At 39.5% G+C, this 72,089-nt stretch overlaps 1 protein-coding gene across 1 annotated transcript; it reads left to right on the top strand.

Annotated features, from left to right (window-relative positions):
• Nucleotides 1–38,169: 38,169 nt before the first annotated feature.
• LAPTM4A (lysosomal protein transmembrane 4 alpha) lies at nucleotides 38,170–55,213 on the top strand. The gene is made up of 7 exons (XM_049903651.1): nucleotides 38,170–38,435; nucleotides 47,459–47,579; nucleotides 50,429–50,505; nucleotides 50,608–50,730; nucleotides 52,809–52,904; nucleotides 53,458–53,556; nucleotides 54,585–55,213. The coding sequence occupies exons 1-7, from the start codon at nucleotides 38,325–38,327 to the stop codon at nucleotides 54,657–54,659; spliced, it is 702 nt and encodes a 233-aa protein (XP_049759608.1). The 5' UTR covers nucleotides 38,170–38,324; the 3' UTR covers nucleotides 54,660–55,213.
• Nucleotides 55,214–72,089: the final 16,876 nt, after the last annotated feature.

Raw genomic sequence — 72,089 nt, 5'->3', positions numbered from 1 at the left:
TGGCCAGCATTCTCCAGAAAAACAGAACTGATGGGAGACATCAGGGTTTTCAATGGCTGATTTTTTCAGAAGTAGATGACCAGGGGTTTCTTCCAAGGAGCCTCTGGGTGAACTCAAACTGCTAACCTTCTGGTTAGCAGCTGAGCACATTAACTGTTTGTACCACCCAGGGACTCCACATATATAAACTCACACACACGTATGTAAGTACATAACATACATACAGAGAGAGGGAGGTTTATTTTAAGGAGTTGGCGCTCATGTGATTGTGGAGGCTGGCTGGAAATTCCAGCAGCCTTGTGTCTGAAATTAGTAGGCCAGGCACTGGTCTGAAAATTCAGCGGGATATCTATGTTACAGTCTTGAGGGAGAATTTCTTCTCCTTTTAGTTTTTACTTTAAAGCCTTCAATGGGTTTAATGAGGCTCACTCACATTTTCCAGGGACATCTGCTTTACTTAAATACTGTAAATGTTAACCATGTATAAATACTTTCATAGCAGCATCTAGACTGGCACTTGCCCAAAACAACTGGACACCCTGGTCTAGCCAAGTCGAAACATAGAACTAGCCCTCACAGGCAACCCTGGACATCATTGTCAAGGGAGCAAAGCTCAGAGGAAGGGGTGATGGCAGTGGGCTGGGCGGTCAGGGAAGGTGACCTGGTCTGGGCCCACATCCCTCCTCTTTCTTTCTCAAACTGGCAGTCACTTCACCACTGGTGGGACTTGTAGCTGATTCCAGAGGGTAGGAAAAACCAAACCAAACTCATTGCCCTATTATCTGCAGAGTGGCTGGTGGGTTTGAACCACTGACCTATATGGTTAGCAGCCGAGTGCTTAACCACTGCACTACCAGGACTCCTTCTGAGAGTAGGAGGCCTGGGTAAAGGCCTGGTGAAGCACTGGATACATGAGGGACAGCATGGTGGGGACCCCAATGACAAGCTAATGCTGTGTGGAGAGGCGGTTCCCTGTGGTTTCCACACATCACTGTACTACACCCAGCCATTATTCACTTCCGCTTGCCCAGCTGCCTCTTGGGAAGCTTCCATCTGCACGTTTACTAAGGCTAGCTCTCCCACCACACTTATCGATGCCACTTATAATTTCACTTTTTTTATTTTAAACAATCGTGTGATTTAAGGGACAAAAAGAAGGCCCTAGCCTCCCCCTCAAATACCCCTCCAATCCTTTCCAGAGGTCCCTGGATGGCACAAATGCTTTGCACTCAACTACTAACCTAAAGGTTGGCAGTTCGAACCTACTCAGTAGCACCATGGCAATCTACCTCTGTAAAGATTACAGCCAAGAAAACCCTACAGAGCAGTTCTATTCTGTAACACACTGGGTCACCGTGAGTCAGAATCAGCTCCACGGCAATGTGTTTATTTGTTTGTTTTTTTAATCTCTTTTCAGAGAGTCTGAACTTTTCCATTAAAGCTTAGTTCTGATGAAGTTAAGTGTCACCCTTTCGAGCTGCCTTTTTTGAAATACCGATGAAGAGGTGGGGGTACTTGAGTCACTGTTGCCTTAGTGTGGTTTGTTCAGATCGGCTGCGTTAGTAGAAACAGGGTATCCAGCACAGGCAGGCGAAACCTCCAGTCTGGTCTGCTACTTAGCATTGCAGATGGGAAGTACACCTTCGGAGAGACACTGACTCACTGCCCTATGTCCCAAAGAAAGAAACAAGGACAGCGAGGAGACTCCAAATCTTATCCTAGGACGACAGGCTGCAGAAAGTTTGTTTTTATTTCTGAACCATGTGAATATATTCCCTCAGAAAGCAATTACATTTGAAATTGCTTTCAGAAAAAAGGTGGTGTTATCATCCCAATACTATCAGAATGACAGTAACTATGAGACAAATTAGTCAGTCAGGGGGGAATGGCAGACAAGAGAGGCTGTATATTTTGAACTGCGGGGGCTGCACAGTGAGGCTTCCTGGCAGAACTGGAACGTGTCCAGTCACCAGGCACACGGTGAGATTGACAAGGGGACTAGATGTGCCTAAGGGAAAGCCACAACTCTATCAGAAATCAGTTCCAAAAATTAATTCCTCTTTCTCTGGCCCTCCAGAGGCATGCTTGGCAAATATACATAAACAGGAATATATATTTCTATTACATCATCCCTTTATTTATTTTAGAAATTGGTATGTATACATTGTTCTGTACTTTTTCTTCTATTAATATCTTAGAGGCCTTTCTGTTTTTGTTGATATAGAAAGCGTGTTCATTCTTTCCATTGAAAGGATGCAGCATAATTTATTAAACCAGTCTCTACGGATGGGCATTTAGGTTGTTCTCCAAATTTTTGCTATTACTTTTGTTTCACTGCAATGAATAACATTGTTTATACATCATTGGACACATGTGCAAGTGTATTTGTAGGATAAATTCCTGGAAGTTGAACTGCTGGGTCAAAAGGTGTATATACATTTGAAATATATTGTGCCAAATTCCCACTAGCGATGTATGAGTGGGCCTGTTTTCCCACAGCCTTGTCAAGAACGTATAGTATCACACTTTTGGATTTTTGCCAAGTTGTTGAGTGAAAAATGGTATCTGCTTATTTTATTCATTTATTTATTTTGGGGGTAACTTTTAATTTTGATATAGGTTAAAACTGATAGAAAATTGTAAGGATATACAAAGGTTTCCTGCATATTCTCAGTTGAGCTTTAATGTGCATTGTTCTAATTAAGAGCAATGTTGTGAGTAAAACCAAAGAATTGACCAAGCCATTTTCAACAAAACTAAACAACAACAACAAATAAAGCCAGTTATTGCGGAGCTGACTCTGACTCATGAAGACCCGGTGTGTGTCAGAGCAGAACTGCGCTCCAGGGATTTTCAATGGCTGACTTTCCGGAAGTAGATCTCCAGACTACATGCAAGGTATTCCTGTGCACCCCAAAATACAAGCAGGTGGAATGAATTGCTGCGAGCAATAAGATCTTTGGAGTATTAGTCACTGTGGAGGGAAGGCAAGGGACTGCTGATGGTCCTGCAAGCTGAAGAACCCAAACCCGCACACACACGCACAGAAAGCTCAGCAGTCACCTTAAGAACTGCAGCCCAAACTGAGAGGGCACTTTGCAGGTTCCTATTTTTTATTTGTGGGTAGGGGCTCTGGTCGTGCAGTGGTTAAGTGACTGCTAACCAAGAGGACGGCAATTCAAATCGACCAGCTGCTCCTTGGAAACCCTATGGGGCAGCTCTGCCCTGTCCTATAGGGTTGCTATGAGTCGGAACTGCTTTATTGGCAACAGGTTTATTTGTGGGTAAGGTTGGTTAGGTGCTGGGGCAACCTGGGCCCTATGAATTCTCAAACCTAATAAGCCCAAGTTCTCTTCCAAGACAGAGCCCCACGCTAAAGAGAACAGCTGGGAATAGGATCCAAATTGAACAGAACAGAGACTCTAGGGATGAAGGAAGCAGAGGGCCCAATAGAGAAGGGGAACAGAGCCAGCAAAAGTATGAGGCCATATTTTTCAACAAATAGTAAAGCAGAGAGAGCTCAAAAACATATTGGCAAAAATTAAAAAAAAAGAAAGCAAGACTGTTAATTGTAGCACTACATGTAACTGTAAAAAATCCAAAATCAATGAATAAGATATTGGTTAAATCAATGATGGTGCAGCTATAAAAAGGAAGGAGCAATATCTCTATTTACTGCTATGAAGTGATCTCTAGGATATATTGTCAACTGAAAAGACGAGGTGGAGAAAGGATGAGTCTGCCAATCACGAAATGGGTGTTGTCTGAACCACATAGTAATAAAGTCAGATGTGCACAGCAGCACCCCATCATTAAATGGAAGTGGTATACACAAGATCGGGCCTGAGCAGGACCTGAATGAACAAGTAAGTTGCATGAAGAAGTGGCTCAAATGCCCCATGGTCTCCACTTCTGTCACATATCCCCCCTCTCCCAGTCTGCACCTATGGCTTCATGGGGAGTTCCTTATGATCAGTTGATTGAGGAAGAAAAAACCTGTGCCTGGTTTACAGATGGTTCTGTACAACATGCAGCCACCACTCCAAAGTATACAGTGGCAGCACTGACACCCCTTTCTGGGACCTCCCTGAAAGACAGTGGTGAAGGGAAATCCTCCCAATTGGGAGAACTTTGAGCAGTGCACTTGATTGTTCACTTTGCTTGGAAGGCTAAATGGCCAGATGTGGGATTGTATGCTAATTCATTGGCTATTGTCAATGGTTTGCCTGGATGGTCAGCGATATGGAAGGAAATGATTGGAAAATTGGTGACAAGGAGGTATGGGGAAGAGGTATGTGGATAGACTTCTCCGAATGTGCCAAAGAAGTGAAGATATTTGTGTCTCATGTGAATGCTCACCAAGGGGTCACCTTGACAAAAAAAAAAAAAAATTAAAATGGATAGGATGACGTGCTCTGTGGAAATCAGTCATCCTTTTTCCTCAACCACTCCTATCATTGCCCAATGGACTCATGAACAAAGTGGCCATGGTGGCATGGATGGAGGTTATGCATGGGGTTAGCAACATGGACTTCCACTCACCAAGGCTGACTTGGCTACAGCCACTGCTGAATGCTCAATCTGCCAGCAGTAGAGACTAACGCTGAGTCTCTAATATGGCTCCATTCCTCGAGGTGATCAGCCAACAGCCTGGAGGCAAGTTAATTGCACTGGACCACTTCTATCATGGAAAAGGCAGCATTTTGTTCTTCCTGGAATAGACACTCTGGATACGGATTTGCCTTCTCTGCATGTAATGCTTCTGGCAAAACTACGATCCATGGACTTACAGAATGCCTTATCCACCATCATGGTATCCCATATAGGATTGCCTTGGATCAAGAGACTCACTTCACAGCAAATGAGGTGTGGCAATGGGCCCATGCTCATGGAATGCACTGGTCTTACCATGTTCTCCACCATCCTGAAACAGCTGGCTCGACAGAATAATGGAATGGCCTTCTAAAGACACAATTATGACACCAGCTAGGTAGCAATACCTTGCAGGGTTGGGGCAATGTTCTCTAGGAGGCTGTATATGCTCTAAACTAGTGTCCAATATACAGAGTGGTTTCGCCCATTGCCAGGACTCATGGATCCAGGAATCAAGGGGTGGAAATGGGAATGACACCACTCTCTATTACCCGTAGTGACTCATTCGCAAGATTTTTGCATCCTGTTCCCACAACCCTATACTCTGTGGGTCTAGAGGTCTTAGTTCCAAACGGGGGAATGCTCCCAGCAGGAGACACAATACTAATTCCACTGAACTGGAAGTTAAGAATGCCACCTGGCCACTTTGGACTCTCATGCCTCTGGATCAACAGGCAAAGAAGGTAGTTACCATACTGGCTGGTGTGATTGCTCCTGATTACTAAGAGGAAATTGGATTGATACTACATAATGGAGGTAAAGAAAAATATGTCTGGAATAGAACAGATCCCTTAGGACATCTCTTAGTACTACTATGCCCTGTGATTAAAGTCAATGGAAAACTAGAGCATCTCAATTCTGACATGACTACTAAAGGCCCAGACCCTTCAGGATAAAGATTTGCCTGGTCACCCCACCAGGCAAAGAACCATGACCAGCTGAGGTGCTTGTAGAGGGTAAAGGGAATACAGAATGGGGGGTGGAAGAAGGTAGTTCTAAATACCAGCTACGACCATTGACCAGTTGCAGAAATGAGGACTGTAATTGTTATGAGTATTTCTTCTTTGTATGTGTGCATCAAATATTTTTGTTTTCTTCACTTATAAAATAAAAGGTGCAAACAGCGCTGGTGCATTTTCCATTGTACTCATGTTAGTTATATCATGTTAGGTGCAAGCATAACTTTATCATCATCTTTATTTAGAGATTATGTACAGTTTAAGGAGTTGTGTACAGGTGCCAAGCTGACAAGAGGTGGACTGTGATGGTTAAGATTGTGTCAACTTGGCTGGGCCATAATTCTCAGTTGTTTAGCAGTTACGATGCAGTCTGGCAGTTATATAATGATGTAATCACGTCCATGATGAGCTCTGATATAATGTAATCACCTCCATGATGAGATCTGATGAGCAGCCAATCAGTTGAAAGGGAGTTTCCTTGGGGCGTGGCCTCCATCCAATACATATAGACATTCTGGTAAAGCTTGCTGGATTTTGCTCACTCTGGATCCTGCATCTAGCTTGTCATCATCTGACCTCTGATTCTTGGGACATGAGCTAGTAGCTTACCTACCAATCTTGGGGTTCATCATCCTCTGCAGCCTGTGATCCAGTGGCCTGTCATCTTACTTGCCAATCTTGGGGTTCCTCGGCCTCCACAGCCTGTGAGCCAGCGGCCTGCTGTTTGACATGCTGATCTTGGGTTTGTCCACCCCTTTAGCTATAGTAGCTATGTGAGTCAGTAGAAGCCTCTAGCCTGATGGACTCGGGACTTGTCAGCCTCTATAATCGTTGTGAGACATTTCCTTGAGATCATTCTCTTTCTCTTTCTCTCTCTCTCTATACATATATATATATAAAAACCCACTGCCGTCGATTCTGACTCATAGCGGCCCTATAGGACAGAGTAGAACTGCCCCATAGAGTTTCCAAGGAGCGCCTGATGGATTTGAACTGCTGACCGTTAGGTTAGCAGCTGTAGCACTTAACCACTATGCCACCAGGGTTTCCAATTATATATATATATATATAACCCAGAAAACGCAGTGCCATCGATATAATTACATGCATGCATGCATACCTGCATATATATATATATATATATATATATATATATATATATATATATATATATATATATATATATATATATATATATATATATATTTGTCTCACTGGTTTTGCCTTTCTAGAAAACCCAGCCTAAGACACCAGGGTGTTGAGTTGATGACATAACCACACAGAGAGGAATTATTTCAAGTTACTTTAAAACAGTAATTTGACTGTGTGGGGAGAGGCTAAAGGTAGCCCTTCAGGTTTTATTGCCCAAGGCTCTCACTTCTGTTGTTACAGAGACAGTGCTTCCCGGAAAAATGGCTTCTGTGGTTAATACTCTGCTATGCTGACATAAATCAGGTTCCAGGAGAGCTACTGCCACCTGTCCTGCTCACTCAAATCCTCTACTGGCCCTTAACAAGAAGAGATACACACCTACACTTCATGGTGAGTCCCTCACCTTATGAAGTGTATGCTTGCTGATGCTTCCTGCATTCAGCTGCTGTTAAGCCTCATCTCTCTTTGCCATCTCTTCCTATATGGCTTTTGTGTAATCTCAACTGCTCTTAGCAGCCGTGATTCATATTTCGAAGGCTATTAATTATATCTGCTCCCAATTTTGCTGAACACTGAGTTTACTATTTTGTTCAACCTTCTTGTTGCTTGTGTATAATTTAAAAGAGAAGAAAAAGAAAGACGCTAGACCTATGCCAACATGTTCATACCAGAAGCCCTTAAGGTTAAAATTTAATTCTGTAAGCTCAAGCATGATTTTCGCCAAGTGCGTGGAAAGTAATTTTCTCATGGTGATAATTACATAGTATTTTTCATCTTCAAAGTCGTTGGCCAACACTTATCAATTATGCCTTCCAATACCCTGAAGCAATTAAAAATAGAAACCACATGTTTAATTTGGATAACCAGAAAACTACACCCACTGCTGTCGAGTCAATTCTGACTCATAGTGACCCTGTAGGACAGATTAGAATTGCCTCATAGGGTTTCCAAGGCTGTAAATCTTTATGGAAGCAGACTGCCACATCTTTCTCTGAACCGTTGACTTTTTGGTTAGCAGCTGATCACTTTAACCTCTGCAACACCATGGTTCCTTTTAATTTGGATGGCAGATATAATGACCAATGCCAGTAGACAAGAAATACCTTGAGGGGCTAGAGATGAATAATTACATTCTGGTAGAGATATTCCAAAGCATGATTGCCTTCTGCTTTCATCAGAGTAAATGAAATTAAGGTTTCATTAGGAAGCAAATCTTATGTCCGTTTTATATGTGATACAACTGAGGCTCAGAGAAGAAAATTCTTGTACAGGTAAACACTGATTAGCCAATATCTAAATTGAAGTTAATACAATAACTGTTTAAATCCACAGTACTAAGATTTTGGAAATCCTGAATACATTTTCCTTCTCTGTTAAAAAAAAATTGTGAATGGCAGCTCTTTTAGTCCCCGAGTCACTGTTCTAATATCTGTAACTATTGCCCTGTTGGCACAAATGGTTAAGTGCTTGGCTGCTAACCAAAAGCTTGGCAGTTTGAACCCACTAAGTGGCTCCTCGGGAGAAAGACCTGGTGATCTGCTTCCATAAAGATTACAGCCAAGAAAACCCTCTGGGGCAGCTCTACCCTGTTACGTGGGGTCTCCATGAGTTGAAATCGACTCAACTGCACCTAACAATGACATCGCTCACAGTGGCACGTAGAGGCTTGCATTAGTGATTCTCAAGCTTTTTGGTCTCAGGACTCCTTTTCACTCTTAACAATTATAGGGGACATGAAAGAACTTCTGTTTATCTGGATAATACCAATTAACTCATTGCTGTCAAGTTGACTCCGATTCAGCAACCCTATACGACAGAGTAGAAGTACCCCGTAAGGTTTCCAAGGAGCAGATAGTGGATTTGAACTGCCAACCTTTTGGTTCGCAGCCTGAGCTCTTAACCACTTTGCCACCAGGGATCCACCTGGATAATAGCTGTTGACATTTCCATTATTAGAAATTACAATTGAGAAAATGAAAAAAACTTATAAATTGATTTTAAAATAATAAGAAATCCATTATATGTTAACATGGATAATATATTCTTATGAAAAATAGCTATATTTTTAAAAACTAGTGAGAAGAAAGGCATTGTTTTATATTTTGCAAATCTCTTTAATGTGGCTTCATTGAAGGTGGCTGCCTTCTCACACCTGCTTCTGCAATCTGTTGTGGTCAGTTGGTTTGGTTGAAATATGTGAAAATTCAGCCTTACACAGTTAGGTAGTTGGAAAAGTGAGGGGGGTATTTTAATAACTTGCTTGGATAACTGTGGCTAGTCTTTGATCCTATATACAAACTTAAAAATTTAAAATAGAGGCAGAGCCAAGATGGCAGAATAGATGCTTTTGGCGAGCCCTCTTTACAACAAAGACCTGAAAAAACAAGTGAAATGAGTATATTTGTGACAAGCGGGGACCCCTGAGCATCAAAGGCAAGCTTAGACAACGAAGAGACCCTTCAGAAGTGGAGAGGAGTTACTGGACCTGAATTGCAGGGAGCCCTCAGTCACCACTCCCGGAGTGGCGCTGGTGGTGGGCTGGTACCAGCATTGGGCTGCAGTTTCCTCAGGGAGAAGCAGCCAGTCACAGAGACCACTCACACCTCTGGAACCTGAGAAGAACGGTGTTCTCGGCAAAAGCTAAGTACTTGCATATATTTTACTGTGCCCCCCCCCCCCCACCCCTAAGCCGGCTTCAGTGGCTGAATCCCTGGGCCTGAGATAGGCCCTGTAGAACACGTAGAGCCACCCTCCCGGCCATGGGGAAGGGAAAAATTTGCAACTGGGAGGAAAAGATAATTTGCTACCTCCATTAAATGGGGGAGCTCAGGACAAAAGCGGCTCCTGTTTAGGTATAAACCGTCCGTGGACCTTGAGCACCTTTCCCTTCTGCGTGGACCTGTGTGGGCCTATTTCGGGAGAATAGGCCCTTGCTGGCAGACTCCAAATGTTTTAGCTGTGCGGTTGAAAGGTGGGTGTTTGATGTTTGATATTGCTTTGCCTATTAAACAAGGTCCTCACCTACTCACATCAGGGACCTAAGGACTGGTAGCTCCACTCAGGTCACCCAGTCACCCGTGACAGGGGTCCACAGATAACTGGTACCTCCCAGCCCTTACAACCAAAAACTTTGGGTGCCCATGGTCCCTCTGCAGAACCCATCCACCTGCATGCTCTAGGGAACAGGGACGCGTTTTCCTCAGAGACACTCAGGGATCGGTTCTCAGCCCCCTGCCTTGTTCTGAGCATGACCACCTGCTGCAATCAGATACTGGTATATACGCCAATCATCCCTGCCCCTCTAAGACTGTAGGACAGAGCCTGTACCACACATGTGATGATCAGCTACCTGGATACCTGAGCTGAATTCATACAAGAAAACTGAATGGACTCCTAGCCTGATATACCTAATAACAGCTCTAGCCAGCTGGGGAAAGGACATCAGAGTTCCCAAGGCGAAAATAACCAAGCTAGCTAACTCAAGCAACCCATTGGGATATACCAAATCTAAACAAAGCAAGCAGCTACGACACAGTAAGCAAGCATAAACTAATGCAATAACTTATAGATGGCTCAGAGACAACAGTCAATATCAACTCACATAAAGAAACAGATCATGATCACCTCAACAGGCTCTCAAAACAAAGAATCCAGGGATCTTCTAGATGAAAGTGCATTCCTGGAATTACCAGATGCAGAACACAAAAGTTTAATATACAGAACCCCTCAAGACATCGGGAAGGAAAACAGGCAATATACAGAACAAGCCAAGGAACACAAAGATAAAGCAATTAAAGAAATTAGAAAGATTATTCAGGAACATAATGAAAAGTTTAACAAGCTGGAAAAATCCATAGACAGAGAGCAATCAGAAATTCTGAAGTTTAAAAATAAAATTACAGAAGTAGAAAACTCAATAGAAAGTTAGAGGAGCAGAACTGAGCAAATAGAAGCTAGAATTTCTGAACTCGAAGATAAATCACTTGGCACTAATATATTTGAAGAAAAATCAGATAAAAGAATTAAAAAAAATGAAACCTTAAGAATCATGTGGGACTCTATCAAAAGAAATAACCTATGAATGATTGGAGTACCAGAACAGGGAGGGATAACAGAAAATACAGAGAGAATTGTTGAAGATTTGTTGGCAGAAAACTTCCCTGATATTGTGAAAGATATCTATCCAAAATGCTCATCGAACTCCACATAAGGTAGATGTTAAAAGAAAGTCACCAAGACATATTATAATCAAACTTGCCAAAACCAAAGATAAAGAGAGGTATAAGAGCAGCGAGGGATAAATGAAAAGTCACCTACAAAGGAGAGCCAGTAAGAGTAAGCTCGGACTACTCGGCAGAAACCATGTAGGCAAGGAGGCAATGGGATGACACATTTAAAAAATTGAACGAAAAAAATTGCCTGCCAAGAATCATATATCCAGCAAAACTGTCTCTTAAATATGAAGGTGAAATTAACACATTTCCAGATAAACACAAGTTGAGGGAATTCATAAAAACCAAACCAAAACTACAAGAAATACTAAAGGGCATTCTTTGGTTAGAAAATCAATAATATCAGGTATCAACCCAAGACTAGAACACTGGGCAGAGCAACCAGAAGTCAACCCAGACAGGGAGATCCAAAAAAACAAAGCAAGATTTAAAAAAAAAAAAAAAACTCAAAACAGGATAACAGTGATGTTATTATATAAAAGAAGGCAACATTAAAATAATATACAGGGGCTAAGGAATGTAATCATATACCTTCCATGTGGAGACGAAGATACGATGATACAAAGGAATAAAAGTTAAGTTTTACATTTAGAAAAATAGGGGTAAATAATAAGATAACCACAAAGGAGACAAACTATCCTACTTAACAAAATAAAATACAAGGGGAAAATAGAGACTCAGCAGAAACAAAATCAACAACAACAAATATGAGGAAAGGACAATATATAAAGAAAATCAACTCAGCACATAAAATTAAGTGGGAAAAAGAAACTGTCAACAACACACAAAAAAAGACATCAAACAAATAGCACTAAATTCATACCTATCCATAATTACCCTGAATGTAAATGGACTAAACGCACCAATAAAGAGACAGAGAGTGGCAGAATGGATTGAAAAACAAGATTCGTCTATATGCTGTCTACAAGAGACACACCTTATACTTAGAGACACAAACAAACTAAAACTCAAAGGATAGAAAAAAATATATCAAGCAAACAACAATCAAAAAAGAGCAGGAGTGGCAATATTAATTTCTGACAAAATGGACTTTAAAGTTAAATCCATCAGAAAGGATAAGGAAGGACACTATATAATGATTAAAGGGACAATACACCAAGAGGATATAACCATCTTAAATATTTTTGCACCCAATGACAGGGCTGCAAGATACATAAAACAAACTCTATCAGCATTGAGAAGTGAGATAGACAGCTCCACAATAATAGTAGGAGACTTCAACACACCACTTTCGGTGAAGGACAGGACATCCAGAAAGAAGCTCAATAAAGACATGGAAGATCTAAATGCCACAATCAACCAACTTGACCTCTTAGACATATACAGAACACTCTACCCAACAGCAACCAACTATACTTTCTTTTCTAGTGCACATGGAACGTTCTCTAGAATAGACCACATATTAGGTCATAAAACAAACCTTAGCAGAATCCAAAACATTGAAATATTACAAAGCATCTTCTCTGACCATAAGGCCATAAAGTGGAAATCAATAAGAGGAAAAGCAGGGAAAAGAAATCAAACACTTGGAAACTGAACAATACTCTGCTCAAAAAAGACTGGATTATAGAAGACATTAAGGATGGAATAAAGAAATTCAGAGAATCCAATGAGGGTGAAAACACTTCCTATTAGAACCTTTGGGACACAGCAAAAGAGTGCTCAGAGGCCAATTTATATCAATAAATGCACACATACAAAAAGAAGAAAGGGCCAAAATCAAAGAATTATCCCTACAGCTTGAACAAATAGAAAGAGAACAACAAAAGAAACCCTCAGGCACCAGAAGAAAACAAATAATAAAAATTAGAGCTGAACTAAATGAAATAGAAAACAGAAAAACAGTTGAAAGAACAAGACCCAAAGCTGGTTTTTTGAAAAAAATCAACAAAATTGATAAACCACTGGCCAAACTGACAAAAGAAAAACAGAAGAGGAAGCAAATAACCCAAATAAGAAATGAGATGGGTGATATTACAACAGACCCAACTGAAATTAAAAGAATCATATCAGATTACTATGAAAAACTGTACTCAAACAAATTTGAAAACCTAGAAGAAATGGATCAATTCCTAGAAACACACTACCTACCTAAACTAACACAAACAGAGGTAGAACAACTAAATAGACCCATAACAAAAGAAGAGATTGAAAAGGCAACCAAAAAAACTCCCAACAAAAAGAGCCCTGGTCCGGACAGCTTCACTGCAAAATTCTACCAAACTTTCAGAGAAGAGTTAACACCACTACCACTAAAGGTATTTCAGAGCGTAGAAAAGGACGGAATACTACCAAACTCATTCTATGAAGCCACCATATCCCAGATACCAAAACCGGGTAAAGACACCACAAGAAAAGAAAATTAGAGACCTATATCTCTCATGAACATAGATGCAAAAATCCTCAAAAAAATTCTAGCCAATAGAATTCAACAACATATCAAAAAAATAATTTGCCATGACCAAGTGGGATTCATACCAGGTATGCAGGGATGGTTCAACATTAGAAAAACAATTAATGTAATCTATAAAACAAAAGACAAGAATCACGATTTTATGAATTGATGCAGAACAGTCATTTGACAAAGTTCAATACCAATTCATGATAAAACCTCTCAGCAAAATAGGAATAGAAGGAAAATTCCTCAACTTAATAAAGGGCATTTATACAAAGCCAACAGCCAACATCATCCTAAATCATCCTAAATGCCTGAAAGCATTTGCCTTGAGAAAGGGAACCAGAAAAGGATGCCCTTTATCACCACTCTTATTCCACATTGTGTTGGAGGCCCTAGCCAGAGCAGTTAGGCTAGACAAAGAAATAAAGGGCATTTAGATTGGCAAGGAAGAAGTAAAATCTCTATTTGCAGATAACATGATCTTATACACAGAAAACTCTAAGGCATCCTCAAGAAAACTACTGAAACTTATAGAAGAGTTCAGCAGAGTATCAGGATACAAGATAAACATACAAAAACCATTTGGATTCCTCTACACCAACAAAAGAACATCGAAGAGGAAATCGCCAAACCAATACCACTTACAGTAGCCCCCAAGAAGATAAAATACCTAGGAATAAATCTTACCAGAGATGTAAAAGACTTATACAAAGAAAACTACAATACACTTCTGCAAGAAACCAAAAGAGACCTACACGAGTGGGAAAACATACCTGGCTCATGGACAGGAAGACTTAACATTATAAAAATGTCTATTCTCCCAAAAGCGATCTATACATTTAATGCAATTCCGATCCAAATTCCAAAGACATTCTTTATTGAGATGGAGAAACAAATCACCAACTTCATTTGGAAGGGAAAGAGGCCCCAGATAAGTAAAGCATTACTGAAAAAGAAGAAGAAAGTGGGAGGCCTTACTTTATCTGATTTTAGAACCTATTATACTGCCACAGTAGTCAAAATAGCCTGGTACTGGTACAACAGATACATAAAGCAGTGGAACAGAATTGAGAATCCAGACATAAATCCACCCACCTATAAGCACTTGACATTTGAGAAAGTCCCCAAAACAGTTAAATGGGGAAAAGACAGTCTTTTTAACAAATGGTGCTGGCATAACTGGATATCCATCTGCAAAAAAATGAAACAAGACCCATACCTCACTCCATGCACAAAAACAATCTCAAAATGGATCAAAGACCTAAATATAAAATCTGAAAAAATAAAGATCATGAAAGAAAAAATAGGGACAATGTTAGGAGCCCTAGTACATGGCATGAACAGTATAGAAAACATTATAAAGAACGTAGAAGAAAAACTAGATAACTGGGAGCTCCTAAAAATCAAACACTTATGTTCATCCAAAGACTTCACCAAAAGAGTAAAAAGACTACCTACAGACTGGGAAAAAGTTTTTAGCTATGACATGTCCGATCAGCACCTGATCTCTAAAATCTACATGATACTGCAAAAAAACAAAAAGACAACCCAATTAAAAATGGGCAAAAGATATGAACAGACACTTCACTAAAGAAGACATTCAGGTAGCTAACAGATATATGAGGATATGCTCACGATCATTAGCCATTAGAGAAATGCAAATCAAAACTACTATGAGATTTCATCTCACTCCAACAAAAAAGGCCAAAAGGCCGGCATTAATCCAAAAAATACAAAATAATAAATGTTGAGAGGCTGTGGAGAGATTGGAACACTTATACACTGCTGATGGGAATGTTACATGGTATGATCACTTTGGAAATAGATTTGGCACTTCCTTAAAAAGGTAGAAATAGAACTACCATACGATCCAGCAATCCCACTCCTCTGAATATATCCTAGAGAAATAAGACCCTTTACACCAACAGATATATGCACACCCATGTTTACTGCCGCACTGTTTACAATAGCAAAAAGATGGAAGCAACCACGGTGCCAAAGAACAGATGAATGGATAAATAAATTATGGTATATTCACACAATGGAATACTACACATCGATAAAGAGCAGTGATGAATCTGTGAAACGTTTCATTACATGGAGGAACCTGGAAGGCATTATGCTGAGTGAAATTAGTCAGTTACAAAAGGACAAATATTGTATAAGACCACTATTATAAGAACTTGAGAAATAGTTTAAACTGAGAAGAAAACATTCTTTTGTGGTTACAAGAGTGGGGAGGGGGGGAGGGAGGGAGGGAGGGAGGGGGGAGGGTGTATTCACTAATTAGATAGTAGATGTTGGTGAAGGGAAAGACAACACACAATACAGGGGAGGTCAGCACAATTGGACTAAAACAAAAGCAGTTTCCTGAATAAACTGAATGCTTTGAAGTCCAGAGTAGCAGGAGCAGGGGTCTGGGGACCATGGTTTGAGGGGACATCTAAATCAACTGGCATAATAAAATCTTTTAAGAAAACATTCCGCGTCCCACTTTGAAGAGTGGCGTCTGGGGTCTTAAACGCTAGCAAGCAGCCATCTAAGATGCATCAGTTGGTCTCAACCCACCTGGATCAAAGGAGAATGAAGAACACCAAGGACACAAGGCGATTACGAGCCCAAGAGACAGAAAGGGCCACATGAACCAGAGACTACATCATTCTGAGGCCAGAAGAACTATATGGTGCCCGGCTACAACCAATGACTGCCCTGACAGCCAACAGAACAGAGAACCCCTGAGGGAGCAGGAGAGTAGTGGGATGCAGACCCCAAATTCTCATAAAAAGACCAGACTTAATGGTCTGACTAAAACTAGAAGGACCCCGGTGGTCATGGCCCCCAGACATCCTGTTGGCCCAGGACAGGAACCATTCCCAAAGCCAACTCTTCAGACATGGATTGGACTGGACAATGGGTTGGAGAGGGATGCTGGTGAGGAGTGAGCTTCTCAGATCAGGTGGACACTTGAGACTATGTTGGCATCTCCTGCCTGGAGGGGAGATGAGAGGGTAGAGGGGGTTAGAAGTTGGCGAAATGGACACAAATAGAGAGAGTGGAGGGAAGGAGTGGGCTGTCTCATTACGGGGAGAGTAATTGGGAGTATGTAGCAAGGTGTACCTAAGTTTTTGTGTGAGAGACTGTCTTGATTTGTAAACTTTCACTTAAAGCACAATAAAAATTATAAACAAACAAACAAAACTACAAAAAAAAAAAAAACCATTAGTCTCTCTTGGATTTTGAGTGGATATTTTACCTATGTATAATTTTATAACATCATGCATTGGTCATTTGGAAAATATTGGTTCACTGAGTTATGCAGATACTCCAAATGTTGATACAATTTATTATATAACAAAAAAATCACATTTGTTTATTTTACTTCCAATCTCATCAGAAAAAATCTTTAATTATTGGGAAGTTGTCAAGCTCACAGTGGTAGATAAAAATCTTTCAAAATTCTAATTTTCTGCTGAAAGCTCTAATTTTATTTTTGGCAACAATACTTCAGTTGTTTCCATTGAAGAGACAAGCTTACTTCATTCATTTTTGAGAAGTGACTGCCAAATATCCATGTCAGAATATTAGTATTTGCCGGTCGGTTGTTCTTTCAAGGTAAAACAAACAAACAAAAAAAAAACTGAAAAAAGCAGTGAGTTCAGTTCACAACAACTGCAGAAGTTCATTTCCTAGAGAGAACCACTGCACTTAGTAAGCAGCAGAAGCACGTTATGTGGACTTCCTGTTTGGTTACACAGACTGTTCAAAAGATGTGTTCTCAAGAGTCAAGGTAACAGTATTAATAATTTTTGTTCATTGAGAACATTCTTAAACTAATCTAGAGTTTTGTTTTAACTGCCTGTGCGTGGCAGTGAATAACACAATGGTTGCTAGGATAATTTGGTGCTACTGTCTTGATTTGTGCTCAGGTGCCGGCAGTTTGACCCGTCATCGTTTTTGCACCATCAGCACAAATGCCAACACAGTGGAAAAGACAAATAATATATTTTATGAAAATAGTTTTGACTTTACAGACCCTGAATGGGTCTTGGGGACTCCTAGGGATCTGTGGACCATATTTTAAGAACCACTGCCTGGTAGCATAGTGGTGATGTGCTACAGCTACTAACCAAAAAGTCAGCTGTTCGAATCCACCAGGCAGTCCTTGGAAACTCCATGGGGCAGTTCTCTCTGTTCTATACGGTCGCTATGAGTCGGAATCTACTTGATGGCAACGGGTTTGGTTTGGTTTTGGCCTTAGATAATTTAGCAGAGTGAACACTGAACCCGGTCTGCTCCTAAGAAACTGCCATTTTGAACCAATCTTTGAAATGATCATTAGAAAGACAATTTGAGAAAGACTAAAAGCAAAGAGATAAAATTCAGTCTGGGTTTGGTAGTTTGCTATCATCAAACCAGCACCTCCCTCTAGATAGTACCCTTTCTCTCTCCCTCATTTTACAATCTTGCTTCTTGTAAAAATGGAGCCCTGGTGGTGTAGTGGTTAACAGCTCAACTGGTAACCAAAAGGTCACCAGTTTGAATTCACCAGCCACTCCTTTGAAACCATCTGGGGCAATTCTACTCTGTCCTATAGGGTCACTATGAGTTGGAATTGACTTGATGGCAACAGGTTTAGTAAAAATAGTTTACCCTCAGTGCATCCCCTTTTCTTCTCGTCTGTCACTTCGATGGATCTCCTATTTCCATTGCTTCGTTGAAGCTAGTCTCATATACCTCACTAAATTCCCTCAATTGTCGAATCCAACCTTTTTCTTATTTGATATTCCCCAGGCAATCTGCACTATTGGTTACTTGCTCCCTTCTTTCTAAATTAATTTTATTTTTATCAAATTAGTAAATACACATATTTTAAAGGTAAATATACTAAAAGGCTTATAATAGAATCCAGTGTTTATTTGATTGTGCCTCTGCAGTTATTAACCACAGCTGAACATTGTGGTGTACTCTGATTACATTTCTTTTTCAACTTGTTTTTCTTGAATTACAATAATTTTCTTGTTTACTAATTTACTTGGTTTTCTTTGTGCATATTGTTTGCTAAGTTTTACCACATTGTCCCAGTGCCTTTCACTGCAACTTTTCTGCGAGGTCTGTTCCATTAGGTAGTTAGCTAGTTCTATTTTTTTTTCTTATTGACTTACCTGCTGGAGACTTTCTTTTCTATCTGTATTGTTTGCTTTTAGGCCTACTATATAGCTGTCATCCTGAGAATTTCTTTTGCTCTCATCATATGAAATTCCCTTTGCTTTTCTCCTACATTAGATTTCCTGTTTCTTGGTTCTCATATCTTCCTTTCTTGTTTTCTCCTTTGTTTTGCTGGAATACATCCTCAAGTAGTTTCATCAGGCCGAAAACAGAGTAGAATTGCAGAAGGCAAAAATAATGGTAGCTCTCAAGATGTTTTTCTCCTCAGTCACAGCCCTCCAATATGGGCTTGTCCTCTACACCAAATGCACACTTCTCATCCTGGGATCTCCCTTTACTACCCTCTAGAGACTTCATCCACATTTCACCTATGCTGGATCTCTTGTTCTCTGTATCTATCCCACATCTTCTCTTTCATGGCTTATTCAATTTCGGCGGAGTACATCCTCTGGTGGCTTTCAGAGAAAAAGGTAGTAGCAAGTAAATTTTTTGAGACTTGTCTAAAAATATATTCATTCTATGCCATACTTGAGTGATAGCTTGGTTGCGAATAGAATCCTAAATTGGAAATCATTTTTTCCTTACAGTTTTGAAGAAAAACTTCCATTGTTTCTAATTTCCAGGGTTGTTGTTGAGAAGTCCAAGGCTATTTGATTCCTTATCTCTTCTTTATGGTTTGCTTTCCCTTCCTTTCTCTAGAAGTTTTAGAATAATTTTGGTCCTCGGTCCCTTAAATTTTTACTCTCATGTGTCTTTACATGGATCTATTTTACTACAATGATACTCCAAAGAATATGATCCCTTTCAATCTTGGGAACTCATTCCTTTAGTTTCAGAAATGTTACATTGATAAATTTTTCTATTTCCTCTTTCTCTCTTTCAGGAATTTTTTTTTTTTTTTTAATAATTTTTATTGTGCTTTAAGTGAAAGTTTACAAATCAAGTCAGTCTGTCACATATAAGCTTATATACACCTTACTACGTACTCCCATTTACTCTCCCCCTAATGAGTCAGCCCGCTCCCTTCCCCCACTCTCTCCCTTCGTGACCATTTTGCCAGTTTCTAACCCTCTCTACCCTCCCATCTCCCCTCCAGACAGGAGATGCCGATACAGTCTCAAGTGTCCACCTGATACAAGTAGCTCACTCTTCATCAGCATCTCTCTCCAGTCCATTGTACAGTCCCTTCCATGTCTGATGAGTAGTCTTCGGGAATGGTTCCCATCCTGGGCCAACAGGTTTGGGGACCATGACTGCCGGGATTCTTCTAGTCTGTCAGACCATTAAGTCTGATCTTTTTATGAGAATTTGGGGTCTGCATCCCACTGTTCTACTGCTCCCTCAGGAGTTCTCTGTTGTGTTCCCTGTCAAGGCAGTCATCGGTTGTGGCCGAGCACTGTCTAGTTCTTCTGGTCTCAGGATGATGTAAGTCTCTAGTTCATGTGGCCCTTTCTGTCTCGGGCTCATAGTTATCGTGTGACCTTGGTGTTCTTCATTCTCCTTTGATCCAGATGGGTTGAGACCAATCTTTCAGGAATTCTTATTATTCACTTATTGAATAGGCTGCAACAATCCTCAAATGTTCTTATTTCTTTCCTTATTTTACATGTTATAGTTTCTGGGAGTTTTTCTCAATTTTATTTTTTAAACTTCCACTGAGTTTTTCATTTCTGCTCTACTGTTTTTAATTTCCAAGTGCTATTTTGGCTTTCCTTAGGGGTCTTGTATTTCTTTGTTATCTGTTCCAGATTAAGAGTATGGAATTATGAGGCTGATTGTAAACACTGAGTGGGGTTTGTCAAGTTTGAGCTTCACTGCTGGTTGACCTGGCTGGGCCATTTATTGGGAAACCACCAATGCCGTTATCTTTAGGTTATTCTTCTTGGACTAGTCATGGGTGGGCCTGGGCTTTGTGGGGTTTGAAGCTTATACATCTGGGGGCAGGATTTTTTAATAATTCAAAATTACAATTAAAAATTAAGTATGAAAATATTTACTTAGAATTAGACAGAAATCACAATGATTTGCAAATTTTAAAAAAGCTGACAACTACCATAAATATCACAAAACATGGGGGAGGGGAAGACCCAATAATATTTTCATGAATTAACTGCTTGACACATCTATAATGTTCTTCCTTCATTAATAGGCTATAAAATCTTTTATTTTCTCCTTGTTTGACAATTTTTTTGTAAAGTAGTATCCACATATATTTTTTTATCCATACAGAACGGAGAAATAATTTTGTCTTTCCTCTAGCATGGTTGACCAATTTTTATTTTGTTGTTGTTATTAAGTTTAAGAAAAAAAAATTTTTTCCAACTTTACAACTCATTCTTTGTAATGTCATGTAAAATTTTAGGATTGTTGCCAAATTTGGGAAAGCTCTGTCAAGAAAAAAGACTAGTGGTTGTCTAAGGATAGGAGGAATAAGGGGTTTGGGGAATGATGGCTAAAAGCCACAGGGTTTCTTTTTAGGGTGATGAAAATATTCTAAAATTGATTGTGGTGCACAACACCGTGAATATGCTAAAAACCATTGAATTGTACATTTTAAGTGGGTGAACTGTGTCATATGTGAGTTATAGCTCCATAAGCTGTTAACAACAGCAACAAACTCCTCCAAGACAGTTTCTTTCAAAGCTCTAAATCTGGAAGTATTTTGCACAGACTAGCTTCTGGCTCGAATATTTCAAATCTTGTTTCTCCTCCACAACCTACACACTTCCAGTGCCAGCTGTGAAGGACACATTTATATGTAACAGGATCTCTGGCTCTGCCACTTCAAGGCACAGCACCAGATGAGTCAGCAGAGTATGAAGTAAGAGTATTCCTGGAAGCCATTCCCACAAAAGAGAAATGCAACTGAGCACATGAAATATCCCACTAAGCCCAAAATAATGAAACCTCAATTCAATTTCTCCTTAACTGAATGCCAAAAATCCCTGCAGCCACTCCAACATTACCTGACAGGAGAGGAAGTATTATGGGAGGGGGGAAGTGGAAGTGGAAAGAGCCAATGGTCTGGCATTCAAAGTATTACTTTTTGTAAATTATATAAAAACATATGATTTTTTTTCCTAAAATTTATTTTGTTGTTGTTGAGCATACAGGAAAACATATTCCAATAGTTTCTACACTTACAATTTAGTGACACTGATTACATTCTTCGAGTTGTGCAACTATTCTCACCTTTTCTGTGTTGTTCTTCCCTCATTAAGATAAACTCATTGCTCCCTAAGATTCCTATCTAATCTTTTGAGTTGCTGTTAGTTTGTTCCCATATAGATAGTTCTTAAAAGAGCATAATGGTCAAGGAAGACCCTTTTTACTAGTTAAGCTAAACTATTTTTCAGTCTTAGGATGACTTAAGGGGATATTTTTGATTTAAGATTTAAAGATTGTCTCAGGGCCATAGTTTCAGGGGTTCGTTCGCCCTCCATGGCTCCAGAAAGTATGGAGTCCATGAGAATTTGAAATTTTGCTCTACATTTTCCCCCTTTTCATCAGCATTCTTCTGTGGAATCTTTGGTTAAAATGTTCAGTAGTGGTAGCCAGGCACCACCCAGTTCTTCTGGTCTCATGGCAAAGGAGGCATTTAGCTACACATTCCATATCCTCCTCCTATTCCTGACTGCCCTTCTTCTTCTGCTGCTCCAAGTGAATAAAGACCAATTGTTGTGCCTTGAATGGCTGCTTGCAAGTTTTTAAGATCCCAGGCACTACACAGCAAAGTAGGAAGTAGAAGTACTAAACACATTTTTAGGCCAATTAACCGGGATGTCCCGTGACACCATGACCTCCAAAGAGCCAAATCCCAGGAAGTGTTTGGTTATACATGAGCAGCCTCAGCATTTTTTTTTTGTCATTGTCGTAAATATTTCTACACACAATTCTTGCCATTCAACTTTTTACAGTTGCACAACTTATTGACAGCAATTACAATAATCAGCTGTATGACCTGACCCTTAAACAAAGCAGTTTTCCCATCACCATTAACCTCCTTTTTCCCCCTCCTTCCTGTCCCTGGTAACTGCTAATAAACTCTGGTCTCTGGTCTTTTCATATAAGTGAAGTCATACAGTATTTGTCCTTTTGTGATTGGCCTATTTCAATCAACATAATGTCTTCAAGTTCCATCTTTACTGTATCAAGACTTCATTTCTCATGCTGGCTGAGTAGTATTCCACTGTATGTATGTACATTTTGTTTACCCTTTCATCTGTTGATGGGTTGTTTCCACCTTTTGGCTATTGTGAATAGTGTTGCAAGGAACATTGGTGTACTATTCTCTGCTTTCAAGTCTTCTGCATATATACCTAGCAGTGGAATTGCTAGATCATACGGTAGTTCTATTCGTCATCTTTTTTGAGAAACTGCCACACTGTTTTCCAACATATGATTGTTTTTAAAACACAGCAAGGGCCCCTCTCAGGCCCAAGCAGATGAGGGGTCCCAAAGCTGAAGCTTGTTAGCTTAATAAATCCAAGAGGCTCACCACTCCCAACATTTGCAGGGCTCAGGGCAAGAATACAAATAGAGTCTCATGTACCGTAAGTCTACTTAAGATTACAAATCAACCTAGCAAACTATTAAAGTGTTCTGTCTTCCTACCTTAATATACTTTCCTTTGAGGATTCTGTTTTATTCTCTTCTTTAACCCACTGTTAGTCTAGAATTTGGCTTTCAGGGTTCTGCTAAATTAGTTACTATTAGCCCATCTGCCTTCCAGCTTCAAATATTTTGTTCCTGCTGTCATCTCTTTTATTCTCCGTATCTTTGTGGGCCATATTTTTTTAAATCCTATAGTTTAAAGAGCCCTGGTGGTCCAGTGGTTAAAGCGGTTGACTGCTAACCAAAAAGTCGGCAGTTCTAAACCACCAGTGGATCCACAGGAGAAAGATGTGGCAGTCTGCTTCCATAGAGATTTACAGCCTTGGAAACCCTATGGGGTTGCTATGTCGGAATCGCCTCGATGGCACCGAGTGGTGGTAGTGGTGGATACTATAGTGAAGTGGTTTTTTGGGATGGAACAAATTAGATGTATAGGTTCAATCTGTCATTTTTCATTCAATTTTGAAATTCTTGATGGTGCTTTCCTTCTTCTTGGTCTCCTTTCACCTCTCTGATAAATCATTCTAGTCCCCTGCCTAGGCTCCTTTTTCTCCACATATTGCATAGGTGGGTATGCCCCTCCTGGTGTTTCAGCCTTGTCCCTCTTCCCCATACATACTCCCAGGAGAATCTTATCTATAACCACAACTTTATCAATTCATTTTCAGATCTCTCACTTAAGCCCCATCTACCTATGAAATATCCTTTCCCAAAGTTCACATTGACTCATCAGATTCAATGTTTCCAGAACTGAACTCAGTATTTACCCCTAAAACCTGATCCTCCTGCTAAAGGTCATCTGAAAAGTCTTAGTTTCAAGCTCTTATAACTTTGGAAACATAAAAGCTACAGCTTATAAGAATATTTAAAAGGTTAATGATTTAAATTTTTTTTAATATCACAATATTTCTTATTAAAATTTAACATCTTGTATTTGCTATACATCACTCTAGATGAATTTTGAACTCTGTAGAAGTTTTATCAGCTATTCCTAGGTAACTAAAAGCATTGCCTTTGTAATCCTAGCCTTAGATAACCCAAAGGATGTGGTTTGGAAGCATACGTGAAATTCTGAATTGACCCCAGAAGAAAATACCTAATGGAGATACATTAGGTGACTGAGGTAGCCAAGCAAAGGGACCTCCTCTAGGATCCGCTAGTCTGAGAAAAGGTCATCCAAGAACTGTCACACACCCATCATTGAAAAACTATGTTATTTAACAAGTATAATCTCTGCAGTCCAGGGATTAAAAATTCACCAAAACCCGTTGCCGTCGAGTCGATTCCAACAGGGTAGAACTGCCCCATACAGTTTCCAAGGAGCGCCTGGTAGATCTGAACTGCCGCCCTTTTGGTTAGCAGCCGTAGCTCCTAACCACTATGCTACCAGGGTTTCCAAAAATTCACCAGGGGCCGATAATGCAAGACTTCCTAATGGCGCGCCAAGCACTAACTTTCAGGGCGTCTGTCTCATGTTGTTAGGCTTCTTGAGTCTTTTCCGTATTCCAAACATGGCAATTATGACTAGTAACTTTGCCACTATATGGAAAGTTGCTTCATCAGAAAAGTTCAGCTTGTCAAAGAAGTCACTGAAATTTCTGTTTTTACTTCACTAATTGACAGAAGTCTATCCCGGCAGAGTAATCTTCTTGTAGCACTTGATCAGTTGTAACCTGGTAAGCATGCTTATGGTGTTCTGTTGATAGAAGTCTGTGCACTGTGAGTTTTGTAATATTTAATTACTTGGACTCGGTTCAAATGCTCTCTTCATTTCAGGCAGTTTCTTCACTTGCTTGGCATCTCCCAGATCAAGGCTTGTCCTGAATTGCGGCAGCTTCCCTGGCTTTTTTCATCTTCGTCAATTAAATTTCCATGGGGGGAAGGAAGCTCCTTCTTGTAACAGGAAGCAAATTCTCTTCTTACTGCTGCTGTAGATTTGAATTCAGCTAACCAGAGAATGCAACTGATGTTTCCTTGAATGTTTGCCATCTTCAAAGGGACTAAGACAAAAAATAATATTAAAAATCTATTATTCAAAATTCATAAAAACTAATTAAGAATACCGACATTTTGGGACACCCTGTTTATTTCTGGCCTCGTGAATGATACTACTACCTACCCAGTTGCCTAATCCACGAACGGAGGGTTTTTCCTAGATTCTGCAATCTCCTTCATTCCTCAAATTTAATAAATCACTTTGTCCTATTAATTTTACCTTCTTTTTAATATCCTACTTTCTCAAATTTATCTTCTCCTTCCCGTCCTTACTATCCTTGAAATGATTTAACCTGTCTTGTCTGAAGTATTCCAAGAGCCTTTTAATTCACCTCCCAGTCTCGCCCTTTTCCAATATGCCCTCCTCACTGTGGTCAAAATGATTTTTCAAAAAGAAAAAGAAAACAAAAAACCTCATCACTTCTCTGTTTAAAATTCTTCAAAGTGTCCCCTTCAATATTTGGGACTTGTAATGTCAATTCCAGGAGTGAGTTTAGAGGTCTTAATTGCTTACTTCCTCGTGTTTTACTATATTTCTGTTAGTGAGGGTTGGGGGAATCAGAGATATTATTATATTACGATTCTAATTTAGATCCTCTTAGATTTGGGGTGCTGGATGTTCTGTTGGCCCTTCCAGGTGTACCGTCCACCCTCTCCCATGTCCCAGAAGGCTGACATTTAGGGACTGCAGGAAACAAGCTCCCGTACCCTCTGGCTTCCTGTTGGGTTGGGCAATGAGGAGCTCTAGCAAAAGACCAGATAGTGGGAGGAGAAATAAATAATTATTAACCCAAAAACTCCCTCCCGCTGGGCTGAGGGCTGGCATGGTGGTGCTCTTCCACCCAAGGCCACAGCTCCTGTTGGGCAGCCCTTTCTCACAGGTACAATCTCACCAGGCTCTGTAACCACTCCTTCCCCTTGCCCTTTCAGGCTTCTGTTGCTAAACAGAGTCTGCTTCACCGTCTCCCATGATTCCATTAACTATCTTCATCAGGTCTTTTGGGTAAGAAGCAGAGGCCCTGACTGATACACTAAGTAACATCAGAATTTTAAAAAAAGAGAACACATCACTATTCAAGGAAAACTTTATTTCCTTTTAGACAAGTAGTTCTACTTACTCAAATCAATCTCTTGTACCTCATTTTTTAAATGAGCTTATTTTGAAGCTTTCCTGCTTATTTCACCTTTCCAAAACTATTAATTTGATTATGAAAGAAGAAAAGCAAATAATCCTCATAAAAAGGGTTATAGAAGGAAAAGACATACATATGAAGAGCTCTGATTACCAGAATTGAAGTGAGCAGAACCACTAAAGGTAGGCAGGGAGCTTTAACAGGTGAGACTCAGACTTTAGGAAAAGCATTTTATGTTATCAGATCAAGATATGAGAAAATTCTCAAAATTGCCCTTCTGGAACATATTATTGAGGAATGCTGTTGTTAGTTGCTGACCAGTTGATTTTGACTCATGGCTACCCCACAGGTGCAAAGTAGAACTGCTCCATAGGATTTTCAAGGCTGTGACCTTTCAGTAGCAGATTGCCAGGCCTGTCTTCCCAGGCACCTCTAGGTAGGTTGGAACCACAAACCTTTTGACTAATAGTTGAGTGCACCATGAAGGGAATGAATATTACTAGAAAGCTTCATTTTGTTTGTATGTTTGTGGGAATCTCATGGAACTCCAATTTCACAATTAAAAAATTACTGTCTGATAATTTTCACTTTGGTTTGAAACAGTCCAATCAACCAGATCAGTTTGAACTTCATGTAAGTCAAGCCAGGAGATGGTAAACAGATCACACATTAATGGCCTCATTAAGTTATATGTATTTATCTGCAATTAAACTCACATGAAAAAATCTTTATATTCTCCATTTAGGAAAAGGATTTGCCAACTAAGAGTGTAAGTAATACTGAAAGTGTCTTAAACCATTTGAGGAATAAATAGGCTTAAAGTACTCTGAAAGCCCTAATTTAGAATCAGAATTCTAGATTTAAAATTAGACGTCATTTAGTTAACTCATTAGTTTTACATATGAAGAAAATAAAGGCAATCAAACCATTGAGTTTACTGCCTGGGAAAGTGGCATAATGTGAAACCCTCAAACATGACGATAAGCAAATTTAAGTAACTGAGTTGTTGTTGGTTGCTGTTGAGTGGCCTCCTACTCATAGTGACCCCATGTACAACAGAACCAAATGTTGTCTGATCCTTCACCATCTTCATGATCATTGGTATACTCAAAACCATTACTGCGGCCACTGTGTATTTTGAGTGCCTTTTTTTTCCATTCTAGGGGACCACCTCCAGCACCAAACTGGACAATATTTTGTTGTAATCCATAGAGTTTTCATCGACTAATTTTAAGAAATAGATCATCAGGACTGTCTTCCTAGTCTGTCTTAGTCTGGAAGCTCTAATGAAACCTGTCCACTCTGGGTGACCCTGATGGTATTTGAAATACTGGTAGCATAGCTTCCAGTATCATAATAACATGGAAGCCACAACAGTACCATAAACAGACAGATGGGTGGTAGAAGCAATTGAGAGTTCGTCAGAATTCCCAGAGGAGCTGAGGCAAAACCAGAAAATCATTGCTGTTGAGTTGATTCCGACTTACAGCGACCCTATAGGACAGAGTAGAACTGCCCCATAGGGCTTCCAAGAAGCAGGTGGTGGATTTGAACTGTCGATCTTTGGGTTATGAGCCGTAGCTCTTAACCACTGTGCTATCAGCACACATAAGTAGTCAATAAGCAACATGAAAAGATGTACATCATATACCATTAGTGAAATGCAAATTAATATCAAAATGAAATGCCACTACACACTCATTTTTTGTGATCAGGTCAATTCCAACTCATGGAGATCCCACGTGTGCAAAGTAGAACTTCTCCATAGGGGTTTCAAGGCTGTGACTTTTTGGAAGTGGGTTCAAACTGCCAACCTAGTAATCAAGCGCTTAACCCTCTGTACTACCCAGGGCACCCACACAGTCATTAAAATCAAACCAAACCCACTGTGTTGATTCCAACTCATAGCAACACTACAGGACAGAGTAGAACTGCCCCAAATGCTTTCTAAGGAGCACCTAGTGGATTTGAACCGCCGACCTTTTGGTTGGCAGCTGTAGCTTTTAAGCACTACACCACCAGCGTTTCCAAGACTAGAAGGGCCTCCTATTTATCAAGTCAAGGTTCTAGATAAAAAAAACCTACTCTCATTGTAAAATGATCATAGACAATTAATATGCTGATTACAATCAAGCTTATCTATTTATTGATTATATACTAGACAGAAATAAAGCTAGATTTCTTTTAAAGCATTCTGTAATTTGTTCTTTTCAATAATTCAGACCATTGTTGAGAATTAGTGTGTTTTGGGTTGCCTGTTAGCTGATCTACAAAATAAATCTCTACAACAACTATATAATATATACACACACAGGAAAATAGATAAAAGGAATATCATAAACCTAAAATTCCTACCAGCCTAACAGCCACTGTTTTCACTTGCATATGTTTATTTCTGGTTTGTACTTACTGTCTGTTGTAAATATGGTATAGAAGATTTTGTATTCTGTTTTCAGTAACCTTTATACATATTCTTTCTCATTTCATAATTTTAATAATGGTGAAATATCCCATCATATAGGTATACCATAATTTACTAATCTATTCTTCTATCCTTTGGTCATTTAGGCTGTTTCTAATTTTTTCTATTAAAAAATAATGCTAAGATAATCATCTGTGTGCAGATAATTTTTAGACTTTCCCCTGAGAATAGATTCTTAGAAATGGTATTACTAGTTAAACCAAAAAAAAAAAAAACCAAACCCAGTGCCGTTGAGTCGATTCCAACTCATAGCGACCCTATAGAACAGAGTTGAACTGCCCCATAGAGTTTCCAAGAAGCGCCTGGTGGATTAGAACTAGCAACCCTTTGGTTAGCAGCCACAGCACTTAACCACTACGCCACCAGAGTTTTCCAGTAGTAATATAAGTGGCTCTCAAAGTGTGGCCCTGGGAACAGCTGCATCAACATCTCCTGGAAAAGTAGAAATGCACATTATTGGGCCTCCACCCGGTCTTACTGAATCAGAAACTCTGGGGGTGGGACCCCATAATCAGTGCTTTTACAAACCCTCCAGGGGCTTTTTTTTTTCCCCATGGCCATGTTTGGGTGCTTTGTTGATGAGACGATGATGTGTTCTTTTGGTTTTTTTAATACTTTGTTTTTTTTGTACTTCAGATGAAGGTTTACAGAACGTTTCCCATTAAACAGTTAGTACACATATTGTTTTATGACACTGCTTAACAATCTCACGACATGGCTCCACTCTCCCTTCTCTACCTTGGGCTCCCTATTACCAGCTTTCCTGTCCCCTTCTGCCTTCCAGTCCTTGCCCCTGGGCTATTGTGCCCCTTTAGTCTCATTTTGTTTTATGGGCCATTACTAGTTAGAGGATGTGAATTATAGCTTTTAATACATATTATCAAAAAGCTCTTTAAAATGGTTCTGCCAATTCACAATCTCACCAGTTATGTATAAAAGTATCCATTTCATAATATCCTTACCAGAAGAGATTTTTTTTTTCTTTTTAAAGCTCTCTTCATTTAATAAAGGGAGGGATATAATCTTATGTTTATGTCTCATTTCATTTCTTTATCATTTTCCCCAGGAAGTTTTGTTCCTGATTACAAAGGGCCAGTTTATACCATATGCCCATTTATTTCTTGCTGACTTAATGTTTTTCTTATGAATTTGTGATATCTTTGGATAGTAAAGATATTCAATTTTTCACTGTTGTTTGGTATTGTTTCTTACTCTAACACTTTATTATTATTTTTCTGGAAAAATCAAATTGATTTACAATGTATCTTAAATGTTCTACTGACTTCTCTTAATAAACTACTGTATCAAGCAGGATTCAAAGTTCCAAAATTCTATTTTATGTTAAGCTTCTTGAAGGTATATATGAATTTATTAAGTACCATGCATATTAATTATACACAAATAACAATTTTATTGAACCACAGGCTTTGAGTATGAAGATGGTTGTGATTTCTGAAACCCAGTCATGCATTTAGCATTGTGTTGCCTTGAAGCCTCTATTCTGTGTGATTAAAAGCAAAACATTTCAACAAAACCGTGAAGCGTGCCAGGCCAGAGTTTTTAAAAAATCTACATGACCTCAAGAATTTATAGAAAACAACCATTTGAGGAGATGGTTATGGATGCCTTTTCCACAAATGAAACGAACACCTTTTTGAAATATTTCAATCAAGCATTAGAGGAAAGCAGCTGGGCCTATATTAGAGAGATTTTTTTTTTTTCCTTCTTCAGTAAAATAAGTTTTGCTTCATCAGGGGTGAAAAACAAACCAACTTGAATAGTTGGTCCTATTTTCCAGGTGCCTCAGAACTGACGAGCCAGTCTAATTAGGAGACTAATAAGGTTTGGATTGATTTTTCACTAATCCTGGGTGGGTTTTTTGTCTTTTCTTAGAGGTCACGAACACATTACATTACAGATTCATTCATCTTCTCTAAGTGGCTTTACTGTCAGTCATAGATTTTCCTTGGTAAAAGTTAAAAATTATCTCTTCAGATTGAAAAGGTAATTAAAAAAACCCCAACAACAGCAAAAAACCCTGGCCTATATGGTTTCACTGGAGAATTCTACACCAAACATTCAGAGAAGAGCTAGTACCAGTACTACTCAAACTATTTCAGAACACAGAAAAGGAGGGGATACTACTGAATTCATTCTTCTATGAAGCCAGCTTAACACTGATATCAAAACCAGGCAAAGACACCACAAAAAAAGGAAATTACACCAATACCTCTCATGAATATAGATGCAAAAATTCTCAACAAAATTCTAGCCAATAGAATTCAGCATCATATTAAAAAAAATAACACACCACAACCAAGTGGGATTCACACCAGGTATGCAAGGATAGTTCAACATTAGAAAATCAATCAGTGTAATCTACCACATAAATAAATGAATCACATCATCTCAATCGATGCAAAAAAGGCATGTGATAAAGTCCAACACACATTCCTGATAAAAACTGTCAATAATATAGGCATAGAAAGGAAATTCCTCAGCATAATAAAGGGCATCTATACAAAACTAACAGCCAACATTGTTCTTAATAGAGAAAGGCTGAAAACATTTCCTTAGAGAACAGGAACAAGACAAGGATGCCCTTTATCACCACTGCTATTTAACATTGTGCTGGAAGTCCTAGCTAGAGCAATAAGGCAAGAAAAAGAAATAAAGGACATCCAAATTGCTAGGGAAGAAGTAAAACTATCCTTATTTGCAGATGGTATGGTACTATACATAGAGAACCCAAAGGACTCCACAAGAAAACTACTGGAACTAACAGAAAGATTCAGCAGAGTAGTAGGATACAAGACAAACATACGAAAATCAGTTGGATTCCTATACACCAATAAAGAGACCTGCAAAAAGGAAATCAGGAAAGCAATACCATTTATAATAGCTGCTAAAAAAGAAAATACTTAGGAAAAAACCTACCCAGGGATGTAAAAGACCTATACAAAGAAAACTGCAAAACATTACTGCAAGAAACCAAAGGAGACCTACATAAATGGAAAAACACACCATGCTCATGGATAGGTAGACTCAACATTGTGAAAATGTCAATTCTACCCAAAGCAATCTACAAATACAATACAATCCCAATCTAAATACCAACAGCATTCTATAACGAGGTGGAAAAACTAATCATTAACTTTGTATGGAAAGGAAAGAGGCTCCAGATAAGTAAAGCACTATTGAAGAAAAAGAATAAAGTAGGAGGACTCACACTACCTGATCTCAGAACCTGCTATACAGCTACAGTAGTCAAAACAGCCCGGTACTGGTACAACGACAGACACATTGGCAAATGGAAGAGAACTGAGAACCCAGATGTAAATCCATCCACCTATGGTCACTTGATCTTCAACAAAGGTCCAAAGTCCATCAAATGGGGAAAAGACAGTCTTTTTAACAAATGGTTCTGGCAAAACTGGATATCCACCTGTAAAAAAAAATGAAACAGGATCCATACCTCATACCATACACAAAAATTAATTCAAAGTGGATCAAAGACCTAAATATAAAACCAAAACCTATAAAGCTCATAGAAGAAAGAATATGGTCAATGCTAGAGGCCCTAATATATGGCATAAATAGCATACAAACCGTAACTAATAATTTTAACAAGCTGAAATTTTGATAGGAATTGAACTGAATCTGTAGATCAATTGGGGGAGTACTACCATCTTACAATATTAAGTTTTCCAATCCATTGTCATGGATGTCTTTCCATTTCTTTAGATACTCTTTAATTTCTTTGGTAATGTTCACTCTCTTTTTTTATTTTCACTCTCTCCCTCTCTACTGGCAACTTCCCATTAGCATACAATGTAGTCAAGTTTTCACCATATTAAAGAAAAACAAAGCAAACATTCTGGAATCTCTCTCTCCAGTATTATCCTTTCTCCTTTTATCCCCTCTCCTGACAAATATCTTGAAAGTGTGGTCTCTACTCACTGTTTCCACTTCCTATCTTCTTACTCTTCAGGCAACCACAATCTGACTTCTGTCCCTACTTCTCCACTAAAGACACTTTTGACTGGATGTCCAATTACCTCTTGTAAATTTCAAAGAGCACTTCCAGTCTTCATCTCATCTCTTATATGCACACTGTTCCTTACTGCTATACTTTCCTTCCTTGGCTCCTAGTTAACAACCCAATCTTGTTTTCTGCACACTTCTTTAGCAGCTCCTTCTCACTCTGCTTTATAGTTCTCTTTTCTGCTCTGTCCATCTCTTGGTGTTTTTCAGGGTTCTGTGTTAGGTCCTTTTCTTTTCTTATTTTTCCTTCTACCAATAGCTACTTATTTACAAGATGATTCTCCCATAAATATCTCCAGTCCAGATCTCACTCCTGAGCTTCAGGCCCACATATCCTACTTCCGAATGGCTATATCAGTTGGAAATCTTTTAAACATAAAAGATGTTTAACATGTCCATAACGTATTCATTCTTCCCCACCCCTTCGTCAGTGTTCCCTAACCCAGACAATACCATCTAATCAGGTGCTTAAGTCAGAAATCTGGGAGTCATTCTTCACTCCATCCTCTGCCTCCCCACCCCCATTCCTTCTGTCAACAACTCTGTTAATTATACCTACTAAATGAATCCATTTCAAATCCATGTATTCCTCTCTACTCTTGTTGTCACTGCCTTACGCAGTCTATGCCACCATCAGCTCACACACAGATTTCTTGGACAGACTCTGGGCTCCAACACATCCCTTCTAATCCTTTCCCCAGAAGCCCCTGGCTGGCCCAAACAGTTAAGCATTTAACTACTAACCGAAAGGCTGGAGACTGAAACCCAACGAAAGGCACCTTGGAAGAAAGGCCTGGTGATCTGCTTCTGAAAGGTCACAGCCCTGGAAACCTAAGGAGTACAATTCTACTCTGTACATATGGGGCTCCCTTAAGTTGGATCGACTTGATGGAAACTGGTTAGAGTTAGAAGACTTTCCCCGTACCACACCCAGAATAATATTTCCAAAATGCAAATCTTAATTACAAAACTCTCTTGCTTAATGGTCTCTCATTAACTTAGGATAAAGTCCAACATAGCTCAGGTTAGAAAATACTACACTTCAAAAGATCAAATCATGACTCTCCTACAACGTAAATTTAATATGTGTCAAAGATTTAATTTACTTCATTAATTAATGAGGGAATCAATAAGATGTTGCAACCAGTTCAAAGAATTCAAAGTATAGCACATTATAGGTCAGTCAAAACTGATGAAATGAATTTACAAATGGATGCAAAACTGGTGTTTTCCATAGGTAGCAAAAAAATTAATGTCATAAGTCAGAATTCATTTACAGGTCTGTTTTTTTTAGATAAAAAGTCTTGCTATCAATTACCTACAACTTAAGAATTTTAAGTAACTACCCCTCCCCCCCCCCAAAAAAAAGAAAGGTACAGAGACCCCATAGTATCAGGTAACTCAGAAGAGCACATTAGACAGGACATCCAGTAAGTTTTCTGGTCCATTCCAAAGTCTTGCCCAATTTTTCACTACATTTATCAGCCCTTTTTGATCTGACTCAAGTTTTTCTGCCAGACTTCATTCCACACTTACCCCTCTTTCCCATTTCCCTCTCCAATCCCTACTCTTTTCTAGCTGTACTAAATTTATCTCCGGTCAGGATTATGCTTGTTGCTGTAAAAACCCAAATATATTATTGGCTTAAACCAATAAATGTTTCTTTTTTTGTTTTTGCCTTTTCTTTCTTTATTGTGCTTTAGGTGAAAGTTTTCAGCTCCAGTTAACTTCTCACACAAAAGTTCATACACATATATTGTTTTGTGACATTAGTTAGAATCCCCACATTGTGATAGCACACTCCCCCCCAGCCAGGGTTCCCTGTGTCCCGTATTCAACCAGTTCCTGACACTTCCTACCTTCTCATTCTGCCTCTAGACAGGAGCCGCCCATTTGGTCTCATGTATCTGATTGAACTAAGAAAAACACTCCTCACGGGCACTATTTTTTGTTTTATGGTCCTGTCTGATCTTTGTCTGAAGAGTGGGCTTCGGAAATGGTTTCAGTTCTGGGTAAACAGAGCACCCAGGGACCATAGTTTCGGGAGTTCCTCCAGTCTTTGTCAGACCACTGTCTGGTCATTTTATGCAAATTTGAGTTCTGCTCCACACTTTTCTCTCGCTCTGTCCAGGACTCTCAGTTGGTGGTTGCCGGGCACCACCTAGTTCTTCTGGTCTCAGGCTGGTCTCTGATTTATGTGGACCTTAGTCTCTTGGGCTAATATTTTCCTTGTGTTTTTGATGTGCTTCATTCTCCTTTGCTCCAAGTGGGATGGGACCAATTGATGCATCTTAGATGGCCGTGTGCAAGCTTTTAAGACCCCAGATGCCACTCACCAAAGTGGGATGCAGAACATTTTCTTAATAAACTTTGTTATGCCAATTGACCTAGATGTTCCCCAAAAGTATGGTCCCCCGGCCCCAGCCCCAGCTACTCTGTCCCTCAAAGTGTTTGGATGTGTCCAGGAAACTTCTTAGTTTTTGCTCTGGTCCAGTCGTGCTGACTTCCCCTGTATTGTATGTTGTCCTTCCCTTCACCAAAGTTGATCCTTATCTACCATCTAGTTAGTGAATTCCTTTCCCTTTCCCTCCCCACCCTGGTAACCATCAAAGAATGCTTTTTACTGTGTTTTAACCTTAAGTTCTTATAATAGTGGTCTCATACCATATTTGTCCTTTCGTGACTGACTAGTTTCACTCAACATAATGCCCTCCAGATTCATCCATGTTGCGAGACGTTTTGCAGATTTGTCACTGTTCTTTATCTTTGCATAGTATTTCATTGTGTGTATGTACCATAATTTGTTTACCCATTTGTCTGCTGATGGGCACCTAGGTTGCTTCCATCTTCTTTGCTATTGTGAACAATGCTGCAATGAACATCGGTGTGCATGTGTTTATTCATGTGACAGCTCTTATTTCTCTAGGATATATTCCTAGGAGTGGGATTGGTACTTCTATTTCTAGCTTTTTAAGGAAACACCGTATCATTTTCCAAAGTGGTTGTGCCATTTTACATTTCCACCAGCAGTATGTAAGTGCTACAGTCTCTCCAAAACCTCTCCAACATATATTATTTTCTGTTTTCTTAAATTTGTACCAATAATACCAGGGTGAGATGGTATCTCATTGTAGTTTTGATTTGCATTTCTTTAATGGCTAATGATCCTGAGCAATTCCTCATATGTCTGTTAGCCACCTGAATGACTCCTTTGGTGAAGAGCCTATTCACATCCTTCGTCCTTTTTTTAATTGGGTTATTTGTCTTTTTGTTGCCAAGGTGCTGCAGTAACTTGCAGATTTTAGAGATTAGACCCTTAGAAGACATGTGTAACCAAAATTTTTTTCCCAGTCTATAGGCTGTCTTGTTTACTCTTTTGATGAGTGTGTTTGATTTCTAGGAGCTCCTAATTATCTAGCTTCTCTTCTGGTGTTTGTGCATTGTTAGTTATGGCTTATATAATATTTATGCCACATATTAGGGCTCCTAGTGTTGTCCCTATTTTTTCTTCCATGATCCTTATCATTTTAGATTTTATATTTTAGTCTTCCATCCATTTTGAGTTAGTTTTTTGTACGTGCTGTGATGTATGGGTCCTGTTTCATTTTTCTGCAGCTGGATATCCAATTATGCCAGCATCATTTGTTAAAGAGACTATCTTTTCCCCATTTAATGGACTTCAGGCCTTTGTCAAATGCCAGCCACTCATATGTGGTTGGATTTACATCTGGGTTCTCAATTCTGTTCCATTGTCTATGTATCTGTTGTACCAGTACCAGGCTGTTCTGACTACTGTGGTGGTATAATAGGTTCTAAAATCAAGAAGTATGAGGCCTCTCACTTCATTTTTTTCCTAAAAGTTTCTTATTTATGGAATCATCTAGTGTCAACCTATGGCTTTCTCTCATTTGGTGATTCAAGTACCCAGGCTCCCATATGGTGGCTCTGCCATCCCCTAGGGCCTCTGAGTTCTCTGTATTCACCCAACAGATTGGGGAAAGTTTTTTTTTTATCCCTGTCTCATCCTTCTTAAAAGCCCTGGCCCAGATGTTACAAGTCACTTCAGCTCATACTCAATTGGTAGTAACTATTCATACAGCCACACCTTGATGCAAGGGATGGGGGATGAGGAAGGCTAGGAAATATACTCCCTGGCAGGGCAGCCACCATCTCCGCCACACGAACATTCCTGTCTTTTCTTCCCTCTCCTCTATGCTTTACCCATACTGTTTCCTCTGCTTTGGATCACTCTCTGTACTCAGCCTAGTTTCCTTCTACTATCAGCTCAGGTTGCTTCTTCCAGGAAACCTAGCCTCATAGGCTAGCGCTCTTTTTCTGTGTTCCCTTACAACCTTTATTACCCTATAATAGCAGCTATCATCTTTACCATAACAGTTTACTCCTTTCCCATACAAACTGTAAATGCCACAAGGGAAGGCACTATGTGTCCTGTGCATTCTTGTATCTCCATCACCTGGTATACAACAGATCTTCAAAAAACGTGCTCAAGTAAGATTAATATATTATTTTAAAAAGAAAAATAGGTTAAACTATGATAGCTGAAGAGCTTCAAACTTACCCTAATTTCTTTTGCTGTGAATTTTTCTGAGTTATTTTCCCTTACAAATCCTTCTCCATCCCTCCCCTCAAAAAAGACAGATTGGTAATAGTTATTTTCTCCAAAAAAAAAAAAAAACTGATCTGTGTATTAGAAAAAAAAATTATCCAGATAAAACGATATAATCACTTCCCCCTCTTTATCTACAGTTGGGGCAAAGAAGGGCACAACTCTAATCCCTTAACTCTCCAGGCCTCCCAATTTCCGCCACGGTAGAAGAAAGGGCCAGAGCGGGATTAGCCACGCCCCCTTCCCACAGGCACCGCCCCCGGCCAGCCCAATAATCGAGCTGCGCACTAGAGTCACGTGAGCAACTGCAGTCCCGTGACTATTCCGAAACTGGACGTGGCAAAGACGTCATTCAAAAAAGCCCTTCGTTTCCGCTTTTTGCCACCCACCTTATCTCGATCCTCCTTTTATCCTTTAAGTGCCTCTTTTCTCGCAGGTCGTATCTCGGGGACTGTGAATTACTAGCCTACACTCAAACCAAACCAGTCTAGCCCAGCGATCCGCCCCTTGCCCTCTCGTAACAGGCGGGGTCGATTAGCGCTGAACTTCTGATTGGGCAGAGTTCTTGTCAATCTCCAATTTTTTCCAATCAGGGACCGAGTCAACCCAACTATCCTCTTAAACCGCTCTTCTATTGGCCTGTGTTCGGACGAGGGTAGGCGGTCGTCGCGCGATTGCTGCACCCGGTACCTATTGCGCAAGTGCGAAAGAGCTGGTTGATACCGGGCAGTGGGCGGGCTTGAAGACGTCGTCTGGCTTTGGACTGTGACAGAGCTATCTGAGTTCAACGGCTGGGCGGAAAGCCTTTCTCAGGGGCCCTGCCAGGAGGGAGACCCGCGAGATTCTCGATGGTGTCCATGACTTTCAAGCGGAGCCGCAGCGACCGGTTCTACAGCACCCGGTGCTGCGGCTGTTGCCATGTCCGCACCGGAACAATCATCCTGGGGACCTGGTATATGGTAAGGGCAAGCGGGATGGGAGGCTGGGGGGCGCAGGGCTGCTATGCATGTGCGGAAAGTCGGGGGGCGGGGGTGGTGTTTCCTGGGGCTGAAATGCTGGGAGGGCTGGGACTGGACTCGGTCCAGGAACCCTGAGGGAGGAAACTGTCCGGGAATCCGAGTGGGGGACGGGTGGGAATGAGGAGATTGTTCGTAGGCTAGAGTTTGCGGAGAAAAGCGGGGTTGGGAGACGCCCTAGGCGTTGGGGCGTGGGGATGAGGGTCTCTGGGTTTTTGTGGAGAGTTCTAGGAATTGCACGGTTTCGGCTACTTTTTGTACTTCCGTGATCTGAAAGAGTTCCTCCTCCAAAATGCACTCTGAATTTTTTTTTTTTTTTTTTGTCCTAAGGAAACAATTAGCAAATTTTGATCATGCTTCTTAGTTTCAACATTGTCTTGCCTGAAGAGAAAACAAAAGATCCAGCTGTAACCTAGTTGTTCGTGATTCCTGGACCTTGTTTTGTTCCAGCGGGTTTTTGTGATGTAGGCAGAAAGGCCTGGGTTGGATTCACTTGAAGGCGGTACCGTTTGGCAGGATTTATCCCGGATCAGCCTTTTCCGGGTGCAGCTTCCTCACTGCCCATTAGACGTTGTCTTATCAGATCCGCTCAATTGTCTAAGATATCTTTATTGAGAGGCAACTCTGTTCTGGCCACAATATGCCAGCGTTTCTTGAGTGTCAGAATCTATGTAATTGTCTGTCATAACCGAAGTTAAGAATGTTGCTGGCTGGTGGTTCACTACTAGTATTTTTGTAATTTCTTCCCACCATCTCCAGTATCCGTACACATTGAAGCTGGTCTGTGGCTTCTAAATATGTGATTCTGTTTAGATGATGAGTTTACTGAAGCTTTGACAAACTTTACAAACTACGACCTGGTCACTTTCTTTAACAAACTTAGTGGGGTTTTTTTTTTTTTTTTTTTTTTTAATTTGGTGGTGGAGCAGTGGCCTTAGTGTTAACTGTGTGGTTTTTGGGTACTTCGTTGTACTGCAGAAGAAGGAAGAGTGTTATCACAGACACTCTTTTTGTCTTCCTTCATACTTGTTAGTACCCCACCCAGTTTCTTGAAATCATTAGTAACAGTTTGGACAAACACCAGATGAGAATCATCTCCAGTGGGGCAGATACTGCTTCATGGCCCACCCCACGGGACCACCTATCCTCCACATTATTCCTCAGTATTGTTTTTTTAGTCTTGCTTCAGTAATATACATTAAAAACAAAAACAGAACTTGATTGTGTAGATTTCTTTGCTTGTTTCTTGTTTTCGTTTTCCCTGTATTCGAAGATAGTACCTTATCCTCACAGTTTTATTACATTTCCTCTCAGACACTCCCTTTTGTTTTGTATCTGTTTCATCTGATCTGTAAGACTGGATGTCGATCAGTTAGGGACAATTAGCTGCATTATATTTCTAACTTAAGTTTCTTCTGCATTTTGCTAAGGGGCTGGGTCTTCAGTTTCCTTTGTCCTTAACTCTGTCTTCCATTCTCCTAAGTGATAAATTCAAATCTTAAGGGTCTCAAACCTCTTATCTAATCCTGCTTCCCTCAATCCAGAAGATGCCCTTCCCTTCTACTTAAAACTGAGAAAATAGAGTTCATCAGCCTGGGGCACTCACAAACATAATCTCTGCGTTTCTTCCCAGACTTCTCCAATCACAGAACAAAGGATTTCTAACTCCTACCCAAGAAGAAAATCACCATCCCTATTTCAGTCATCCAAATGCAGCTGGCCGTATTTCTTTCCAGTCTTTCCTAGGCAGATTTTTTTGATAATTAAAGGCTCAGCTTATAAAAATGAAAGGAATAGCAGTTTAAGGTGGGAATATAAGCAGAAAAACTCAAAATGCAGGGAGAAAAACTTTAATAAGAACATTTATTCTTGCAAAATAGGGAATGAGGAGGTTAAATCTGTCCCCTACTTGAATCACTTGATGTGAAAATGTTTCCCCACATCTTTTTCCATGATTCAGTCTAGCAATTTTAAAAAGAATCTGTTTTTACTTTGAGTAGACTTTTCAGACCAGTAGAACATTGTAAGCTGCTTAAATCAGTTAAGCTGTCTTAAATCAATGAAGAGATTTATTGATTACCTACAATATGAAAGACTTTCTTGGAGGATACACGAAAAGTATAAATTACAGGGGCTGTGTTTCATTTGTCTTTAGTATTTCTGTTAATCAGCCACATAAAAAGACTCTCAAGTGTTGCTGGTTTGGAACTTGGCATCTGCCCTCAAGATCTTTGTGGTATTACAGGGAATAGAAGTAACATGGGGAAGTTCATCACTGACATCAGATTCTAATCAGATTAAGGACTGGAAAAAGGCCCTAGGTTTTGCTGCTTACAGGATTGTTGGTGACTTTCAAAAGTGTAGCTTCAATACAGTGTAAAGACACAGTCTGCCTATTGGGAAGACACGTAACTATTAGAAAACAAGACCACCTAGGCAAAAATGTATTATAATACCTCTAAACAAAGAACAGAGCATATTGTTGTCAGAAGCTTCTTTACTAAAACAGAAATAATAACGGGGTGAGTAGAATGTCACTTCCCTCCCCACATACCTTGTCAAAATACTGTCTTCCTCTCTTCCAGGTGAAGCAGTACATCTCAAACTGTATGGCAGAATGTTTATGGTTCTCTTTAGATTGTCAGGGCCAAGACTTAGGAGATTATGAATCCCTCTTTGCTGTTTGGAACCTGGGGCACAGCCCTCCCTTCTGCTGGGGCCAGGCACTGGATCAGTGTCTCTGATACAGTGGCATCTGCTCTGCTGGTCTGGTGTTAAGGCTGTTGTAATACTGCATACTAAAGTATTAATTGTATGGTATTAAATAGTGCAGTAGGAGATGGAGAAGCTAGAGCTACTATTGTATGCACTAGATACCAGCCCTGATATGTTAGCCTCTGGCTTCTTTGACTCAAAAGAGGCATGCCTGGTTTAATACCTGGTTTATTAATAATGAAATTTCCAAGTGAGATTAAGTTGAAATTCTGGCATTCCTGAAATTCTTTTCTGTATCATTTATGGAAAAATTTGAAGCCAGATGATTTTATAACAGCAGTGTCTTTTGTAGCATAAACTTGAATGTTTATGGAAGGATGGGAAAGAAAACAAAACAAACCCCAAACCCATAGCCATTGAGTAGATTTTGACTCCTGGCTACTCCATGTAATGATGGAAGGTGGGCTTAAAAGTCACAGAAACTGTTCATCATCCATGTGAAGAAACTTTAAAAGAGTTAACCAAAGGGGAAAATAAGGAAATATAGGTTTTGTGGCTAATGGTGTACTACAGGAACACATTTTGAACATTTGTAGATACCATCAGCCCTCCATATCCGAGGGTTCCACATCCCTGTGTTCAACCAATCGTGGATGGAAAATATTCAGAAAAAAAGTTCCAAAAAGCAAAACTTGACTTTGCCACTCTCAGCACTACGTGGAATCCGCGCTCGTGAAATGATGTGTAGCATCCACTGCCCTAGCCTCCTGCCGTTTCACGGATCCTCAGTCTCTCTGCAGCACTTGTTGTTTGAGCATGGTTCACCTCACGTCTTGTCATTGTTCCCTAAATGATACAGTGCAGTGTAACAGCTGTTTATATATACTTTACATTGTGTTAGATAAGTCATCTAGAGATGGTTCGAAGTGTAGGAGATGTGCACGGGTTATATGCAAATACTATGCCATTTTATATAAGGAACTTCAGCATCTGCGGATTTGGGTATCCCGTGGGTCCTGGAACCAATCTCCCAGGGATACTGAGGGACGACTATATTTTAGGTCTTGGACAGATTTAATGCATGGCTGATTTTTATCAGTGTCTCAACCATAAGCAATCTAAAATTAGCTGAGAGAGGAGTAAAGACAGGTTTCCTCAAGCAGTTTTCCTTTCCAGCCCTGACTTCTTTAAGTAAGCAAAGCTTATTTATATGGCAAAGCTGGTATCTTTCTTCAGTTCCTTCTCCCTGAAGTGCCTTTCTCCCCCCAAGTCACTTTTTAAAAACATTCTTGGGATAATTTCAGACATACAAAAGTAGAGAACTAGTATTAAAGAACAAAACTATTTACTCATCCATCTTCAACATTTTGCCAATTCCAAATTACTTTTTAACACTTGGCGCAGGCGTTTTGTTGGTGAACCTTTCCTTGCTTCCTAGGCAGAGGGTTTGGCTTCCTCACAGTGTACCTGGAAATGTTTCTACATACCACTCGTATAGTACTTATTACACAGAAGTGCGATGATTTTTTTTTTTTTTCTTATTTTCCTCCCCACAAGAAGATGTCCTCGTTGAGGGAGAAAAGTAATATGTCTTAATCTATAAGATGGGTTTAATAGATAACCTATTAGAGCTTTTGAAGTGGTTGTCAGACATTTGTTGAATGAATTGCCTCCAAAAAAATAACAGGAATAACCAGTCATAACTACATGTGACAGTAAATAACACAACTTTCATACATACATTTGAAACAATTTTAAAGCTATTCAGCCACTTTTGACCTTCACGTGGCAGCAGTTCTTTGCTGGCTTGGTTTTGTAGACGGGCTCCTGTGTAGATGCTTCCCCAGCCCATGAGACCCCCATTACGATGCCCTGCAGCAAACGTGCTGGTCTAGATATCGTCTCAGCAGATACGAAGTTATGGCAAAACATGCTGTGGGAAAACTAAGGAATAGTGATAGAAAATGCAGCCCCCAGAGGGTCTTCTGGTGTGGTGTAGCAATGAAATCAGAAAACAGGGGAGTGGCTGTTGGGAGGCTCAGTGCTTCCGTAAATCTGATTCTGTTCCCTTTGTAACAAGGAGACTCTAACCCATCTGTTTTTTTTCGAACAAACTGTTCTTTATCCCAGAATGTTTCTCTACAGTGTGGTGATCTGAGTGCTTTTTTTCCTCATGTTCACTTAAAACAGTTGTTGAAACAGTTGTCAGCATTGGCCGTGTCCAGTTTTTGTTGTTGAGTAAAACAGTCACGTCTTATGAGTTGTGAGCCATGAGATATGAGCTTCAAATATTGAAATACAAAATAGCATACGTGCTGATTTTGAAGACATTTAAATAAAAGCTGTTTATGCAGGGTGGGGCTGGGAGGCTGTACACATAGTTATTATCCTCAACTTATATAAGCTGTACAAAGGGCTTTCAAAAATAATGCAGGCCACGTTGTTTGACCCACTAAATTGACATTGCCACGCCAGCATTTTCTGGTGTGTCCATTGCCCATGCTCTTAACATAGTTGCATATTTGTTGTATTCTGTACCTGTCCATATTACTAGATTTAGAAGTTAATCTTTTTTTTTGAAAATGCATTTGAAATATAGTGGAAGAGGAAAAAAAATTAATCAGGAAAAATCTGTAGTAGTTTATACGTTGTTGGTATTTCAAAGATGATTTATATTGCAAGGCTATGAAGTTAATTTTAATACTACATGGAATTTAGTAGGAATATGAACTGTAATGAAAAATAAATAACGCAGGGCCTCTATTTGAGCACAGAATAGGTGTTAAGTGTTGAATTCTTTAAGATTTCAAGGATACATTTTGCAGACTGATACTTAAAACTGTCTTGGGGTAAATGAAATATGGTGACGTGGTAGGATATAATGAACTGAATGAAGATTTTAAACATTGGCCTTTTGATGTAGTAGCACTGAAATTTCTTAATACCATTGCTTGATCCTTTCGGTTAGACCTATGATTTATTTTGTTTAATATCCAGGGACATGACCCACAGTGAAACGAAATTTGAAGTGTTTCTTAATACTAGAAAAAAATAATAGTGGACAAGTCTGTGACATATCCATGGAAGAGAAGAAAACAGATTTTTATGAATCCTACATTGACAAAAATATTTAAGAAAGGACAATTAAAGGAAATATTTTTAGTGCGCCATTTCCTTCATTTAGCAATTGGGTTTGCAGTGTTTTCTTGACATGAGAATGTTTTTCTGTACTGTACAGAGCTTATTTAAAATATGACTATATTGTGTTTAGCAAAGAAAAGTTTGCTGAATTGATTTCAAACCTGATTTCCATACACAGAATATATATTGTTCTTTCAATAGGGACATCTGATTGTTCAGTAACGAATCCATCTGACCACATTGGCTCCTGTTCATATTCCACACACACTGGCTAAAACCCGCGTCCACTGGGGGTCCATCTTGCAAATGTGATTGTCTCTTGCAAGGATAAAATACTTCGCCTTTGAGCAGTGAAAGAAGGGCACACCACTGGACATGCTTATTTGGAAAATAAAGTATAAATATTTCACAGCCTTCCTTTGGGAAGGCCTCCTCCTCCTTTTGGAGTCATCTAGGAGTGGTTAGAAGTAATCATGTACTGCCAAGGAGCAGGATGTCTAAAAAAGAACGAGATTTGGATCCTACCCTTTATCATTTCAGTGAATTTAGCACAAGTTATTTAGCTTTGCTGAACCTTAGTTTCCCCGTCTGTAAATGGGCTTCAGTAGTAGTTACCTCACAAGGTTGTTGAGGACTAAGTGAAGCAGTATATGTAAATATAACTGGCATATAGTATAGCCTCAGTAAATATTGGTTGGTTCTGAATTTGATAAGACTTGCTGTTTTTACTCCAGAGAATGTTTGTGAAATGACTAATAACACAAATATGAAACATACTTTTTTTATCACTCAGAGTGGGCAGGAGGGATGCACATAATATAGTTTTTTTTTTTTTTTAATTACTACTGATGGGGCCCTAACATCCCTTGAAAATTTTGGGGAGGAGAGCAAATTCTGTGAGCCCTGGATAGGGAAATCTAACTCCAGTCCTTGGGAGATTTCTGTGTTGAATCATCTAAAGGACTGCTTACAAACGCTTAAAGGAAGTGATAACCCCCCCTGGGATACTACAGGGGTTCGGTAACAAATATAACCCAAAACCGAAACCCGTTGCTGTCGAGTCAATTCCGACTCATAGTGACCCTATAGGACAGAGTAGAACAACTGCCCCATAGGGTTTCCAAGGCTGAAATCTTGAAAACAGACAAACTGCCACATCTTTCTCTTGTGGAGCAGCTAGTGGGTTGAAACCATTGACCTTTTGGTTAGCAGCCAAGCACTGGACCCCACTGCGCCACCAGGGCTCCTTCTGACAACTGGCATGACTAGTTTCATTTTCAAATGGAGTTACAGCCTGGTAGAGTAGGAGAATTCATCAGCTATTATGGGGTTTCAGCAGTAAGTTTGACAAAGCCTCAGGCTGTTACCCTGGACCAGGTAAAGAATTATATTCGGAAGTTGGTGATTAATGGGGGGACAGCCTGTGCAGCTTTGTCCTTAGACTTGTTCTCTTTTGCCAGTGATTTAGATGGAGATAATGATTACATGCAATCAGATTTTCGAATACAGGAAGTTGAGAGAGACAGTCTGGAGGGCGTAAGAATCCAGATCCAGAAAATCTCGACTGGCAAGAAAGTAATAAGATAAAATTTGATTGCAGATACATAAGGGCTTAGGTTTGGGCCTCTGAATCTGACTACTGGTACAGAAGGTAGCTTAGCAGCATCAAGTATGGAAAGGAATTAGGGGCTTTAGGGAGGTACTCATAGCATCCAAACAAGTTATAAAGCCAGTGTGATTTCAGGCTGCGTTAATTGAAATTTGTTAGCTTGAATATGGGAACTGAAATCCTTTTGTGTTCTGACCAAACTGAATCTTACCTACGGTACTGCTGTAAATTCTTTTCCAAATTTCAACAGCAAAGTTCTTGGGTGGCACAGATGGTTAAGCACTTGACTACTACCCAAGACGTTGGCAGTTCAAACCTGCCCAGAAGTATTTGGAAGGCAGGCCTGGCGATCTGCTTCCAAAAGGTCGCGGCCTTGAAAACACTATGGGGCAGTTTACTCAACACACATAGGGTCACCATGAGTCCAAATTAACTTGACAGCAGCTAACAACAATTTTAATAGAATATTGATCAAATGTGGAGCATGGCATATAAACCAAAAAACCCACTACCGTTGAGTCACTTCAACTCATAGCAACTCCATAGGATTTCCAAGACTGTAAATCTCTACTGAAGCTTACTGCCATATCTTTCTCCCATGGAGCCACTGGTGGTTTCAAACCACCAACCTTTCTGTTAGCATTCAAACGCTGCACCACCAGGGCTTCTTTGGGGGCACATGTATAGAGAAGGGCAAAAAGGAAATAGCGAAGTAACTAGAAAACATGCTAGTTAAGAGGAATGATTTAAGGACCTAGATGTGTATTCTAAAAAAGACAACACATGGCAGCTGCCTGCAGGCATTAGGGGAGCACTTATTTGGAAGGGGGAGCAGACTTGTTCTTTATTGTTTCAGCAGATGGAATGAAGACCAATGAGTGAAATTTAAGGGACATAGTTAAAATCTTGAAAAGCCTACAAAGCATTTGAGTCTAGCGCATAAGGAAATAGTTCCCTGTCACTGGATGGGGGATGCTGCGGAGGGCTTTCAGGCTCTGACGGATAAATATATTAGATTCACTGTAGTTTCTTTAAACCCAGAAATTCTGAGATTGGCATATGAATAAATGTTACTTCAAACATGAACAATTTGTAATGATCTCTTATTTTTAATTCTGTGCCATGTTATTCTGCTGTATTGGTGTTAACACAGAATCAAGCAACTTCTCTCTGAAAGGGTTAATATTAAGTCCATAAACCCACTGCCATCGAGTCGATTCCGACTCATAGCGACCCTATAGGACAGAGTACAACTGCCCCATAGAGTTTCCAAGGAGCGCCTGGTGGATTTGAACTGCCAGCCTCATACTTTGTGAAATATTTATTTTAAGCTATTCTCATAATGGTAATTACATATTGTTCTTTCAGGTAGCCTCTTACTGTTTTATATCTTTGTTTCTTCAAGTAAAGCATTTACGTGTGGGAAGACATCTAAAGACTATACTGAAGGCTGCTTCCTGATTCATAATTAATGTAACTGATAAAATTTAATCTTTCACAGGTGGTAAACCTATTGATGGCAATTTTGCTGACTGTGGAGGTGACTCATCCAAACTCAGTGCCAGCTGTCAACATTCAGTATGATGTCATTGGTAATTACTATTCTTCTGAGAGGATGGTTGGTAAGTTTTTAATTATAAAGAAAATGTGTTTGTGTGTATGTTTGTCTGTAAACCAGTGCAGGGTTAGAGGTTGGTTGATTGAGTTTTGCTTACGTTAATCCATTTGCTAAGGTCAGGAAAATGTTTAAATGGGTTTTTCAAAGATATTTTGTGAGGGTTACAATAGAGGGTTTCTTGCCAAAAAATGTCAGTTTTTGGAGAACTGTATGTTGTATATACCTTGACTCTATTAGGTACCAGGAAGAGAGAGGGGAAGACAGAATTAGAGAACAACTATAAATCTTTGAGAATCAGCTAGCTGACAAGTAACCTGTAGGTGAAGATAAGAGATTTGCTCATAGATCAAACAGGCTGTTACAGGAAATAGCAAATTTGAATATTTATACCGTTTGCTAGGGTCACAATTCTAAATGTATTTCCTATTTAGATGAAGACGACGACTTGACAGGGAGTTCAATATGGGGCAACCCTAGGACAGTCACATTGTCTTTTCAAACCTGTTCCCTGATACCATTATCTTTTTTGTGATTTATCTTTACCTAAAATACAGGTAAAATAATTCTGGTTGAGTTTTATATTATAAATCCTGTTTAAAATTGAATATTCCAACAGAAATTCATGCCTTAGACTCTTCACAAGCAATTTAAGTGCAAGTCTCCTGATTTATATTGTATAATCCTTTAATTTTGTTGTCAAACCAAGAAAGGATGTATTAGAAACAGCTCTTCTGGCATTTACTTATTTCTGTTGAGGAGTCTGCTTTTACTTAAAAACCAAAAAGAACAATAAATTATACTTCTGATGACCATTACTCATCTTTTGATATTTTCAGAGTTTTACTTCCAATGGCTGTTAGTCATCTTCTGGTATTTTCAAAAATTTAGTTAACTGCTAATGTCAGCATTTTCCCTTGCCATGTTTCTTTTAAAATTGAGGTAGAGAAAAAAGGTTTCTGGTTATTGAGATTGTTGCAGGTCTATACAACTGGCTTGTCTGGCTAGCGCTACAGGGATGAGTTTATTGCATATTGCCTGAGTACATTACTGTAATTGCTGTAGAGAGAGATAGATGTATTATCATATTTTTGTTGAGCCCTTATTCTTGAGAGAATAAAAAATAATACATAGTTCTTGGTCATATGGTGATTTATGGTTTTTTGGAAGTTAAAATTTGTCTTTCCCATAAATCCAGTGTTACAGTGGCAAGTTAATTTCTGATCATTGTCCTGATGGCCAGTTTTAAATATGAATCTTGTTAGTTATTTTTAATAAGTTAAACAGGATAAAGCAATCAATGTATGAAATACTTCTGCAACGTATGCAAGCTGTTTTTCAAGCAGGAATTTCACTTTATTTTCACCTGGGGAAAATGCCAAGTAGGGTGGAGTGAGAAGGTCTTACAGGGCCTTGTATGAATACCTGGGGTGGGGGTTGTGGGTGACTAGAAGAAGTTCCTGAATGTGGTGGTAGGTGAGAATCTGGAGGCTTATATCTGGTCATCTGGCCTGCATGTTTTATTCCCTTTGTTGATTATTGATTCACAAATCGTGGAGTGTCCGTTGTTCCAGGCACTTTATGTATCTCCCATTTCCTGTCCCATCCCCCCATTTAGCGGTTTGTTGCTCCAATGGAAGTTCATTTCAGTACTTTTAAGAAATAGAAATAAGCATGCAGTCTTCCATAACAGCTTCTTAAAAGCTGATTATTTTAATTACAAATTTTGTTTTCAAGTTTGACAATACCTATCCTGTTTAATTTCATATTTTATTTATATCTGAATTCTTCCACGTGAGTGGCATTTTGTACACTGCAGCGAGGAAGTCCTTTAAATCCTTAATACCTAGCTACTCTCTCCTCTATGAAAATTTAAGAGGGCTGTTCTTACTTAGTTGAGTGCCAAATACAACGTTTGTATTGACCAGTGATAAGAAATTAATGTATATGTTTATATGGTATGAATATTCAGTTATTATTATTTATCATTATGCCCTTCAGGTTCTTAATATCTATCCAGAGTTACAGAATCAACTATAGATTTGTGCAGAGAAACTCAATAAGTCAAGTGTGGTTTAGTCTTGTTTGAGGTTACTAGGGTATTTCATGAAAAAATTCGTGAGCATAGATTAATGGGGAGAAATGGAGCAACCTGAGAAAGAGTTGAGGAATGAAGAGGAAAAGAAAGCTGTCTAGAGGAGAAGTCAAGGTGAATGAATTTGGCGAAATGAGTTTATTACTGTTTGGATGTTGGGGGAGGGGGTTGAGATGGGATTAACGGAGAACCTTGAATTTCAGGTTATATTTCACCTCAGGCAAGAGGTGGCATCTCTAGTGTGCTGTGTTTAAGACACCTGTCTTTTAAGCAAATACCAACTTTCCCCTCCACTTTAACTTTCTGTCTTCATCTCACAAGACCCAACTAAGTATCATTTCTTGTATATTTTTTCCTGATTCTCCAGGCAAAGTTAATTATATCTGTCTCTGTTCTACCTCTGACCACACTGGACTGTAATCATTTGTTTGCACATCTTCAGACTCTTGAACTTGTAAGGGCAGAGCAGACCTGTGACCTGTGTCTCCCTTGCAGAAAGCCTAGCTCGTGTGCTTTCTTAAATAAGTGTCAGTGAATTGTTGTAGCAAATTAACAAATAAGAGCTTGTGTGAATTTTTCTTGAACCTGAGACTTAGATTTTTTTTTTTAAAACCTCCTTGGCCTTAGATCTTTTCATAGCTAATCTTGAAGACATTTAAACATTTATAAGTTAACTTTAAATTATTTTATCATGAAAAAGAGAATTTTTTTTTGGTGTGTGTGTACGTAGCTTAATTAGATTTTTGTTTTTGTTTTCTTAGATAATGCCTGTGTTCTTTTCGCCGTCTCTGTTCTTATGTTTATAATCAGTTCAATGCTGGTATATGGAGCAATTTCTGTAAGTATTGCACATTTTCAGCTTTTGGTGGTTGAGTTTTGCTGAGTGGTACTTAGTAATTTCATGTGTGTGATATGATGCTGCGGTTATTTTGTTCTACAGTATCAAGTGGGTTGGCTGATCCCATTCTTCTGTTACCGCCTTTTTGACTTCGTTCTCAGTTGCCTGGTTGCTATCAGTTCTCTCACTTATTTGCCAAGAATCAAAGAATATCTGGATCAGTTGGTAAGTGCGCCTGCTAATAAGACGTGAAGTAAAATATTTACGTGAAGTAAAATATTTAACTTAGAATTCTGAGTCTGACCGAAAACACAAACCCATTGCTGTCGCGTTGATTCTGACTCATAGCAACCCTATGACTGTGACTTAGATGCCATTATTTCAGCTACCCCAGAGTCTAGACACATAAAGATGTTCTCTGTGATAATAACACTGTAGCTGTCACATGGCAGCAGTAAATGAGGAGCTTAGATTAATGCTGTGTGATGGAGGAGGCAGGGAACACTCTGCTCTGAAGTAGCTAAAGGGGACTTTGTGGGGTAGGTCTGATAAATGAACGGCGGAAGGGGCATCCCTAGTGCATTGCCAGATCCTGGCTTTTAGAACTTTTCACCTCACTTCCAGATTTCCTACCTTGTCCATTTTGTACACCATCAAATTTATCTTTCATTCATTTAGAAAACATTTGTTGTCACTCCTGTGTGCAAGGCATTGCTAGCTTGTAAGGGTGCATCACTGGAGCTTACTTTCTAGAATCAGACAATTATTGAATTACAGTTGTGATAAATGCCGGAAAGGAAAAGTTTAAGTTATCAGAGGGGTGTCAGACTTAGGCTGGGATGTGAGATTTGAATTGTACTCAGAAAGATGAGCAGGAGTTAAGCACAGAAGGAAACGTTTCAGGTGAAAGACCCTTGAGGCAGGAAGGAGCATGGTATAGTCAGTAAAAGACGGCCATGGTGGCTGGCACACAGAGTGAGGGGAAGCTGGGGCGGGGCTTGCTGCCAGGTCAGCCATGGTCAGAAGCTTCCTAAGCACTATGGTGTCTGACCCTGTCATCTTTGGCTGAAAACGGCAAGTGATGCCCCACTGCTTTCTGATAAAGTGTAGAACCCTTAGCATAGCATTCCTCCATGAGCAGGTCTCATCTTTTTCCTTTTAACTACCAGTGAAGGCTCCAGGATGAATCTTGTCTCAAGGAGACACTTAGCTAGGATTTTTGGTTTGGTGTGTGGGCCCTTTTTTTCTTTTTGTTTTTTTTAATCATTTGAGATTTCTGTGCTTATGCTGCGTTTGATAAAAGTGAAATTATTTGGGCCTTTGTGTTGACATTTCCACTAAGAAGAGAAAGAATAGCTAAAAAATAAAACAAATGAGCTCTGTAGAAAATGGAGCCCTAGTGGCTCACTGGTTAAGAGCCCAGCTGCTAACCAAAAGGTCAGCAGTTCGAACCCACCAGCTTGTCCTTGGAAACCCTTCGGGGAGGTTCTGTTCTGTCATATAGGATTGCTAGGAGTCAGAATCGACTTGATGGCAATGGATTGGTTTTACAGAAAATAAAACCGAAATGAAATTTTCACTCTTCCTTTTACAGACACCCGTGTTATCTCCCCTCTGTTTTATTCACTTGATCCCTCCAACTGAAAGACAGTTTTTGCTGGCCAGTTCGTGAATCCTAAGTTGTTTCGTAATGCCCTTCTTTCTGGACATAACTCGTTGACTTGCACGCAGTAAATGCTATCTAAATGTTTGAATGGATATAGCTAGTCCTAAGTAGAACATCCTGTGTCTGCAGTAAATCGTGTGATCTTGCCTGGCTTATAACCAGTGGCATGCCTTTTTTTTGCATCTGTCAGCTGAGAGTTGAGACCAACATACTGGCTTTTTAAAAAACTGTTTCTCCCCTTGTAGGCCTTATTCACCCATGTAATTTACATGAATTTCAGCACCTCCTAAGTTAGCGACTCAGTACCCAGAGTCAAATCTGGGGTCCAGTACAGGAGCTAGCATTTTTCCTAAGGCCAGAAAGATATAAAATAGTGAAAAGTAGAGAGAGAATGAGCTCAATTTAGACTCTTTAGGAGTGTTCTGGGCATTCAAACCAGTGTGTTTTGACTAGTGTAATAGCATGCATTAATGGTGATTAGACTTAAAAGCACTTGGAGTTAAACTCTGTGTAGTTTTTTGTTAGAATATCAGTTCTAACTTTGGTCCTTTTATTCGTATTCTTAATACGCTCTCTAAATACCATAAAGCACAAGCGCGGTGGCAGATATGTAAATACACGTGTTTTTTTTTAATAGCCTGATTTTCCCTACAAAGATGACCTCCTGGCATTGGACTCCAGCTGCCTTCTGTTCATTGTTCTTGTGTTCTTTGCCTTATTCATCATCTTTAAGGTAAGTTGATGACTAAATCTTTTGGGGGGCCAGTTAGACTGGGATATACTGCCCACCTAAACCTTTTGTCTGCTTTATTGTAGATTGAGTTTATTGTCACAGTGTTTACTGTGGCATAATAGTAGAGATAGTTTGTAGAGAACATCCTCCCTCGTATTTCCAGGGAGTGGTTGGAAGTGTCAAGAGCCTTCCTAAGCGTAAGGAAAACCATTATGTTTTTGGAGGTGGTTCATGATTTGGAATGAAAATCCTAAATTCCCAAGGCTCAGAAACAAAGGCTTCTTTCTTCTACAGCACAATGGTTGACAGACCTGACTTCAAACCCAGCTCTGATTTCTCAGTAAAATGGTGATAATAAAACTGGTGACCTTTAAATGAGATCCAGTGTAGAAAAGACCTGGCCTTTGCTAGGTCCAAATGGATGTCAGTTTCCGTCTCCATAGAGAAGATGCAGGAAAGCATTATAAATCACCATAATTTTAGAGTCCTGCAGATAGAGCAGGTAGTCTGTTAAGTTTCTAACATTATATACATTTTGTTTTTACTCTTTCAGGCTTACCTAATAAACTGTGTTTGGAACTGTTATAAATACATTAACAACAGAAACTTGCCAGAGATTGCTGTGTATCCTGCCTTTGAAGCACCTCCACAGGTTAGCCATTATTGGTTGTTTGCAAGAAATAACCTGGATCCTGACTTTCTCTTTTATGCCCTGACTGTGGTTTGGGACATGACTAGCTTAGGCCCACAAGATATCAGCATTTCTCAGTTGGAATCCTGGGCGTGTGGGGCTAGAGATATCTGCACTGCTCTCATCTAGCTTGGCTGGTAATGCTTGCCTTTAGGAATGTTGGGTTTGTGGGGGAGAACAGACAGGAAAGAGAGAAGTATGAGTCATGCCAGTCTCAAGGCCTCTGGAGTTCTAAGGCAGGAGAACATCAAAGGCTGAAGCTTGTGTTGTTTAAAAAAAAAAAAAATCCATGTGATCCAAGGGGAAGCTGATCTTTCTGTGGGGAGATGAATGCAGTACATTCTGTGAGTCTGTAGGAGAGGCTCCTAATTACTGCTGTAGAGTCCTCACTATCTCCTGAGGATCTCAGTGCATAGAATATACGTGGCCCATAAAGGGCCAGCCTGTTATACTTTAAGTCTCTGAGGTTAGAATGCCACTCTGCTACCTAGCTATGTCTTTCACCCTAGAGGGCATGTTTATACTTCCTGATCTTTGGCTACAGACAGGGTTCTGATGAAATGCAGGATCTAGCGTCTTACTGGATGCTTGCTGTCACATGGTGTAGATGTCAAGTGTTGTCTACCTTACCTACATCCTCAACCCCTGAGGTGTAATGGGCAGTGGTACTTCATTAGTCATACTGGAAGAAGGGGACACAGTGGTGCATACTACCTACTGAGGAATCCTCGCAGCCTCAGGGCCAGATCAGATGCAGAATTCTGTCTGCCTCCCTTCCCCTCTCCCTGCCTCCTCTGCTCCCTTGCAGTCTTGGGTTAGGTATCTCTCCCGCATGAAAAGTTCCATGTTATTTAGTCATCTCTACTTTCAGGAACTTACTTAGATAATAGTTGCCTTAGCTATTCTCTGTAGGTTTATCTAAAAGCTGAAGTATTTCAAAAAGGATCTTAAAGGAGAATTAAATCTGATATATTTTTTTCTCTTTCTAGTATGTTTTGCCAACCTATGAAATGGCAGTGAAGATGCCTGAAAAAGAACCACCGCCTCCTTACATACCTGCCTGAAGAAATTCTGCCTTTGTCAATAAACCTTATACCAGCTTTTTGTCTTGTTTATTTTACAGAATGCTGCAGTACAGGGCTCTTCAAACTGATTTGATATAAAATACATTTTGTTTGTTTAAGCATTTTTTTTCCAAAACACTAAGCTTTTTGGACATCTATTAAAAATATATATATATATTTTTTTTTGTTAAGGCTATATGTTTAAATAGTTTTTGAAGACAATCTAGGTTAGGCAGGAGCAAAGTACCATAGTTTGCTTTTACTTGGGTCGGGAGGGTAGGAAGGGGATATTCTCCACGTATTTTCTTTTATAACTTGGCACTTTCTTTATATAATAGTTTGTATTTTGGTTATTAGCTGCCCTGGATACTTTCGGGAAGAAAGAATTAAATATTCAGGGTGAGTGAGTTGGGTGTAAGATCTGAAATTTTCATTATGGAAATAGGAAGTGTGTAACATTTTGCCTTGACTGTGGAAGATGATGGTTGCATGTTTCTAATTTGTATTTGTTTCCATCTTTGTGATACGATGCTTTAATAAATCTCTTAAATATTTACTGTCATCATATTTCTTTCTTTTAAAATTACCTTTTCTTTGATGAAAAAACATAGCATTTCCATTACCCTAAACTCAGACTGCCAGATTTTTTTTAGTACTTTGAGAATATAATGCTACACGTTTAATTAGAAAGCATTTCTTTAATCTAGTAATGCAGAACTATTTTAAAATTCTTAAATCACAGGCCAGAAATTAATATTGATAGTTTGATTTAAAAAAATATGATTAGTGTAGCAAGCTATATATTTATGCTGTCTTTAGTAAGGTAATGAATTCAAAATTAATAATTGAAGTTAAAGTGCATCAGATGACCTCCAGGGGAACCAAGAGAGAAAGCAGATGCAAACTGTAGCTAATAGATAACCACAACTTAAATTTCTCCTGAATGTATTACAGCTTGTATCTTGCTAATGATACAGCAGTGGTGACTTTAACCAGGCCTACACACCATGTAGCCACATGAATCTAATTTATACCTTCTCTAAAGGGAGATAATTGTTTGGCTGCAATCTCATTTAAATGAATACCTCCCACCACAACCACAAAATAAACTTTAGAAATCCCGTGTGTCTGCCAGTTTGTCATACTGTGGTGGCTTGCGTGTTGGTGTGATGCTGGAAGCTATGCCACTGATATTTCAAATCCCAGCAGGGTCACCCGTGGTGGGTAGGTTTCAACGGAGCTTCCGAACTAAGACTAGAAGGAAGGACCTGGCAGTCTACTTCTGAAAAAATGAGCCAGTGAAAACCTTGTGAATAGCAGTGGAGCATTGTCTGATACAGTACCAGAAAATAAGCCCCTCAGGTTGGAAGGCATTCAAAATACTACTGGGAAATAGCTGCCTAAAAGTAGAGTCAACTTTAATGATGTGGATGGAGTTAAGCTTTTGGGAACCTTGATTTGCTGATGGGGCATGACTCAAAATGAGAAGAAACAGCTGCAAACCTCCATTAATAGGAACGTATAATGTACAAAGTATGAATCTAGGAAAATTGGAATCGAATTTAAATGGAATGCATAAACATCAATATCCTAGGCATTAGCTGAAATGGACTGGTATTGGCCATTTTGAATCAGACAATCATGGACTATGCTGGGAATGACAAATTGAAGAGGAAGGCGTTGCATGCATATCAAGATCTATCCTGGAGTATGATGCTGTCAGTGATAGGGTAATATCCATAAACCTACAAGGATGACCAGTCAATACAACTATTATTCAAATTTACACACCAACCACTAAGGCCAAAGATGAAGAAACAAGATTTTTACCAACTTCTGTGTCTGAAATTGGTCAAACAAACATTGATAAGTACTGGTAGTTGGAAACAAGAAGAAACAGTAGTTAGAAAATACAGCCTTGGTGATAGAAACAATGCTGGAGATCACATGATAGAATTTTGTCAGACCAACAACTTCATTGCAAATACCTTTTTCAACGTTATGAATGGCGACTATTTACATGGACCTCACCAGATGGAATACACAGGAATCAAATTGGCTACATATGTGGAAAGAGATGATGGAAAAGCTGGATGCCATCAGTCAACAAGGCCAGGGGCTGACTGTGGAACAGGCCATCAACTGCTCATACGCAAGTTCAAGTTGAAGGTAAAGAAAATGAGAACATGTTCACCAGAGGCAAAATACAACCTTGAGTATATCCCACCTGAATTTAGAGACCATCTCTAGAGTAGATTTGACTCATTGAACACTAATGACCAAAGACCAGACAAGTTGTGGAATGATATCAAGGACATCATACACGTAGAAAGCAAGAGGTCATTAAAAAGACAGGAAAGAAAAAAAGACCAAACTGGATGTCAGAAGAGACTCTGAAACTTGCTCTCGAACGTCGAGTAGCTAAAGCAGAAGGAAGAAATTAAAAAGCAAAAGAATTGGATAGAAGATTTCAAAGGGCAGCTTGAGAAGACAAAGTATTATAATGAAATGTGCGAAGACCTGAAGTTAGAAAACCAAAAGTGAGGAATAAGGTCAGCATTTCTCAAGCTGAAAGATCTAAAGAAAAAGCCTCAAATTGCAATTTTGAAAGTTTCTACAGGGAAAATATTAATGCAGGAAGCACCAAAAGAAGATGGAAGGAATACACAGAGTCACTGTACCAAAAACAATTGGATGACATTCAGCCATTTCAGGAGATAGCATATGGTGATCAAGAACTGATGGTACTGAAGGAAGAAGTCCAAGCTGCACTGAAGGCACTGATGAAAAACAAGGCTCCGGGAATTGACAGAATACCAACTGAGATGTTTCAACAAACAGATATGGCACCATAAGTGCTCACTCATCCATGTCAAGAAATTTGGAAGACAGCTACCTGGCCAACCGACTGGAAGAGATCCATATTTGTGCCCATTCCAAAGAGAGGTGATCCAATAGAATATGGAAATTATGGAACAACATAATATCACACACAAGTAAAATTTTGCTGAAGATAATTCAAATGCAGCTGCGGCAATACATCGACAGGGAACTGCCAGAAATTTAAGCCAAATTCAGAAGAGGTAGAATGAAGGATATCATTGCTAATGTCAGATGAATCTTGACTGAAAGCAGAGAATACCAGGAAGATGTTTACCTCTGTTTTATTGACTATGCAAAGGCATTCGACTGTGTGGATCATAACAAATTATGGATAATATTGCAAAGAATAGGAATTACAGAACACTTAATTATGCTCATGGGGAACCTGTACATAGACCAAGAGGCAGTTTCAAACAGAACAAGGGGATACTTGGTGGTTTAAAATTAGGAAATTTGTGTGTCAGGGTGGTATCCTTTCACTGCATTTATTCAATCTGTATGCTGAGCAAATAATCCAAGAAGCTGAAATATATAAAGAAAATGAGGCATTAGGATTGGAGGAAGACTCGTTAAGAGCCTTCAATTTGCAGATGACACAACCTTGAAACACTTTCTGATGAAGATCAAAGACTACAGCCTTCAGTATGGATTACACCTCAACAGAAAGAAAACAAAAATCCTCACAACTGAACCAATAAGCAACATCATGATAAATGGAGAAAATATTGAATTTGTTAAGGATTTCATTTTTACTTGGAACCACAATCAACGCCCACGGAAGCAAGAGTCAAGAAATCAAACAACGCATTGCATTGGGCAAATGTGCTGCAAAAAACCTCTTTAAAGTGTTAAAAAGCAAGGATGTCACTTTAAGGACTGAGGTGTGCCTGACCCAAGCCATGGTGTTTTCAATTGTCTTCTATGCATATGAAAGTTGGACAATGAATAAGGAAGACCGAAGAAAAATTGATGCCTTTGAATTATCTTGTTGGTGAAGAATATTGACTATACCATGGATTGCCAGAAGAATGAACAAATCTGCCTTGGAAGAAGTGTAGCCAGAATGCTCCTTAGAAACAAGGATGGTGAGACTTCATCTCCTATACTTTGGATATGTTACCAGGAGGGACCAGTCCCTGGAGAAGTACATCATGCTTGGTAAAGTAGAGGATCAGCAAAAAAAGAGGAAGACCCTCAATGAGATGGATTGACACAATGGCTGAAACAATGGGCTAAAGCATAACAAAGATTGTGCTTATGGCACAGGACAGGGTAGTGTTTTGTTCTGTTGTACATAGAGCTGCTATGAATTGGAAGTGACTCAATGACACCTGACAACAACAAAAACATTTAGAAAAGTATAATTATAACTGGAAGTATACCTAGTTTCTAGTAACAGAAGATATTTTTCTGATTTCTTTAGGACTTCAGAAGATCTCATATCAAGAACATCTCTGGGGTAGGTCTCACTTTGTTTCTGTATAAAAACTGAAATGGACATGTCATAAGAGGCCCATCAAAATTTTCTTAGTTGGTGTTTTTTTTAATTCCATTGTTTATTGAAGACCATGCTAAGGGATATTTAGGTATTAACCAAACTGTTCTTAGCCCTTTGCCGTTGGTGAGATTACTTCAGACCTTGAACAGGTCAGGACCCTGACCTGGTGGGAATAAATTGGGGGTAGACACAAAAGCATTTGCCCACAGCCAAGCTCAGTGGGCCCATCTGAGTATTATTCTAACCGCTGGGGTGGAAATAGTGAGTCATAATGACTTCCAGTAATTACTTCATTTGAAGCAGGATTGCCTTCTAGAAAAGGGCACACATCTTAGTCTTAATAATAGAGAACGGTCACAATATATTCATCCAAATCATTTTCCAAAAGGCAGGGGAAAAATTGTGACTGTTAAGGCGTCATTATTCTAGTAGAGAGAAGTCTGCTGTCACAGAACAGTTAAATATCCTGATAAATATGCCAAAAGTGTTCGCTTTAAAAAGTTAATTTATTCCCTCCGGTAGTGCGAGAGGAAAATTTTACTTTTAGTAGGCTGCTTAGTGTATTTGGTTATAAAATTTAGATAGAGGTGGTGTTGGAAGATAAAAATGTTGAAATGTTTGACCTTTTGTAAAATACAACTTCACTTTCAGTGGTTTTTGCATGCCATTGAGTTGATTCCAACTCGTAGCAATCCTACAGGACAGAGTACAACTGCCCCACAGGTTTCCTAGGCTGTAATCTTTACGGGAACAGATCACAGGTCTTTCTTCCATGGAGCAGCTAGTGGGTTCAAACCAAAGACCTTTTGGTTAATGGCTGAGCACTTTAACCACTGTGCTACCTGTTCTTTGATTCCTAAATTATGACATTCCCTCTGCATTCCTTCAAAAATGTGAGAAATTGCTCTTCTAAATCACGAAGTCCTATGATCCTTTCTAACTTCAGTTTTGCTTTTAGCATTCAATGTTAACTACCCCAACCTTATAAACCACTCATCTCTTGGCTTTCAAAACATTCATATTCAAGCTCCTATAAAAGAAAAAAAAAAAATTTTTTTTTTTTTAAATTCAGGTTTGCTTATTTTCATCTATTTAGTTCCTTTCTATAGCTCTATTTTCACCTGCATCCTAATTTTGTCCATACCTATCTGTGCTCTGGTTTTGGCCCTTCGCATTCTCAACTTTTTACTTACCACTCTGAATGTGGCTTCAAAAACTCTATAAAGTTCCAAGTGTTCTCCCAGACCTGGTAAAGACTCCACTTGCAAGTTCCCAAAATTGAGCTCACCAGAACCTACATTTTCCCTGGCATGATTGGCACATTTTGTGTAGTGGAAAATACATGGCTTTAGGGGTTATGTGTTGGCTTCAAAACAATCCACACTTCTGCATAACCTTGAGCAAAATTTAATTCAATTCGGCCAATATATCTTGAGACTATACTTTCTTCTAGTTCTAGGTGCAGGAAATGTAGCGATGCGCAAAACAGTAAATATTAAAAAAAAAAAAACCCTCTTCTCATTTTAGTGGGAGAGACAGACAATTTAAAATACCAAATATAGTAAGCTAGTGACAGAGTTATGGAGGAAAAATAAAGCAGGGAAGGGAGATGGAGGCTGAGGGTGTTGGCGGTTTTTAACGGGGTGTTGGGAAAGGCCTCAGAGATTAGCATGTGAGTAAGAATTGCATTAGGGAAGAAGAACATCCCAGACAGAGGGGCCTGCAGGCACATGCTTGGTGCATTCAAAGAATACCAAGCTTGAGTGAAGTAAGTGGTGAGAGAGAAGAGGGGGGTAATAGGCAATGAGCTCAGCGAGAGTTGGGTTGGCCACTGTTGTTTATTGTGACAGCTGTCTTTTACTCTAAGTGGATGGGAATCACTGGAAGGTTCTGAACAAAAGAGTGACCTGAAATGACTTATGATATAACTTCTCTGAGTCTGTCTTCTCACCTGGGACTCTCATTTAGAGTTGTAAATATTAAAAGATATAATTCAGGTACAGTCCCTTGTCCAATGTCTAGCACATAACAAGAAATCAGTAAGTGACATAGGCAAGCTGTATAGTAGTTATTAGAAGGTATCTCAGGCTGGTTCTCTAGAGAAGCAAAATCAGTAATGCGTATAAATATATAGAGAGAGATTTATATTAAGGAAACAGCTCATGAGATTGTAGGGGTTGGAACGTCCCAAGTTCTTGAATCAGGATAGAGTCCTTTCCCAATTCTCAGAGCCGCAGAAGCTGACGAACCCAAGATGAGCAGGTTGGAGAGCAGAGATCCTGCTCACAGGTTGCGACAGTTGAGGAATCCCAAAGGTTGGCAGGCAAGACCACAAGGTTTCTCCTGAGTCAGCTGTAGGGGCTGGTGAACCCAAGATAGGTAGGTGGGGGGGGCAGGACTTTTGCTCACAGGCCGAATCCCAAGGTGGACAGGTGAGCTGCTAGCTCAAGTCCGAAGAACCAGAGGTCAGACAAGAAGAGCTGCTGGATCCAGAACAAGCCAACAATCCTTGCAAGGCAAGCAGGAAAAGGAAGTAGACGGTGGAAGATGGAGAGATGAAGGCTGAGGGGCCGGGGAGCTGCCACAGGCCCTACCTCCACCGGTACCGCTCAGCAGATTCCATCATGGAGGTGATCACATATCAAATTTCAACAGAAAAGATATCACAACATTATACAATGGCCAAAACACTGTGAATCATGGCCCAGCCAAGTTGACACACAATCTCAACCATCATAGAAGGTCAGACATTGGATTTAGACAAATCTGGTTTTAAATCCCTGTTCTACTACTGGTTTGCTATCTGAGCATGGTCAAGTAACTTCTGTGAGTTTTAATTTGCACAATAGCTTCATAAGGTGAAGATAATGTGGAAAAGTGCTTAGCACAGTGGTAGAAATGTAAGAACTCAAAAGAAAACATATGTATACATATATAAGAAAAATATTACTTAAAAGAAGTTTTTAATGAATTAGGTGTTATGTATTAAATTGTGTCTCCCTAAAATATGTGCTGAATTTCTGGCCTTTGTACCTGTGGATATGATCCTCTTTGGAAATAGGGGTTTCTTTTGTGTAAATGAGGTCATACAGATGTAGAGTGGATCCTAAACCTAATCACATCTGAGTTATCAAAAGACCAAAACATACACAGAGACACACACATGGGGAAGATGCCAAGGAACGCCAAGGATCGTCGGCAGATATCAGAAACTAAGATTCAACACAGTTGATATCCTGATTTGAACTTTTAGACTTCAGAACTGTGAGAAAATTAATTTCTGTTATTTAAAGCTACCCACTTGTGGTATTTCTGTTATGGCACCACTAGATAACTAATGCATTGGGTAAATTTTGTAAATTGGTTGTTCTTTCCTTTGATCACTTAGCAAATGGGCTTTCGATTAATTAGGAGAATGATTTTTTTGTAGGCCGACTTACTTCCTCTCCTTTCAGTTTCTGCAGCACTTAGGACTTGACTCCATTAGAGCTGATATTACGTTGTATCTGTCTTTGTGAGCAAGCAACTTAAGACGAGGGCTTTTTACTCTTTGGTCCATATATGATGCTTAGTACAGTGATCCATACAAAGCAGGGAGGTTTAGTAAATGTTTACTGAATGAAAGAATTTTTCTCCACTCCACAAAATTTACACTGCTAATAGATTATTTTCAGTGTAAACTGGGAACATAACAGCACCTATATTTAAAGGTGCTTGCAGTATGAAAACAATAGACCTTTCATTGATAAATTGTACTTTTGCTTTCCTCTGCTTAGTGATGGATTAATCCCTCAGTTTTTCAGTCTGTGACTGACTTGCTCACAGCCATCGTGTAACTTACTTTGTTGTGAGTTTAGTTGTTCCAGTGTTCCTTGTAAGCAAAGGCTAAATGTGCCACTTTCAGAACTCCTTTTGCTTTCAGGGAATGAATGTGTTATAAATAAGCTCAGTAGTTGACTAGAAAGAAGAAAGTTGTAGCTTTGCTTTTTTGAGGTTGCTTTACTGACTTTAGGAATGAGAAAATAATTTGGAAGCGAGATGAATGTTGCCAAATAATGTGGAATCCCAGGCACATAAGAGAGGTAGCATGGGGATAGTGGAATGAACACACAAGATCTGGGGGCAGAATACTGAAATTCAGTTCCTCTCTTCACCAAACCATTACTCTCTGACTCTGGAAAATTTAACTGGGATCTGAGCTTCAGATCTGTAAAACCAGGAAGATGCAAACTCCTGACCTATGTACTTCTTTGAGTTGTTCTCAGGCTCAAATGAGGTAACAGACATGGAAGGGTTGGCAAACTATAAAGCACTGTGTAAATATTATGATGAAGGTTTTTGTGAACAAGGAATGGCCAGAGGAAGGGCTGAAGAGGGAGAAGAGAAAGTGTTTGACCTGGAAACCAGAGAAAGAGTAACTTTGTTTCTGGTCTGTTAGAAAGGAGCTTTGTATCTGTCATCATCCAGTTAGGTAGCTTGAATATGGACTAGGCATCAGGAAACGTGATTTATATTCCTGGCTCTTCCACCAATTGTATGATGTGGTAAGTAACTCAGACTTCAAATAAGAGACTGACCGGCTTTTTTTTGCTCTGATATTCTGTGGTTCTCACTTTTAAAGAAAACAAAAAACTACATTTTTGGTTATGATTTTTGGTGTTCTTCATTCCTTTGTGTAGATCCACATTTCTATTTGGTATCATTTTTCTTCTGCTTGAAGGACTTTCTTTAACATCTCTTGTAGTTCAAGCCCACTGGTGGTGAATTCTTTTGGTTTTTGTATCTCTGAAAATGTCCTTATTTTACTTTTAATTTTGGAAGATATTTTTGCTGGGTATAGAATTCTAGGTTGATGGTATTTTTCTTTCAGTACTATAAAGATGTTGCTCCACTGGTTTTTGATAACATTGTAATGAAAAATATGCTGTAATGCTTAAATTTGTTCCTCTGTGTATAACATGGTTTTTGTTGGTTCATTTGTTTTTGGCTGATTTTAAGATTTTCTCTATCACTGATTTTGAGAAATTTGTTTATGATGTTACTTGATATAGTTTTCTCATGTTTTCTGTGCTTGGTGTTCATTAAGCTTCTTGGGTTTATAGATTTCTTCAAGTTTGGGAAATTTCAGCCATTATTTCTTCAAATATTGTCTCTGTCTTCCCCTCTCCCTCCTTCTTGGATCATGTTTGGCTTCAGAGATAAGCATAAACTTCAGTAAAATGAGGTGGAGTTTGAGATAGACCTTGAAAGTTGGGTAGAATTTGAACTGATGTGAGAGATACGGGTGTAAGACTTAGCAAATTATTTAATATAATGAGGTCAAGAGAGGAAGGAGGACACCAAGATGTCATGCTAGTCACTGACAAAAAAAAGGGGGGGGGAATAAAAGAGTGGAACTTCGGTAAAGAGGATGACATTGAGTTCATTCCTGGATATAGTTAAGATTGAGATGTTTATATGACCTTTGACTAAAGAGTCCAACAGGCAGAGTTATAAATGTAGGTGTGTTGCCCAGGAGCTGGGTTGGGACAAGAGACACAATTTTTGGAATTAACTATAGAGAGCTGGTGACTGAGACCAACTAGCAGATGGAATTACTGGTATAGATGGTACAAAAAGGATCAAAGAAGGCCTAGATATTCAGACATTCCATGTTTAGTAGTTTATTCCAGGGAAATAATAATGATTCATGAAGATTCACTAAAGGAGATTTATTGAAGCATTATTTATATTTAAAAACAAAGAGAAGCTAAATGACCCACAATAGAGAATTAGTTAAATAAATTATATGTGTAGAATGGAATGTAGCATAGTCACTAAAAATGATGTGTTAGAAGAATACTTAAAAACAAATATATTTGCTGTACATTAAATATAGAAAACAAGTTACGAGACTATAATATATAATGTGATCTCATCTTAAATAAAAAATCTATGAACGCATAAACCAAAACACCAAACCCATTGCTGTTAAATTGATCCTGACTCATAACGACCCTATAGGACAGAGTACAACTACCCTATAGGGTTTTCAAGGAGCACCTGGTGGATTTGAACTGCTGGCCTTTTGGTTAGCAGCCGTAGCTCTTAACCACTATACCACCAGGGTTTCCATGAACACATAAGCAGAGAAAAAAAAGAGAACACCACAGAGCTTATCTTTGGGTGGTAATGTTATTTGTGGTCTTTATTTTCTCGTTTTTGCTTATCTATATTTTCTGAATTCTCTACATTTAATATATATTACTTTTACAATAAGAAAAAAATCTATTACCATTTTTAATAAGCAGAACAGGCAGAAGACCTGTGCAGACTTCCTCTGGTGTAGAGTGTAGAAATAGGAAAAAGAAGCAGCAAAGGAGATATAAACTTAGTGTAGAATCAGGACTTATACAACAGCCTGGGTAGGAAGGGGCTAAAACTGGGGCAGCTTCCAAAAGCAGAGCTGTCTGAACTCTGAGAAGGAGCCTTTGGATGTGGTGATCTGAGTCATTAGAGTACTCAAGAGAACAGTTTCCTTATCAGGATTATGGGGTGGAAGGCAGGGAGGAGTAGATTGGGAAGTGAATATGCTTGAAAAGTCTGGTGGTGGAGAGAAGGACGAGGGAGAGTAGGCACTCCCTGGCCCAAGATGTCTCATGACCACAAATTCGGTCCCCCAGGAAGGCCAGTTCTTTAACAAGGACAAGGCACCGCTATGCTGGGCCACTTTGCTGAGCAGCCATTTTCTTTCACCTGTTCTTAGTGCAGATCCTTCCACCCAGGCCTGTTAAAATGAGATATCAAGACCATTAAAATGAGATATCACAACCTCCAAGACATTGCAAACTCTCTCAGTGTGGCATTTGTTTTAGAGATTGCTAATAAAGGTTACTGGCCACAGCCTTACCTCTGAATCAGAATATTTGGGGTTGGGGTCCAGGAAACAGCCTACCCTGGTGATTCTAATAAACTGTAGAGCTTCAGAACCTCTGCAGGAGGGCATGTTTAGAGCAGACCTTCTTTCCTTTTGGCTTCCTTTGCACACAGGTTCAGAACGGACTGAAGCTGACAGGAATATGAACAGGCTTCTATTGGAAATTTCTGTAAATAGCACGACTAGGTGTTCCTGTCATGAATCAGTAAGTCCAGGGTGCAGAGGAAATATGCCTTGGGATCCAATTTGCACCACAGCCTGGCATGTGTCCTGGAGCCTTCTGGAGTCGGGTAACAGTATACAACCTGAAGGTAAGAAAAGGCTTGGGTCCAGGGAGTGACAGCTTGTTGGAAGGGGCTTTCAGTCCGTTTCTCATTCTGTTTGAACTGGTAACTAATGCAGCTCCCCTCTTCAAGGGACTTCAAGTGATCAGAACTAAGGATCGACCCACTAAGGCTATTTCCCTATGTAGCTGAAAGCTGTTAGAAAGTGGTTACAATTAGATCATCCAACACTACAGACCTCTTGAACAGAGGCCGATTGGGATTCAGAGAGACACGCCTTTCCAGAGATTCTCACTGAATTTACCTAAAAAGGGGATCTTAGAGAATACCTATCCCATCCCCATCATAAAAGATGTATAAATAAATTGTGCCGGATTGTACTGTGGTTTCCCAATGATTTGCTATCCCCCCCAAAAGGATTATATTCCCTACCCACTGACACCAGGCTTGGCCAAATGACTTGCTTTGGCCAAGAACATGTTAGTGAAATTGATAAATGCCCCTTTTTTCAGAAGTGTTAAGATAGTACACCATTCCTCTTTTCTTTCCTTTGTCAGAAGATCAGCATGTCTCATATTAGAACGGCCCTTAAGTCTGGATCCCAGAACAAAGAAGATGTGGAAGAGTGCTGCAGCCAGCCTATGAAGGACATAGAACAGAATGATAAATAAATCTTTGCTGTTATATGATCCTGAGATTTTGGGGTCATTGGTTAGTTACCACAGCATAACTTAACCAGAGCTGACTAATAAAGAAATATTCTTTGAGAATTGTAAAAGCTATATAGCAACATTTAAGTAAATTAAAAAAAAAACTACCTATACTTTATTCACTACCCTAACCAAATCATTTAAATTTTTACATATGCTCACATGCAAACGTGTTGAAACAGATGTTATACTTTATGCTTCTTCTCCCCTGAATTTCTTCACCAGAGGGTGCCTGATGGTAGAGCAGGACCCAAATCTCCTGCTAGAGAAGGCCAGAGGAAAACCAGGCCATGGAGCCAATGCCCAGCACAGAGATGTCTGTTTTTGGTCAGTGAAGTGAAACTGAGCAAAGCCATTTCCTCAGCATCATTTGACTCTTGGAAAAAAACAATGCCAGGCTATTTCTTTCCCTCCAATCTATGGTGCCTGTTTACTATTCTGCCAAGGCTCGGCTAAATATCAGACCTGTTCTATGATCTTACATTCCTGAAGTCTTGGCCCCACCATAGACTGTGAGCCTGTCCATGATAAGGTAGAATCTATAGGAGTTCAACAGTGAACGATGCAGACACCACCTCTGCCCTCCTGGAGCTTAGAGTCTAGTGGGGTCAGATAGAAATAAATACATCTGAAAATGTATGAAATAATAACTGGGTAAGTCCCATAAAAGAAACAAACTGAATAGTATAGCAGGTTGGAAGGCAGGGGCAGCAGGAAAGAACCTGTTTAAACAGTGTTTTTCAAATTGCCACTTGAGAAACATTAGAGAGTCATGAAATCAGATTTAACAACAAAAAAAAAAGAAATATAACTGAATGGAGTTGAATAAAACAGAAAATATTTGAGTATATCACATGCAGTCAGTGTGAATATTATTTGTGGAACTATCATTTCTGTTGTATTTATGTATTTACTCATCTACTGGGTCATAATGTAAAATGTATTTGTTACAATGGATGGTGATAAAGGAAAATTTGAAAAAAAGTAATTTAATACATGGTCTTAGGGAGGGCTATGCTGAGAAAGATATTATATCAATTACCAATGAATTGGTTTACTTGAGATTTTATTTTTATTGACTAGTGAAATTTAATGATCATGCTTGAAACTGTTAATCAAACAATCAAACAATAAAATCTAATACTGACATTTTATGACAGGAAGCAAAATTGCTATGAGTTGCCCTTTTCAAGTAGTAATTGTATTATTTTGAATGGAAAAGCATCTTAAGTTCTAAATGTTCATTAATAATATAGGTCATTAACAGATCTCTTTAAAACTTATTGGCAATAATAAAAATGTGCTACCTGTGTTTCAAACAATAGTCCTCTTCTTTTCCAGAGCAGCCATCTTGTCTTCAACCTCGTATAGCTACTATCATATGGCTATAATGTCACTATAGGGTTGCTATAGGGTCACCATGAGTCTGAATCTATGCCATGGCCAGGTTTTTTTTTTTTTTTAATATAGCTAGAAAGGTGGTATTAAAACTAACATAGACATTAGAATTCACAGTTTAAATTTAGTTCCCACATTTTCTGCTTATTCTCAAAGATTTAATAGAATCATCACCACACCATAATCCATGTTAACCCCTGCATTAACTAAAAAAAAAATGGAGTAACACAACTTATAAACAACTTAACAAGTTTATTTTACATATTAACTTGAGTTTTACATAGGGGATTTCAGTTATGAAAAAAATACAGCAAGTATATAATTCTATACAGTCTAGAAAAGACTTCCATTTTGGATTTGAGATTTTTTTAAAAACAAACCTTCTTTGTTCTCCAAGTTCCTGATCTCACATTTTCTTTATGAGATTGAAGAAGTCCTGCGCATCTTCTTTTGGACAACATTTTCTCTAATGTAGCTACAGAATCTAAGATCTTTTAAATTTGTTCAGGGGTACTCCTTCTGGTCCCTTTGCCTCCTGGTCTAGAGTTAGCACGTCTGGTGAAGTGCCCTGCTGAATCCACTACCACTTCCTAGGACCCAATGACATGGCTGCTGAAATGCCCTGTGCGGACCTCAGGCTCTTGCAAACAACTTATTAGCCTTCCCCTAGACCCATTGGCATGGATGACGAAGTGTCCTGCAGGACCTTCAGGCCTTTTGCTCTGCCAGAATGGCATTGTGCTCAATTGACCATACTGCTGAATTGACAACCCTGCTCATTGCACCAATTTGTCAAGCTGCCAGGTGTTGAGGTGGTCATTTAAGGAAAAGAGCCAAACTGAAAGTAATAATCAAGGCTTATTCACTTACCATGACAGTGCAAGGAAGAGGCAAAAATAGGTTCCAGCTCCCTGGTGTTCCATTTTTTCTTCATAGAGTAGCACCAGGCAAGGGTCAGATGATATGCAGTGCAGTTTGGGGGGTTGTGTCACTGCTGAGGAGCCTCAAAGTCTCACATCTTTAGATTATAAAATATTATTCCAGTCTTTTCCTTCACAAAGTAGTAGAAGATAATTTACAGTGGTGAAGAAATGTTGCTTTTGCAATATTTTCATGTAGATATCTGAGAGCATGGCTACAACCTGGGCCAGCAGCAGTCAGTGAGATAGTGACATTCCAGAAGTCCCTGGGGAAGCCTGGACCCTCTGCCAGATGAGTCATCTCTGTTTTATTTTATATTTTTTGGACCTCAGATGTAATACAACTGCCCATGAACTCTGGTGGGAAGAGCTCTGGAGATACCAACTTATCAGGCAACTTCCATTTCATTCAAGATAACATGGCATACATATACCAGCATCTGAAATCATTTGGGCAACTAGCAACTAATGTGTTCTGACACCAAGGAGCTAGGAGATTCTTGATTTATTCTGAGTTTTTTTTTTTTCTTTGATACAATGCTCCCTAGTGCTAAAAAAAAAAAAAAAAAAAATGTGTTTTTTTTTTGCTAGTCAGAGGGAAAAATTACAAAATTAATGTGTCAGCCCTCTTAGCTGCCGTCTTAGGCTGGGTTCTCTAGAGAAGCAAAACCAGTAAAGTATATATGTACATGTATATATATATATACAAAAAAAAAAAAACCAAACTTATTGCCATCGAGTTGATTCCAACTCCTAGCGACCCTATAGGACAGAGTAGAACTGCCCCACAGGGTTTCCAAGGAGCACCTGGTGGATATGAACTGCCAACCTTTTGGTTAGTAGCTGAATTCTTAACCACTATGCCACCAGGGTTTCTTATGTATATATATACAGAGAGAGAGAGAGATTTATCTCAAGGAAATGGCTTACGTGGTTGTAGAGGCTGGCAAGTCTCAAGTTCTTGGGTCAGGCATCAGGCTGGAGGTTTCTCCTGACTTATGTAGCTGCAGGGGCTGATGAACCCAAAAGCTGCAGGTCAGATGGTAGGCTGCTGGCTCATGGGCTGTGGAGGTTGACGAATCCGAGATCGGCAGGCAATACAGCAGGCCACTGGCAAAAGTCCCAAGAACCAGAGGTCAGATGATAATGAGCCAGATGCAAGACCCAGAGCGAGCAAAAGCCAGTGAGCTTTGCCAGAGCATCCATATCTATTGGATGAAGACCACACCCCCAAGGAAACTCCCAGTACAACTGATTGGATGATCATATCAGATCACATCACGGAGGTAATTACTCTGTGTACAAAATAGATGATAACTATATCATTATATAACTGCCAAATTACATTATTACATAACTGCCGAATCACTGAGAATCATGACCTAGTCAAGTTAACACATAATCTTAACCATCACAGTTGTAAACAACAGAACCCACTCCAACTAGAATAAGCAGAAAAAGGTATCAGCCCCATTGCTAGGCCAAAGTGCAAATGAAAAAGACACTCCATTCATTCCTCAAGACATTTTACTGCTATTTGTTGAAATTAATTTCCAATTGTTACAATAAATAAGTGGTGACTTTGAATATGAATGGTGCCCCTTTGAAGTCGTGCAGTGTATAATCCTGCAACACCCTGGACCACCACCCTGGATATCATCTGACTCATATAGTTTCTGGAAGGGTGTAAGGGTCCAGCTTGGAATCTGCACAGAAATGAAACACTCCCAAATTATATTGAGGTCTGCTTTAGGAAACACCTAGAGCCCCTGCTGCTGGGTACAGGCACCACAGTTCACCCTGCTTTCCCTGAGCACTAGCACTCCAGCTTGAACCTCTCCATGGCAGTTCTGGAAGCTGGTATCTTCCAACCCTCATCAGAATGGAGTCCACCAAGTACCTGCTTCTTCATACCACTAACTGCTGAAACAGAATCACTCACGTTCATCTGATTGACATAGAATTGTTCCATAGGGTTATCAACACTGTGGCCTTTTGGAAACAGATAACCAGGTCTGTTTTTCAAGAGACCTCTGGGTGGGTTTGATCCATCAGCCTTTTGGTTAGTAGTCAAGTGCTTAACTGTGCCACCCAGGGACTCAAGATCTTTATACATAGGTGAATTCTCATTGGGAGTAAGAGACTCTCCCCCCCTTTATGAATATCACTGTTTTAATAATCTACTCCCACTGATAATGATGGAAGTGTGTTGATTATGTCAGGTTTGATGGGATGAGAAACTATTTGAGAACCACCGCTCAAAGGTGATGAGAGTTTAAAGAGTGATTGCTTCCAGAGGTACCCACATTTTACTGAGAGATTCATGAGCCTCTAAAGAACTCAAGGAGTAATAGATTCTTGGCTACCCTTCCAGGGCCCCAGATTCAATTTAATCAAAGACCCCAGGACACTCTTTCGCCTATGTCAGGGATATGTGTGTGCAGGAGACAGAGGCTCTATCCCTTTCATGGGCCAATATTTTCTCTCCCAATCCCACTGCTCTAGTTCAGATCTTATTACCTTATCTGGATTAGTGCATCTGCCTTCTCAATGGATTCTGCAGAGTCCAGTTATACTCTCTCCAATAATTCTCCAAATTGCAGTCATAATAAACTGGTAAGGACACCTCCAAGATTAGACACATTCAATACTCCCTACCAAGTGCAGAGAAAGGTACAAGTTACTTAACACAACATTCAAGGTGCTCCATGGCCAGATTCTACTTTGCTTCCTGACTTTTTTCCATGATACATACCTATTTCCTCTTCCAGCCACCCTGGAACACTCATCATTTCCTGGACATGCCTCATACCTACTTGTC

This window comes from Elephas maximus, chromosome 12 (genome assembly GCF_024166365.1).
Source record: "Elephas maximus indicus isolate mEleMax1 chromosome 12, mEleMax1 primary haplotype, whole genome shotgun sequence".
Taxonomy (NCBI): Eukaryota; Metazoa; Chordata; class Mammalia; order Proboscidea; family Elephantidae; genus Elephas; species Elephas maximus.
Note: the sequence above shows the minus strand (reverse complement) of the source record. Positions and strands in the feature narration are given on the sequence as shown.

Coding starts and splice junctions, on each gene's coding strand:
- LAPTM4A (XM_049903651.1), top strand. CDS start 38,325: ATGGTGTCCATGACTTTCAAGCGGAGCCGCAGCGACCGGTTCTACAGC. Junction 47,580..50,428: donor TTCTTCTGAGAGGATGGTTG/GTAAGTTTTTAA, acceptor TTGTTTTCTTAG/ATAATGCCTGTGTTCTTTTC. Junction 53,557..54,584: donor CCTTTGAAGCACCTCCACAG/GTTAGCCATTAT, acceptor TTCTCTTTCTAG/TATGTTTTGCCAACCTATGA.